Below are 72,089 nucleotides of genomic sequence, written 5' to 3' on the forward strand. Positions count from 1 at the left end.
TTGAGGAGCCTCTTCAATGATGCACAGAGGGATCCAGTGGAAGCTATTAGATAGCCACATCTTAGCTCCCATAGGGTCACACTGCCAGGATTTGTGGCAAAAGATGCAATAATTCAGAACACGGAATGTACAACCTCAGCACAACTTCCAGTTTTAATATTGGTTTCAACTAAACTGAAAATAATCTCCAACAACAATACAGCATGGAATTAACACAGCTTTATTTTCTGTCAGTCAATCTTTATTCCCTTAAAAATGTCAAAGTCAAACTGAAAAAAGAAAAAATACCACCAACAACAATAAAAAAAACAATCATTACTAAAATTGAAACATAAAAAATAATATAAAAATTATTACTTACCTTGTTTATTAAATTGTCATAGTTCAGGTTCCAAGAAGCAAATGTTTAGCAGAAATTTTGTGTGTGTTTAGTATGGTTTCTTCTTCTTTTCCTTGGTAACAAAGAACTTAGTATATGGCTTTCTGTTTGTGAAAAAGACAAGAGATGATAAAAAAACTGCATGAGTGAACATGTTTGATATTTCAGCTGTGATGCCATGTGTCATTTTATATAAAAAGAGGAAGAACAGTGTGGGGGATGGATGGCTGAAAAGAGGAAGACACGATCAACCAATGTGTACCAAGGAGAAACTGAGGCAGTTTAAGGAATAGGTAAGGTGAATATTTCAGATTTCAGAGTATCGTGGTAGAAAGGGAACAAGAAAAAACAGCAAAAAGAGACAAAATTGCCAAGAGTTGGGAAGATCTAGTTCTCTTTTTTTGGTATTTTTTTGGAGCTGGGTTCTGCTAAATGGAATGCTTGCTCTTTTCAAACTTAACAGAAAAAAACGTGTTTACACAATGTGTAATTTATTAGTGCCACTCATGCTCATCAAAAGCTTCTGTTGGGACCAAGGATATAGCAAGGTCTTTAAAAGGATTTCAAACCTGATATTAACTAATTAAACAGTTTGTTTTGTTTATAAGGCATTGATATAATTTGTTATAAGGTGCTTCTCTCTGTCATTGGCTACAGACTTTTACAAATTAACTCTCATTAAGGGATGGACATCTTAAAACATAGACAAAATCTAATATCAAGTATTCCTTCAACCTGTTATTTAATTTTGGATAATTAATAAGAAAGCTGCTGGGGAAAAAAGATAAAGCCATTGGTCTCACTGCCTCTATTAACAGAACCGTGCTGCACCTAGAATAAGCCTGTCTGTTAGAAATAACCAGCAACTGTATCCAAGTGGATGTGGAAGTTACAGGATCACTTCTCACCTATTCCATTTCCATTGCTTTACCCCCATATTTTCACTAGTCACCTGATGAAAATAGGGACTGTTCCTTAGGCATCCCTTTGATGCCCTGTTTTCTTCAGGAGGGGGAGAGGAGAAAAGGATTGGTATTTTTTTCCCTTCCTTTGACTCACTGGAGACTTTCATAGCTAAAGACAGTATGTCAAAAAGATCCATTAGTAATTCATTAAGATCTCAGCTGCTTGGCTGGTGTATCATAATCACAGGTTCAGATATAAATCAGTCACCAGGGCTGGAGTCATCGTGAAATTTTTCCTCTAGATCAGGTAGGCAGAAGTGTTCTGACATTCATAGCAAGGGGATGACCTGCATCCTCGGTTAATCGGTTAATTTTAAAAATTTCCTACTCCTGCAAGGCCTTAAGGCTTTGGCATTGTTCATGATTTTTTCCCTGATGTTCCTTCAGATGTTATAGATTTGTCTTTTGGCCTGTTGCAGGCATTTTGAATTTGCTCTAAGCTATTTAAAAATATTGTGTCATCGAAAGTCTGTAAGGGCATGTGGAGTGCATGTTCCCTAACATCAATTTTCTGTTTTCTGAGTAGATATTTTTTGGCTAAGCTCATGGTTCTCTCTGATAAGCTTGAGTCTTTTGCTTTTACTTAGTTTTTCCAAACTTAGAAGCATATTCCTTATTTGTCTCCAGTTTTTGTTATTCTACCTGAGGTGTGAATTGGTGATTCAAGTACAAGGTCTGAGCAGCAGTCTCATCAGTGAGAAATAGCATTAGATGAGAGTCTTCCTTCTGGACATCAAGAGCGTTGCTTTGGCCAATTAAGACTCTTTTTTTTTCCAGAGCAACTGCTTTTCAGGTAGAAATCCATACTCAGATGGCTTCACTCTCTTCATCTGGCTGCATTCTCACTGATTGTGCCCTCTTGGTCCCAGGACCCATATTGGCCTGCAACAGAGACCAGTTTTCTTTATCACTTGCCAGTCTAAAAATCAGTTCCTGGTGAAATTCTCTTCCCAAACCAACACTTACGTGTGTGCTATTCAACTAAATGAGGATACCCCACTAACATTTTTATTATGAAGCTTCTCAGTGAACCAGTGGTTAATCCACTGAATTCAGGCCATGTTAACTTTCAAAGTCCTTGACTAAACTGTCGTGTGACAGCACAAAGCCAAATGCGTCTTAGAAATCTCTTGCATTGACACCATCAGCATGCAGGAGGTTTGGAAACTTTGCCAGCCTACTGAGAAATTAGAGATCATGCAGAAGACACAACTGTGGAAATCTATCCTTGATGTAACGTCATTAGGAAATATCTTCGCTGTAGAGAATGACATTGAATGTCTGAACTTCTGCTCTGGAGGTGGCATGAACCTGAGATGGTTGACTTTCTCATTTGCGGTAGTCCCTACAGTTCATTTTTTCTAAAACTTTTCAAACCTCCTCCTTCATCACCGACAGGAGGTTTCCATCAAAATGTTCTTTCTTTTAAAGACGTTTGCCTCAGCAGAGTGGGTCAGTGAGCTCTAGACTCAGGTCACCCCGATACAGCGCACCTACAGTGATTCTGTGGTGAAGGCTGCCATCGAACCTTTCTCTCCAAAAATCCTTAAGTCCAGGTTCCCTTGATTGAAGGCTCTCATTGTGAGAGGAAACGAAACATTTTTTTCTGAATCAGACACTCCAGGATTTCAATGCAAGGTCTTCTGCTTGATATTGTCCTAGCTGCCAAGCCCTGAAAATGCCACTCAGTTTTTTGTTTTGTTTAAAAGAAATGGATCTGTCTGTTTAGAGGATGGTCCTCACGCTGGCCAGACAGAACTCTTCGAGGCACCCACATGGGTGCCTCTTGCCGCTTGCACGGTTATTCTGGTCACCAGTCATTTTTCTGGTTGTGTCAGTAAGTTCCTGTCTGCTGTCATGAAGGGCACATGGTGAAGAGTCTTCTGTGTCAGGCAAGAGATTTCTTTTTGATCCACTGCATCTGTAATATAATTCTTTTAACAGCTATAATGACAGGTGTAATAAGCTGTCATTACCTTAGAAACAGGACTTTGCCTTCTGCGGTACATCTGAAACAGCTGAGAATCCAGGATTGGGTTCAAAAGAGAAAGACTAAAACCAGTGGGAATATTTGATACCTAGTTTTATTTTGATGACGTGTTAAGATAACAGCAGGTGCCTGCTGCCCACTTTTGGGGGGGTCCTGCTGCTTCCTTCTTCAATATAATTCTGGTCAAAATCAGAAGCTGACAATAAACCATGAAATTATTGGAGACTTTCTAAGATAAACTGTCAGTCTTCAGAGTCATAGTAATACAAAAAACTGCTTTCAAATCATCTGTGTCACAATGTTTGTGAAGGACTGTAAGCAGTTCAAAAGGGTTCTTTGGTCAGCCTGGTTATTGCTTGGCCCTCAAGACCTGTTCTCCTCAGTACACCACTCTTGGGTCCTGCAAAATCTGTCGGGGTTTTAAAGTCTCAGTTCTTTTTTTTTTTTTTTTTTTTTTTTGAAACTTTGCAGAAGATCATAGAATCATAGAATCCTTAAGGTTGGAAAAGACCCTTAAGATCATTGAGTCCAACTGCTAGATCTTGTCCAGCGAACAATTTAAATGGCAAGTAATGTTCATTTCTTGCTCTTAAGATCCCCATACCAATTGGCCTAAGAAAGAAACTATTTGTATTAGATTCTTGTGAAGTAACATCAATAGACCCAGACCCTACTTTTGAAACTGGTAGTTCTTCATGTATGCCTCCTTCAGCTGAACAGTGCCAGCTCCAGTCAGCCAGTCATATGGTGCAGGAACAAAACCTTCACAACTGAAACTGTTTCAGGAAAAATAAAAGGAAGAAGAAGGACTTATTTCACACTTCTTCCAGACCCTCCTCCTCCCGACTTTCTCCCCTATCCCCTTTTTGCTTCCTGCTGAACAACTCGTAGGGTTTGGGGGTTTTCCTTGAAATATCTCAGTCAGAAGCTGTTTCATGTTTCCAGCTGAGCCTTGCAGAGCACAGGGGAGCCAAAGGTCCTCCAAAAATGACTCCTTTTGTCCTAACTGCGAGTACAAAATGTCCCCAAACCCAAATGGAGGTGACTTCAGGATAGAATTTCTTAATGATAAAACCAGTAAAGATCATTTTAGCTCTGTAGTAAAAAAATACTTAGATATGTTTGCAATAATAAAACCAATCTGTTGTTTTTTAATTGGAAAGACAATGATCTTTATTTCATGGAATAAATACTTGAAGCTGCTACCTAAACTTCTGTTAAGAACATCCCACGATTCTCTGCTGTGCTATTTCTACAAAAAAAAGAATGCTGAAAAAATAGCCTTAAGTTATGAGAAGAACTGTTTTAAGTTATGATATATATGTGTGTGCATATATATAGGGCACATTGATCCTCACATCTCTTTTAATATGCTGGTTTAATTCTTTAAAGGTATGGCCGCTCACGGTCATTAACATGTTGTGTACCTTAAAAGAAATTGCAAAAAAATCTGTAGATTAATAGAAAAAAAGGACTACAAAAGATATTCAAGAGCTCATTCGATCAAGTCCTCTGCACTGAGGCAGGACCCAGCGTATTTATATCAGCCTCAACAGGCAAATGTATATACAGGGCTGTTTAAAACCTCTGATTTTAAGGAAATAGTGTGATCTGAAAACCAGCTGGAATCCTCTGTTACTTATCAGAAATTACAGCAGCCATCTATAAATTACTGCCTTGGCTAATACATCCATATTTTTGAGGTCATTTTTCACTTCCTCACCTCTCCTTTAGTAACAACCCTGCATTAAATCCCAGCTCAACAAAGTCAACAGGAAAATTCCCATGGACTTCAACATAACCAGGTTTTCTCTATGTTTTTCTTCTTGATTTAGCTGAGTGGTCACAGAAATCTTTGGCTGACAGATTTATTTAAAAGCAGTGAGACACCTAAATTTTAAATCTTTTCTTTAGCCTGTCTTTTACTTGAGTGTGTGCTTTGGGAATGCATTTAGATAATTTTTATATTTCAGTGTAAATCCTGAGGTAAAATATCACTACTAAACCAACATTTACCAATTGTTCATTTAACGGATTTGGGTTGAAGTGTTGAGCTTGACTGGAAAAATCAAAAGTTTGGTTTCTTACTGAGCCCTGATGACATAGGTACAGCTGGCTCTGCCTTGGGCAATGGAAAGCACTAGATCATCTCTCCAAGTCCCTGTCAGCCCTGTGATACTTTGATTTAACTGGTTTGCTTTTAACTTCAGTCAGACAGACTTGTGGCTAAGACAGATCAGAAAATAAAAAGACCATGCCACAGGAAACAAATGTGATGTACTTGTTTAAATCTGTTGGCTACAAGAAGCAAATAACCAGACTTATTTAGGCTCACTATGAACAGGTTTTCAATTCCTAAATAAGATATTGAATGCAGTCTTAAGACACTGTCTTTGATGTAAATCTCATGCTGAGGTTCTTTCTCCATATAATGATGAGGAGGCACATTAGAGGTACTAACAAAAGGGCCAATGTAACTGTGACCTGAGAATGGGTTTTCAACCTGACAGAATTGCCTGGGATTAGTAAAGCAGTCATCTTCCTCTAGTTGCACTCTGGTTGCCATTCTTTCAAGTGCTCTCTGAAGAACTCAAATATCAAAGCAATTTAAAAAGAGACAAGGATTTGCGCAATAATACAAAACAAATCTTGGTTTTGTTTTGTTTTTTAAATAAGTCTTTAAGGTTCTTGGACATAGAAAGAATCTGAAAAAAGCTATTTAAGACTTGTGTTTTAGATGTATTGTGGCTCTAATTGTTTTGTTGTTTTTTTTTTCATTTTAAGGCTTGCTTCAACTCCCATAGCAGTGAATGGGAATCATTGCAGCAACTTCAGGGCCTGATACATCTCAAGCTGCTCTGCAGGGACACCCACTCTCTTGTTTCCTTGACTTCTTATTTACTCTTTTGAAAACACACAAAGGATAACATTTAAAAAAGGGGGAAAACAAAGTCCTGGTAACAAATGAAGCAACTGACCTGTCAGTTTGGTTTAATTTAAAACAGTAATTAAAAAAACAATGTATTGCCCTTTGGATGGATATAATGTCAATCCAAGGAAAGAAGGATGCAGCTCTTCCAAAGGAAGGAAACAAGGGACAGCAGAAGTAAACGAGAAGTTTAAAACTGGGGGGCTCATAATGGTAAAAAGCCTAGCTAGGTTCCAATATAAAGCTTTAAAATCCTGAAACCTCAACATGTAAGTTAAAGAACAAAATTTAGTGGCCTTAGTATTTGTAACAGTATTTGTATCTTAGAAACCCACTGAACATGGGTGACATATTTGATAATCTTTTCTCAAGGAGTCACAAACTTTCCCAAACTAGCAGCTCCAGGATGTTGTCCATAGTCAGCTTTAGCAGTTTGCAGACCTCTTAGATCTCTTTTAGGGATGCGGGTGAGAGAAGTGTGCCTATTTTCTTGCCTTTTGGAATATTGCTTTTACTTCTTATGACTATTCTGCTGTCTGCCTCAAACAGACACCCAATAAAGATCTTGGGATTTTTTATGAGCAGAAAAATTATTCTGTCTTAACAGTGCCACATAGATTTCCTTCCCATGACATCTGCTCCCAGGGCTAGAAGAAGATGCAAACCTAATCCATGACTAGTTATGAAGGTGGGCAGAGGAGCTTGAGTCAGGGTAATACTTTGGTCATTTCCAGAGGAGAATTCCGTCCCTCTCTGTTCTCACAATTTGAATCTCTGAGGGCAAAATAAAAGCACACAAACAAATAGCAAATGGAGAGAAGCTCTGGGATTTGTTTTGGACCTGGTAAATGAATAAGTTGCTCTATTTCTCAGCTTATCACTGCTCTCCTTTTTCCTCTTCACTCAACCTAACCATCAGCTTGACCAAAGAAAACTCCTTATATGCCCCCAATAACAAGGCAGAAACAGAAAGTCACATAGCGAGAAAAAGATTGACACTTTCTTCCTGTTACCCTGGGAAGCCACATGCCAGACCAGTTTATCTAGTGCAGTACACTGACCTCTAAAAAAGAATTGTGTGATAAACCCCTTCGGAACCCTCCATTAGTTAAATTTGGTTTGAGCCCTGATCTCTGTGGCATCACCCCCCCAAAGGTGAGTGAGGATGGCACAAGAGCAGAAGGATGTGGGGAAGAAGCTGGCTTCCCATCACCAGCGATGACACAGCCCTTGTGAGATACAGCCCTGAGCGCGCTCCGCCTGAGATGACTGGAGAAGGGCATGAATGACAAAGTTTTGGGGAAGAGAGTTTGTAGCAAAATGTCAGGCAGATGCAGAATGATTTAAATCTATTCCAAAATTAAATTCCCTATTTTCATATATTCAAGGATTTCTCAAATCCTTTTTCTTTTTCTCCCACTCTAACTAAGTAAATATCTCAGTAGTACCTTCTGACAAAGAGTTATACTTCCAAATTCTGTCATAATGTGAACTATTTTCTGGTATAATTTTAAAAATTTTTATTCCTTTGCAATCTACACCCAGCTCACTGGTATGCACGGCTCCCTGAAAGCTGAGATCTCTTTCACTAATTATTTGCTTACATATTTAAGGCTCTAGGAGACAAGTTTTTTTAACCTGTGGGATTAATGGTTTCAGTAGGTCAGTACCTTTTTTGCTAGCTTTTCATTAAGTTTCGTCGTCAAAAATTCAAAAAAGGTGTTCTGGAGAAAGAAACTTTTACAAGGTTCCTAGTTTGTGAATTCACTCGCCAAAGACAGTCTATCACTTTCCTTGCCGTCAAACCAGAACCAAATTTGTACACACTTCATACTTCGCTTATGGCTTCTTTGTTCAATAGGAAAAAGGGGGAAAAATAGTTCTTTTGCTATATTCCCGAGGGAACCCCCCTAAATTGAAGCACGTTTTAATCTCTTGAGCTGGCAGCTTTATAAGTGAGCGTTTCCCAATCTTCAGGGAAATCTAATTTTGCAAATAGATCAGAGCCACTTCAAACGCAGCTCTCTGTTCCCATCCACCGGGGGACAAACGGGGAGGAGGAAGTTTGTCAGAAAAGACCTCTCTGAGCCCAAGAGTGATTACCAGAGGTGTCTCCATCGACTGCCACCCACCTAAAGTCGATAGTACTCAAATGAGTACGCCGGTGCGGACTATATAAGAGAAGCGCATGGCCCTGGAGGGCGCATCCCCCCTCTCCGGGCGCAGCACCGACCGCCCCGCTCCGCGCCCGGCGGAGCCTCCGCGGGGAGGCGGCGGCGGCGGAGGACGGCTCTCCCCGGCCCGCACGCCCTCAGCGAGGCTCGCCTCCGCCTGAAGGTAAGCAACCGCCTCTCCGGAGGGGGCTTTGGCGTGGAGCGACTGGGTGTCGCTGCCCCTGCGGCGAACCCCGAGTCGTTCCTCGGTTACTCCCCGGGCTTGCCGTGCGCCCCGGCGGCGGCGGCGGCGGCGGCGGGAGGGAGGGAGGGAGAGCCCGGAGCCGTCGGGGAGAGCCGGCTCCCTTGCGGCTCCCATTAACTCTTTCGCCCAAGGGGATTTGCGAGGGAGACCAAGTATAAAACACCTTGCAAATAGCAGAATTTACCTCCCTGCCCCTTAATCCCAACCGCTCGCTATAATTAGAATAGCTTACTTAGGGGCATTAAGCGCCGCTCTCGAAGCCTCAGCCTGTTGTGATTGTTTTTGCCCTTTACCCCCTGATTTGCAGCAGTTGCCGATGCCACTCGCCCCTAACTGAGCTCCGTCCAGTTGTCCGTCCGTCCGCTCTCGCCCGAAAACCGCCGTGCGGCACTGCCCGGGCGTCGGGCTGGCCCGGCCCGCGGGGTCCCCCCCGCCACCCCGCTCCGCCGACGGAGGACGGAGGCAACGGCAGGCGCCGGAGCGCCGGGGACAAGGGGAGCCGAGCAAATCCCCCGCAAAGCCCTGGACCGCAAATACGTGCGGTGGGGTTAATACCCTTCCCCTAATCCGCGTCTATAAATGCGCCCTCCGGGGAGCCGGGCGAGCGCGGCGGGGCTGCTCGGGGGCCGGCGGGGAGGCGCGGCGGGGCCAGCTGGTGGCGGCCCGTCGGGTCCCCGCGGGGCTGCGCCCCCTCCGCCGGCTCCCCGGGCGTGCGGGAGCGGCGGGCGGGCGCGCACCGCGGGGGTGCCCCCGGGCGCGGCATGGGGGGCGGGCGGGCGGGGTGCGGGCCGGGCCTGGCGCTGACCGTCTTCGCTCTCTGCCTCCTCCCAGCGCCGCAGAGATGCGAGGGGCGAAGAAACGCCAGGCGCTGCCCGCCATCGTGCTCCTGCTGCTGGCTTCGGCCCCGCCGCCGCCGGGCGCCGAGGGCAGGGACGTACCCGCCGCCGGAGCCGAGCGGGGGGCGCTCCTCGACCTCCTCCTCCAAGCCCTGGGGGACGGCGGCCGCCCGCTGCCGCCCCGCCCGCCGCGGCGGGACCGGGTGATCTCCCGGCGGTACAGCGGCGGCGCCCCGCCGCCCGACCCCCGCGCCATCGCCGCCGCCGCCCCCCGGCCGCCCCCGGCCGCCGCCGCCGCCGCCCCGCCGCCGCCCCGGCTCTTCGCCGCTGCCCGCCACGGAGGTAAGAGCCACCGCGCCGCCCCGCGCAGGGAGCCCGGGGATGCAGCCCGCTCCGGGTCCCGTCCCCGCCGCCCCGTCCCGCTGCAAGCGGGAGGGGGAGAGCGGAGAGCGGAGCGGGGGCCGCTTTCCCCGTCTCCGAGGCGGCAGCCCCCGGGGAGGTTTCTGCCTTTGCTGGGGTCGAGCCCCGCTGAGGGCAGCGCAGCCCAGCCCCGCTCCCGTGCGGGACCCGGCGTGGCAAGGGCCGAGGACGGGGAGCGGCGTGATGCCCCGGCCCAGCTCCGCGGCAGGAGTTCAGCTCTAGGACACAAGGGGGGAGAGGGTCGCTCGGGCTTCAGCACCTTCTGCTGGGAGGTCAGTTGTGGCCACTGTTGATCTACAGCCCCTCTGAGCAAGCCTCCCAACTTCCTTCCCTGTGTTACAGTAGCACAGCCAGCTCTGAGGAAGCCCCATTTCTCCCCAGACTTAGGACTGGCTCCTCTGATTTGCACAGAGGAGAAATGGCTGATCTGAGAGAGACTTGTCTGGACTTAGTCCTTTAAACTTTGTCTTCAACTTGACTGTTTCCAGTGTGATGCATTTTTCTGGGTTTTCTAGGGTAGGTGCGGGGGATCTGGGCTGTGCTCGGCATGGGGGCTTGTTTCACCTTCCGGAGGATGCTCAGGCTGGGGCAGGGAGCCATCTCTCCAGCGCTGGCACAAGTCAGGCCTGGCTGTGACAAGCAGGGACAGTTTAGGGCCAAGCACTGCTGCCTGGTGATGTTCACAGACTCTGCTTGGCCAGGAGACCAGGCAGCAGATCACCTGCCACAGCTAGTTTTGATGCAGAGCCACGCCAAACATTTACTACTGGAGTGGAGCTGCCTGAGGGGTTTAGATGGGTTAGTTAGGATGGTCCAGTTCAGCAAGAAGGAGATTATAGTGACTGTCTCTTGGCTGTAGCCCACTAACATTTTTCTCTTGTTGCCTGCCAGAGACCCTACTGGAGATAAACCAAGGTGAGGGAAACTAGGGAAGTTTGGTTTCTTAGGGATTTGTGTCCCTGGAGAGCGCCCTTGTGGCTGATGGCTGGTAATAGGTGAAGCTGAGATGCAGGAGACCTCCCCAAGTCGCACTGGTAGAGTTGCTCTTCTCTGTCCAATGGTCTATTTTAAAGGGAATTAAACTCCATTTCAGAAAAACTTGAAGGTAGGTGACAAGTTCAGAGGTTAGTAGGTAAGTAACTGATTGGTAGGGCAGGCACCTGCACAGTGAGATTGCTGCACAGTCTAAGGAAACTGGACTAAAACAAGACAAATCAAGCAAAAAGTAATTAACGTTCTGACCTTGGAAGCTTCTGCTGAGTGTGATCTGCCCAAGGACTGAGCGGTCCGTCAGGAAGGGGTTGTAGTGTTCCTGTGAACTTCCAGGTATTCTTGCTTTTTCAGACCATTAAGTCTCTGGTAGTTAAGGGAAAGCCAGCCCAAACCCGACTGCCACAGTTTTGTCTGCTGACAGGAAGGGATGCTGCTGGTTATCAACATGATGATCATGAGCAATTACTGTGGCTTGAATTCTTTATGTGCTGCGAGCAAACCCTCAGCGTACACTTTTCCAGGGAAAATCTAAAAGGCTTTTTTTTAAGGCAGAACACATGAAGCCTTACATATGTCTTATTTTCAAGAGAATGAAGGAAAGAAAAGTATAAACTTGAGAGTAATAGTAACTGATATCAGGTGGCCTGGGGAGGAAATCTACTGTGGACAACAGTATCTCCCATTTGAGATGTTTACTCCTAGCTAAATAACTGTATTGAGCTATAAAATATAAAGCATAAATATTTCATAATATTTATATAACTTTGAAGGGGAATTTTCTTGAATTCGTCAGTATTAATCATAATAAGGCTTTATTTTCTAGTATTTGTTAGTTTTAGTAACTACATTATATACAGAAGGGGTGGAACTGCTGAATATCCTTAGAGAAGTTCTCTAGTTGTCCCTGGTGTAGGTGCAGCGTCCTGTGGGCAGCCGCAAAGGGAGATTTCTCTCCAGCCTAGAAAGGGCAGACCTGGTCAAGTTTTCATATTAATTCAATTTTTTAAGAACAAACACCAAGGCTACAAATTAGTACCTGTTGTGGTGGTGTGTGTTTGCTTTTTGGGACAGAGAACTGTGACAAAGCTTTCCTTATATCAACCGTTTTCTTATAACCCTTGCACCAAGACATGAACATCAGCTTTTTGCTCTGGCCGGTAGTACCTGAGTGTCAGCTGAAGAGAATGGCTTATCCTCCCATAGGTCAGGAAAGGTGTGGCATTCAGCTGAGTACTCAGCCAAGCATATAAAACCAGAGTTATATATTTGGATTGTCTGTTATTGCTGAAAATCAACCCCAAATGTCTGATTTAAAAGAAAATTGAGCAGTCCAATTGCTTTTGTTTGAAACAAAAAGCATCCAGAACAGTGCCATATACAGAACAGAGCATGAAAGAAACATCATTTCTGTGTGTTTCCTCTATTTTCTTTTCATTTCTGAGGATGCTACTCTGTATTATCAACAAGCTAGAGAGCAGGAGGTCTGAAATGTGTTTCCTCTCCTGTTCTCTCTTTCCCTCACCCTCAGGACTGGTTCTAGCTTTAGTCTAACCACACGATGAGCTAATTTAACTCACTGAGCAGCACCTCCACACACGCCTTTTATTTTATTTTATTTTATTTTATTTTATTTTATTTTATTTTATTTTATTTTATTTTATTTTATTTTATTTTATTTTATTTTATTTGAGGGCTTGGTTAGTTGTTTGCATAGCGAGGAGAGCTGGCCTCGAGTGCCACTGGGTGAATTTTAGGAGCAGCACAAGGCAAGTGGCTGGAGCACATGACCAGGAGCGAGGGCAGGGAGAGGATGGGACCTCCTCCTTACTGCGATGGGGACTTGCTCATTTAGCTCAGGCCATAGTGGAAAAGCACAGCATCATAGGGTGTCTTCAATGGGACTGCAAAGAGAAAAATGAGACACTACCTGTCAGACATCCTACATGTACCACTCCGTTACAGATGCATAAATAAGATGTGAAAGCGAGAGTGGTTGGCCTGTGATGCCCCATCTGAACATGGCTTGCAGGCGGTTCAAGGGCAGGTCCTGGCCTAGAGCTGTGTCATGGGAATAGCAGCGGTGCTCTACTTCATGTGGGTTCATTGCAGGGCAAAGGGGCATGGCAGCACTGAAATAGGAGGGACACTCAAACCTGCCCTGCCATGTCGGGGCAGTGAGCTGCTGTGATCTACCTGGAAATTACTCTTTAGGTCTTTTTTTCCCCTTAATAATCAGGGATATATTCCATGTTTTGTGCTTCTTGGCCGTATGAATATTTGTATCATGTATCTTGTAGGACCCAGGAGGACACCCACATATGCAATAAAGATACCAGTTTCACCATCACTTTAGCTGTCTTAACTTCTTATCTCTTTTATCCCTACATGTTCAAAAGTCTTATCTCACACAGATCTGTCCCTGTTTTTCTCGGTGACCTGATTAATGAGAGTGAGCATTTACTCTGAAGAGTATATTAAGAAGAACTAATGTATTCCAACTAACTAAAAAGCACTTTTCATCTTTTGCTGGAATTTCTGTTAGGTTGTCACTAAAAATACAGGTTGTTCCTTTGAATTATTATATCTAACAGGATGAAATTTTCTGTCACGACATCCTTTACTTGCCTGATTTCCATGAAGTTTCTAAGCTTGAGTGTGGGGTTTTTTGTGCTAAGTGTCTAATAAAGGTTTTAAGCTTAGTTATGAAAGCTTCTCAGTGGGCAATCTTTTTCATAACTATCCCCTGTTTCTGATGCATAACTGTGGTCAGTTTTTTTTTTTTTTATGAAGAAGCCAGATATATATTTTCACAAAAAGTGGATTCCGCATCAAGTCAATTTTTAATGTCACGTTGGGGGAACTAGAATAGTTCATCATTCTTTGCAGATTTTCTTTGTTACATTTATTGAAACACTTCCCGCAGAACCAAAATAGCTTCCAGGTAATTAGATTAAAAGACGTCTTGGGAAATAAAAAAGTCTGCATTAACTGTTCTTTCCTTACATATTCCCCACTATAGTGGAGAAATGAGGTCTCTAAACTTACAAGGGGTAGGGGGCTGAAATTTGTCTTTGTGCTGGGAGACCAGCAAAACTTTTAAAAACATTTTGATTAGTTATTTTTCAAGCATGAAGGAATGAAGATAAATATTGCTCTCAATTTACCAGTATGTTCAAATTAGCCTCCTGAGCATATCTACTTCAGATTTAGAATAACATATCAGAGATGAGAAGTTAGCCCTCAAACTATTTAAACTTTGAGGTTAAATTTAAGACTCCAGTTTTATGCCAAAATTTCTTACACATCAGCAGAAGAAAACTGTAAGTTGTCCCATGACATGGTGTTAATTTAACCATTATTCATAATGAGCAAGATTTGAAAGATATATCTGAGGTTTATTTTAGTTTACCATTAAATCAAAAACATGTAACCTTATGTAAGGCATAAGAAAAGTTTTGTTCTCTTCACTCACTTAAAAAATCTCCTGTACGTGTAGTGATAGTTACAGCTGGAAGTCCCTGATTCTGCAAGATGTGCTGTGCCTAATACTAAACTACTTCAGTGAATGTAATTACAGATCTGGAATAAAAAAAGAACACCACTGAGGAATGTAAGCTTTGTCGCTAAGAAATTAAAACGTATGGCACGGCATAACACAAAGTTGCTGTAATACTTGTGTTCAAATATTATAATGTTATTCCTATTAATAAGACAGCTTTTTTTTTTTTTTTTTTTTTTAAAAGTATATTGTGTTAATAGGAATTGCTGGGCATTGAGGAGGCTTAAAAGAAGACAAAAGTTAATACAAATTACCTTCTCCAAAATCACGTTTACCAAAACAGACATGACCTCAGAAATTAGCAAGATAGTGGATGAAATTGATTTAAAAGAAGAATAACTGTTACATTAAAAATAAAAATGAATTTTGTTGTTTTATAGTAATTATTCCTGAGTCCACATCCAAAGTTTTTAATAAATTATTTTTATGGTGAAGTTCGTGTGTAAGCATTTCTGGAACAGAACCAGGCAGATATATTCTGCTTTCAGAGGCTTAATATAATCCATATTCCAAACAGTTAAGGGACTTATTTTTCTTTATTCTTATTAAGACAGACATGATAGGCAAATAAAATGTAACTCTGCGTATTAATGATCTATTAGTTAGAAGACAGTATATTCTCATAAATTAACAAACTTAATGAATCATCAGATATTATTCTTCTCAGCAGAACATCTATATGGCAGTCTCCACGGGACAGGGCAACTGGCTTGGGTACTGGAAGCAGTATATATGCCATAGGACAATATGCTGCCAGGCCAGTGGTTACTGGGGCAGGATCAGAGGTGCTGCAAGAATCTCACCACTTCATGATGCAGAAATATGAACAGTCCCCATGAGTTCAGTGGAAATACCCATTATCTCTGCTCATACCAAGATTAGGTGTTAATTCTACCCAAAAAACACAAGTAGGCAGGGTAGATTTTTGTTACATAGCATTTCATTTAGGTGAGGAGAAAGAATTACTTTTCATTAAATATATTGAAAACATTTGAGCCATTTGAGCCATCCTCAAATTTTCCTTGATAAATTCTCCTAAACAAGTTGATATCGGCCAGTTTTTAGTGACCCGTTACTTATTGTTTCCAGTAATAAATATATAGTTCCACACACCGATAGGTTTAATACTGACAAGTGCATATTTGTAACTGTATTTCTATTGGTAAGCATATTTTGGTTTTTGTTTTCCACCATTTTTGCTATTTTGAATGGAATGAGCCTTGGCTTTACTGCCTTTCATTCAGCTCAGCTGTTATATATCACCAGCATTTCCTTCCAGAAAGTGTTACCTTTGTACTAGTTCCCCAAAGTGTAAGATGTCTGTGATCTCAGTGCCTCTAGTTTGCATGCTGACTTTCTTAGTTTCTAATTTAATTAAGTCCCAAATGCTGCAGAGAGTGTATATTCCTTCAGCCTTCAGTTCTGTGCAAGTTTTTGGATCTGTCATTGTCTCCAGCTCCTTCATGCTTACGATGCCTTTACAACCTGTAACCCTGTTGCTGCATTTCTTTCCTTGGCTGGTTGGGTGTTTAGGTGTATTGTGCAATATGCCTTGTGAGAGCGATATTGTGTGTTTGGCAAACATGACTGCCAGGCAGTAGAGCTAGGCCACTGAGCAGAAGACGTCTGAGATCTAGGATATGCCAGAAGTCTTCCTTACTGCAGTGGAGAATGTCAAGCCATGCACCAGCCATGACATCTGATGGGTGAGTGAGCAAAGACAAAACATAGTTGTTACGTACATGGAGATTTAAATAGTGAAGTCCATCAGAGTAGTCTTTCAAATGAAATTATGACACTGGCTCTCCAAGGGGCTCTGCTCTTACTTCATTAATCACAGTGGAAACCGAGGGTCCTTGATACCTTGCAGAATTGACCTGACGTTGTGCGCTGCCCTGGCTCATGAAGGGAGAAACCTTGTTGAATGCTGGAATGCCATCAAGCATTTCAGATGACGGTGTGCCATGCCAGGAGCAAGGTATGATGTCAGCAAATGGAAAAGCTTTTTTATTGAGCTATTGTGTCTAAAAAGTCAGAGATTTCTTCTTTATTCAACCTGGAGAGATCAACTGATTTTTGGTTTAGTTCTATTTCATATTTTGAAAAAAATGTATTTAGCATGAAAAGGGACGCAATTATTCGTGTACAGTTCTAGCCCCAGAAAAATTAATGCCAAAATTTTCACTGAATTACACCAGAATTAGGCCTGAAGTGCACCAAGACTCCTCCAATATGCAGGGAGGTGAATAACAAGTAAACCAGAAATTTCATTTCAAAAGAGATCCGGGTGCATAACTGTAACTCAGGAACTATAGCATGCATTTTGAATTAGTCTAGCTTGGCCCTGAGCCTGTGACCAAACTGAAGAGTTGATGTATTTTTTTTTTCTTTACTGTAGACATGAAATTTGATTTTCAATCAAGAAAGAATGGCAGGTCTCTGTTTTACTGGTTTGTTATTTCAGGTGTTAATCTGCTAGGGAAAGCCTCTGAGAGGTGGGAGAATGGTAGTACACAGGTGTAAGGCCTTGTGATACAGTTCTTGTTTGGTAGATAGGCTTTAGCCTTAAAAATACACTGCTTCATGTCTGGAAATTACTTAGATTTTTAAATATGTATGTATACAGGGAGGAAGATTATAAAAGATGGGGAGTGTAACTATACCTACCTACCTACCTATAGGCACACACACTCATCTTTTAATTAATGGGTTTTGAGAGCTATTTCAGGGAGAATGATGTGGTGTTTTGGACCTACAAATGATATGAAAGTCACGAAGGTGACTTCTAAATGTAGACTGTGTTTTCCCAAGTGCTTAGAACAGCATAAAAATCACTGTATAGTAGTAGTCACTGTGCAAAGCTATAAGCAAAACCTCATAATCAATGAGGGGCTGAAGGAAGAACGCACCATCTAGGAAAATAGCCACCAGAAAGCTGCAGGGAGAGGGGGAGGCTGGCTCCATGGCTAAAGTATATGTAGGGCCACTGTCCACTTTGGGATCATTTTATTCTTAAAGAGGATCTCTCCAAGTGACCTGAAAGTAGTTTGTAGGAGGGAGAAAATATCCCTCTTACTAATTCTTACCTGTTTTCTAAAGAACTAAAACTTTCAGTCGTGTTTATCTAGTACTTTTCACTAAAGTAAAAATATTACTTAAAGGTGAGCAAATCTTATGTTAGAACTTTGCAAGACTTGTTTTAAAACATGCCAAAAAAGTGCACGTTAGTAGCCATAATAAATATCTTCTTTTTCAGTAAAAGCATTCAGCTTTGATAATTTGTTGCTTGCATTTGATTTTGATGATGAGGGAGAATATTAAGGCAGACTGTTAGAAAAGAATGTAATGGCTTGTGAATATATGGACACATGAGCAGTGTTACACAGTGTGAGATGATATATTATTTTAGTTGGGAAAAAATGTGTTCTCTCAGACATTTTTTTTCTTCATTTTGACACTTAAGCAATTGCATATACTCCCTGCCCATGAGAGCACAACCAAAATTTAACCCTGGTAAAGAAAATATGTCAAAACACAACTTGCAAAATGACTAGAAATCAGGAGAAGATACATGATGGAAAGCATTTTGCTAGAGAAAGTGCAGCTGATCTCCTGTGTTAGCCTCAGTTGATGGTTAGGCTTTTCTACTCAATTTAAGGATGAATGCTTCATTTTGTCACTTGTGATTTAGAGGTTACTACTTTAGTGGAAGTCCTACAGGCCATTCATTCGTGTTTTGGGCATTTTTAATGTCGGTCAATTGGAAAACAGTTGCTCCAGTGAGAGAATTGATTGAATATTGATTACATACGGAGGGTGCAGCTCTCTAACTCTAGGGTAAAAATATGATTTAACACATGAAGAATCCAAGCATTTTATTGGTTAGTGGCCATTTTTATATTATCCTGTGTTTTATTGTGTCTGCTGGGCAAAAAGCACTGATGTGCATTGCTTCACTGATTTTGCTAAAACAGTGGATAAAAATGTGTTTGTTTAATACAGGGTTTAACACCAATGGAAAATACTGTTTGGAAGTACAAACTATGGCTACTTTTAAATCCTAATATTTTGTTGTTAAGAATACAGTTTAAATGGTTATGTAATCAAACCCAAACCACTTATTGTAAAGGCACATCTTTGCATCCTAAGAATATTTCAGCTTTTTTTTGCAAGGTTGTTTTTTTTTTTTTTAAATCTATTAGGTCTTTCTTTGTCAATTCAAGTAAATTGGTTAGATTGCATGTTAGTATGTGTTCTCTTACTAGATGATTTGAAATCTGTCTTTGGCTTGAAGTAAAACTTTTCAAGTTATATCAGTAAAGCAAATATTGTCATGCTCCTTGCTGGTTTTGGGAAACTTCAGGAGTAACATGGCACAAATCTAATTAAGGCTTTGCTACTTAGATTATGTTCTCCTTTCTACTTGAACCTGTAAAATAAAGGCGAAAAGGAAAATAAAAACCTACTGGAAAAGGCAGACACTTTTTTTCCTTAACCCTTACCTCTTACAACATCAGGCTGTATGAGATGCGTTTCAGTAGAAGGAACCTTTGAAATGTAATGTTAGGAAATGCATCCGTATCAGTATACGTGACAGTACCGTGTATATGCACTAAATTAGTAAAACCCTTAAATCCCATTGGATTAAAATAGATTAGGAGATAGCTGTGATGTTATTACTGTAATCACGATAGAGCAGTTACTTCTTGTTTGTCTGTTAATGGCATAGCATGCCTAACACATGAGAGGCTTCTATTTTGTCACTGAAATTTTAATTCAGGAAATTTAGGAAAATTATTTTCAGAACTCATCTTTTACACGGTGGACAAAGAGTCATGGCCAAAATGTACCAATATGAGGATTTTCTGTGGTCTCTGGAGAAGTTTCTGTATCAGAAGACAATCTACAGCCGGCTAATTACTTTTATATTATGCTGGGGACCTAAAGTTTGAACAGACCTGTTGGTCAGTCCTAATTTAGCAAGATACCCCATAAAATTTGTGCTTCCCATTATTGTATCATCAAATCCCAAGTTTGCATGTGAAGTTAACATACATAGATTTCCCCCCTTTATTCAGTAACGAGACACTTTTCCAGTTGTCAGGCAATTTTCAGACTTTCAGAAAAGGGTTTACTACATAATAAACCATTTGTGTGGGTAAGACTTGCACAGGTAGAGCAAATTTAACACCCAGATGTACTGCTCATGAGCAGGGTAACTCTACATCACCTGCATGGTGGAGTCACTCCATGTGTACGTATACGATTCAGCTGCATGGGGCTACAGAGGATCTGTATCTAAGCCACAGCCAGAGCTTTTGAAATCCTTAAAATGGTTCCAAACTGTACATTTATACTAAAGTCAACTGACCAGGAACTGAGCAGCAGCTCCAGAAAAGTCTTGCTTCTCCTTCTTTACATTTGTCTGGGATAGCTATTCCTTTCCTGTCAGAGCAAGTTGTGAAACAAGGAGTGAATCTGGAGATGAAATAATACTAACAAGATATGTGTTATCTAAGAATAGATAGAAAACCTCTTGAATATTGATGGTAACAGTTCCTTTTCTCTGCAGTTACACTCTCCATCTCAGAGTACCAGAGTATTATAACAGTGAGAGCAGTATCAATAAAGAGAGAAACATTAAACTTGCTCAGTCCCAGGATACGGAAAGTGTTTTCTGGTTTTCTTTTAAGGCCAGCACTTTCTGCACAGCACATTTTGGCCCACTGAAGTATATGGCTTGCATGCATTTTACACCTGCTTATGATCCTCAAAGATAAGACCTCCAGTATCAGTATGTCTTAATAGCTCACTACATTTGATGTATTTAGATGTTACACTCAAACAGAATATTTTGATCCCAATTATCATTTATAAGATGTCTCCTTGTGTAACTATGATAGAGTAAAATGACCTTAGCCTGAGCATAAACATGGCATATATTCACTGGGAACACCTTTAAGATAACAGTTTAGGATAAGGCACTTAAAGGGAGAAACTGTGGATTATTAAACTATTATGATAGTTCTGAATCTGTTCTAATTTGGAAAGAAATAGAAACATTTCTAAAATAAGCACAGGAAATGTAAAGCACAGTTAAACATTACCATTTGCACAGCAATCAACCTGGAGCCTATTCATATTTCAAAAAGAGCAGGGTCTAATTGAGCTCTGGCAAACTCAATTCTATTTCCTTTCATTCCGATAGAGTTTGCCTGTTTCTCACTGCTGAGTTTGGCTTGTGTGCAGTTAAGCACATGTCATCAGCTTTCATTCAGATGATTCAACTAGTTCATATATTGCTTTTGATGTATTGCAGCTGTTCTTGTGTTTAATTTATGCAAATATTCCAGAATCTACATTTATTAGCAGCCATGATAACTAAAACAGAATACTTGCATAGAGTGCTGCAGAATTTCAAGAAGTGAATTTCCTCTTCATATTTATCAATGTGTAGTTTCTATATCTCATTCTAAGAGTGGTTCTGCCTTCAGTCAAGAGCTCTCCAATAACTTTCCAGGCATAACTTGGAGTTTCTGGATTCAGCTGAAATGTCCGCCTTGATGGTTTAGTGTTTTCAAATAGCTGATAGATGAAGGAATGGAAATTGTTACCTGTTACAGAAAAAAAAAAATTAATAAGAAAAGGTAGCTTCAGTAAATTAATGCCTTGAATAGTTTGAGCAGTCGTACCAATCTGTTTCATTATTTTCAGTGAATTATCCTTTTATAGTTTAATGAACAATTAGTATTGTAATACATCTTTCCTCTTGGAATGAGTTAAGTACATATTCACAGCTTAGTATTCAAAATAGTGAGGGTTTCATAATGCCATGCATTTTCCCATTCAAATTGCTCGAGGGATATCCTAAGCTGTTTATTAGAATCTCTTAGGAAAAAAAAAGAGTTCTTTTGCATAAACTGATACATCAAATCTGTAACTGTTTTGAGATTTTTTCTTATACTTTTCAAAATAGATACATATTTCAGTGTTTTCCATGCTCACATCTCCGACAGAGGAGTAAAGAAAAATAATACTTTTGATTACACACATAGTGCTTATCTGTATGTGCGTGGTGCTGTTCAAGAGGCTTGCAATGTGAAGTATAGTTGCTAAATTATTTTTTACATTTCTTTTTCACATTTCTTTTTCAAAGGTAAAGCTTGTTAGAATATGTTAGTCTAGATCTAGATCCATTCCAGTTCTGTTTTCTAGAGTGATCGCTAATAGTAATAGGAGAAAAGTAATCGTGTACACTACGTTTGGCTTATTTCTTGATCCCATAGCATTTTCTGATGGAAACGGGGATTTACGGAGAGGAAAAAAAAGAAATTCATGCTTCTTAATGTTCTTTTGTCAAACAAATATAATGGTCTCCACAGGCAAGGATTAACTAATACAAATATGCTTTCTGAGCAGCTATGGAAGAATTACTAATAAACATCATTATAGCTGAGTTCAGGATATTCAACCTTGTAAATATATCCTGTTATAATTTCATTACTGTTGGCTGAAGCCCTAGGAGAAGCCAATGTTTCAAACTCTTTGTTCAAGTCTTAATGAATTACTGGAAAGTGGCTGATTAGAAAGCATTGAATCAGAAGGGGCTGCTGCATTCTGAGTTACTCTCTTTGATGTTGTTTACCTCCCAAGTTGACTCATTTCCTTAGCCAAAAATGTTGGTACACAAAGCTGTGAGCCTACTTTGCTGGGCCGTTATATCCCAGTGCATGTCTGGAAGTCAAATGTGGTAGGTAGCTATTCTGTGAACGTTGTAGGTGTTCATTGAAGTTGACACGTGAGAACAGGATTCTGCCCAGAAGTGGGGCACAACTGTAGTGTAGCTAAAGGGCATACAATGAAAGAAGCAAGAAGCCCAAGTAGAACTTCAGTTTCTCCTTAGACTAGACACACTTTCCATACTTACCTACTTTTTTAATGTTTGGTGGATCTGATTGCTTCCTGCTTCCAGTTGGTTCTGAACTCAATGCCTCGTCAGCTATCCAAGGCAGAGTCTACACTGTAATGTGAAAATACCCGTTTGTGACACTCAGGCCAGTGCACGCTGCTGGGTAAGAGCTTGGGCCTACATAGTGTATCAGCATATGCCTGAGCTTTCTTTTCTGGAAAGCTCCAGATTTTGGGTAATGAAACATGAACACAGGCATAAGGGATTAGTATGTAAGCACATCCCATCTTGAGACGAGTCAGATCCTTGGCAATGTAAGCATATTCAAAGAGGTGGATGAAGTTTGAGTAATTGGTGCTGTCTTCATTTAGACTGGATATAAGGAAAGATTTTTTCACAATGAAAGTGGCGAAACCCTGGAACAGGTTGCCCAGAGAGGTTGTGGATGCCCCATCCCTAGAAACGTTCAAGGTCTGGTTGGACAGGGCTCTGAGCAACCTGATCTAGTTGAAGATGTCCCTGCTCACTGCATAGGGGTTGGGCTAGATGACCTCTAAAGACCCTTTCCAACCCAAACTATTCTATGATTCTATGATTCACAGTGGCTTAGTGTTGTTCCAGTGCTTCCCACAGCATAATTATGGTGCAGTCCCTCTGTGAGGATTCACATTTCCCAGCAGATCAGTTCTACACTGGGACATAGCCTAAAGTAAACTCAAGTAAGAGCAGTGTTAAACTACATCCTGATTTTTTCCATCTCCATTACACTAGTCTCATTTAATGATCTTTTAATTGGGTACATAACCTAAAATAACATAAAAGAAGCAGCTGTTAACCACGAGGTTCCCCACTCAGGCAATGGTCGACACTCTAACCAAACTCTGTGACTTTTTTCAGCTGAACCTGTCTTCGGGGTACCCCTTAGCCTCTGCTCTCTTCAGGTGGAAAGTGGGGTTTAAAAAGTTGGCTTGTTGGGACTGAGGGTCTTTTCTTTAAGGATGACCTTGCAGTATGATTGACCTATAATTTAAGGGTTCAGAGCTTTTGAGATGTCTCATTGGTAATGTGCCTTGGACAGATCCTTAGCTGTATCTCTTCTGAAATACTGCACAAAGAGCATCATAGCAGTTTATGTTTTAACTTAAATTACAATAGCCTCTGGATTATTTAAAATTAACTGGATAGCTTGAACTTGAAGAGCCAAGGATGCAGGATCAGTGTATCTGAAGCACGGCAATGAGGGCTGTAGCCAGGCCTCTTTCGCATAAGATGGCTAAGGTTCAGGGGGTGCAAAGGAGGAGGTAATAATATGAAAGCTGGTTTTGCCAGCCAGGTAAAGACTTATCCATGCTGGGAGAATCTCCAGCTGGGAAAATCCACGGTTGTTATAGCCTTTGTGCCACCAGAATAGAAAAAAGGGTTGGCTCAGAGAAGAGAATCTGGCTCAAAGAACTTAAAATAAATATCAGATGTCAGAGCTGTGACTTAATTGTTTAGCTAAGCAGATCATGTGAATTACACACAGATTGAGGACCTGTTTTTGCTTCTATTGAAATCAAGGAGAACAGAATCAGGCCGTACTCTCCTTCCAGTGTCTTTCAGCCCTCAAAACTGCGTTACTTGAGAGTATGACAGCTCCTACTGTCATTTCTTGTACCAGTCGGGAATCCAGAGATCTGCTAGTACACAACTTTTTTGTGTTTTATTACTGTAGACATAATACGCTTAAGCTGAATGCATTTCCTTAGTTGCTGTTGGTTTTTATTTCAAAATTTGCCATTCAAACAATGGCTTCTGTGACTCTAACTATGGAAATTGGAACTCCAGGTTCAGACAATTTCAGAGACCCACTGAGACATAGATTCATGCAGTCTTACGTTCAGCTCCGGCAGTCTCAGAATTAGACCTATGCCCCATTATCTTATAATCCCCTTGGAAACTGTAGTTCTGAAAGACTTATAACTTTATAGCAAAGGTTTTTTTTTTTCCTTAATGAACATATAAGAGATATTTGTTACCTCTATGAATAAAAGGAAATAAAACATTTTTTCTCTTATCATTACAGTATAGCATGTTTCCTTTAGCATTTTAAACTTCTCTATTAAATAAAAAAAACCCCATGTTTAATCATGAAGGCTTTGTAGGAGTGAGAAAACTATCAGTAGAAAGGCAGTGGCGGCTGAAAACTTGAAAGGATTGTTTAGTTATAACCAAAATTAAATTACCTGGAGCTGACTGACAGTCCTACACTCAGGAAGAAGGGAAAGATTTTGGGAGAAGGCTTCACATGTGCGAGTGAAAGTACATTTCCATTACCTGACTAAGAACCTTCACATAGTTCTACTGACAGAGTGAAATACGGGTAGAGAGGTGACAGAAAGAAAAATGTTTGGAAAGATCTACAGCCAATTTGCAGACTGACATGTATTTCTACAAATTCTGGCTGGACGATGAATGATTCTTGGTACAGCATGTAACTGATGACATTATAAATGAATGGAGCAGAGAGACATTACTTAGTATCATATTTCTGGACATACTATGAAGATACTGTGGGAAATATTCTGATTTAGATTGGGTGATTTTTAGGTGCTGGTTTCTGCATTCACACCACAGAGGGCATCAGAGGGTGGCAAGCACCTGTGTCCCCTGGCCAGCCAAGGTTCAGCCTCTCCAAGCTCATGATGATAATACCACCATTACTGCAGTCTTAACCAGCAACAAGGTGTGACTTCCTTTCCTGAGAAATGAAACTACAGTTTCTGAGCACTTACTAAGCAATTACTTTCTCCTCACAAATGCTGAGTTAAGCAAAGAAAAATCAAAGGTGGGGGGGGGGTGGTGAGGAGGAACATAATATTACTAGTGCTGTAAACCCTGAATAGTTCACAGCAGGCAAAACTATCCTCCCCATCCCCTCTTCACCTATCCTGACACTACAGATGTGATTAAATGCTGCTTCTGTAGCTTGAGTGAGTTAGCTCCCTCCAGCCTCAGGTTATGTCCTTCCCACAGTTCAGTGCCCAGGCTTGGAGGAGCCAACCCTAGGGATAATCCATTGTCCTTAAGACAGCGTTGAACTGGAGGCTGGCAACCCCTTTCAGGCTGTAAATAGTCATTGCTCTGCTGAGGTAGGAAGGTCTCCCTGGAATTACTGTTCATGCTGTTAGTTGTCTTCATAGCAACAATTGCTGCTAACTATTCCTGTCACTCCCTGTTCCCACTTGCAGTTTGGCAGAATCCAGCCAAGGCGAGGAGGCCAAGGGGAGCGCAGAGAGGGGAGAAGGCAAAGTGCAATGGCTAGGCAAGAGTAGGGGGTGGGCAGGGAAGAGTGGGGGCAGCGGCTAGCTGTGTCCTTTCCATGGATGCGAACAGGTCTTTATCACCCTCCCATGACTGCAAGTCAACCTTCCCTGCTGCTAAGACTATTGGAGGGACTTAGTTAAAAATAGTTTTCCTCCATAGCTTCTGAAGAATAGACCTAGGTATGGGTGAAGGCAGGAATGATAACTAGGTGTCCTTCTCCTGTGCCTTGTATCCTGTGTAGGTGCTCCAAGTGATGCAAGATGAACACCAAATGCTTCCATGCCTGTTTCTTCTACTGTTGTTGTCTTACTTCTGGACAGTTTTGCAGCCTCCTCCCTTGTACTGTCGCAGGTGCTTTCACTTTATCATGGTACGGTGGTGTGGATCACAGAGGGTGGGAAACTGCGACAGCATGAGCAGTTGTGGTGTCTCAAATACGGTCCTGTAAGTTCAAGTTCAAAAGTTGGGTAACAAAGGAAAGAATTTCTACATCCTTCCCAAGCAGCAGCATAATAAAATGAAGAAGAGGAAACTCAAGCAAAATTTGTGTGTATTTGCTTTTTTTTCCTTCTACCATTATGATTTTCTGAAAGTTTCTGTTGAAGGACTGATTTCACCTGAAGCACAAAAAAGAGCTAGAGACAAAAGTTTGTCTCAGAGCACTTGCATGAAAGAAGGCAGGTCTCCCACAGGTTGTGCTTGGGAGGGACTGTGTTGGCAAGAGTGCCATGATATTAGCTGTAATAGCACAGCAGCTTTGACCTGGACACTCTGCTTTCATTATGTCCTGTGAGATCCCATAGGGAGGTACAAGGATTATGGGACTCAAGTTCTCACTTTCTTAAAAAACAGAGGACAAACTTCACTTTCATTAACTTTCTAACACAGATGGGTGGAGAGGAAACTGCAGCAGTGAAGAAAATGTAGAATTTTTATTTTCCTTTGCAGAATGGAGTAAGATGTGTAGTTTCTCATCCAGATGAGCACATAACACCTTCTGAAGCAGCATCACAATTGTGCTCCTGGTGTTTTGGAAAGAGAAACTTGAAAAAAAGTGAGTTGTTTGTAAAGTTGTTTGTCTAATAATGTACACCAACATTTAATTACTTTTCATGAAAACAGCAGTGTTTTACAATCTGAAATAACCAAAAAGGAGCTAAATAATGGCTATTCTTTTAATAAAAAATAGCTGAATCAATAAGGTGGCACTTATGGATTTACCCTGTGCAGAAATGTGGCAAGGAGCTTGAGACATTTAATTTCTAATTCCATGTACTCCTTTGTATTGTAGTAATAAATATATTGAATTAATTCAGAAACTAACTCCATTTAATGGTTTGCAGTAAACAAAGAATGAGGGAGTAAGCTAGCAGTAAAACACTATAGCAAACAAACATATTTCTTCTAAGGGTAAAAGACCATGTTTTGCGTGGCTCATCGTCATATATTTACAAACTTGCATAGTCTTTATGTAAGACTTAACATTTAATCAAAAGGACTCCGTGGGGGTGGGAGTAGTAGGGATTCCAGGAGAAATTCCTCCCTCTTAGGTGCTCATAGGCCATGACCTAATGGAGATCATAGCACATAGAACATAAATGAGATAGCTGTTTGTTGAATTAAAGCTAGTATTTCACATTTAGAATCATATGGCTGGAACCTATTGGATTTATTAAATCCATCTATCTGCTATTTTAGGCAACACATCCTAGAATCTTGTTCACAACCTTTTCGAAGAACTGGAATGTGCCTAGCTAATATAAGACTTGTCTTGCCCATTTATCAGTTGGCAGAGATACATAAATATCCCTTTCTTCTTACAGAAATTTCCAAGTCAACTTAGCCTTGCTTTTTTGAGTTACTATTCATATTATATTATAGTATGTACAGAATCTTCCATATTATTTACAACAGAGTGTTGCTCATTGCTCAGAGGCTATACATCCAACTGACATCAAGTGTCTAAAGTTAGTCATCTGTTTTCTTGGTACCTACCTGAGGGTCTCTGTAATAACAATATAGCTGAAAAATATCCGAGTCCAAAATCCCTTCTAGAATTCCTTTGCAATTATATTAATGGTGTGTTGATGAGTGAGGGGGACTATGCAGCCATCAGTGAGAGTAGAATTTGAGGCAGTACTTCAAACTATTTCAAGACTATTTTTAGAAATCTTCAATTTTTTTTTAATATTCCATTCCAAACAAAGGGAAAAGCTAGAAGTTTTAAATATTTCAAATCTACACCAAACTGTAGTGCACAGATGTCAATCCATCAAACATGTTATGAGGACATGTAAACATGTAATTCTACAGACAGAACCAAGGCATTCTGAATTAGGAAAGCAGTATGACCTTGCTCTCTGTATGTTTTTAGTGTGATCATTCTCTCACTTTCTACAGTTTGTAGAAGGTATCTTTATCTGTTTTTATTGTCAGTTTTAGGAATCCCTTTGTACAATACTTTGTGTATTTTTTAAAATGTTCAATATTTGCAATACTGAAATTTTGGTAGAATCAAATAGATTGCAGTATTCCCTTGTGAATGCCCTGTGAATATTAATCTCCCTGGATTTAAGGGAGCAACTGATGTAGATAAAGCTTGCAAGGATGAGTAAGAAACGTATGACATAGGTGAGTAGAGATTCTGGAATAAGAATGAATGCTTGGAACTACATGTGATGGATTAGCAGAGGGAAGAGAGGGAAAAAATAGGAATTGTGACTAAATGCTAGACTGAGATTTTAGAAGTTGGTGCTTCCTTTGATGCCCATCTTTAGCACATTTAAGAATTACACTGTTATTTTTTAATCTAGTGCTCTTGCCAGTGGTGACTGGCATGGTAAACTTTATCAGCTGTAATGAAAGCCTGTTAGGCTTTCTCTTTGGGGTCATACCACTGTACTTCTAAACTGACTGATGTCGCAGCCCACTTTATTGCTCAAGTTCCTGTTGAATGTGACAGAACAAAGACTTCTAATTTTATATATATAACACCAGATATTGTATTCATAAATAAAGTTGGGAGAATTTGAGGGTTTATCAATTACTCAGTGTTCAAAAGGAGTATTATTTGCCATGCTCACATCAAAAAAATATTACTGGAATAAATATCAGGGAAAGTAAATGTTCAGTCACTAGTTTAAGTATCCTTAGAAGCACTGTTTCAAACCTGGACAAGTAAATAAGCATGGAAGCATTTATTTGACGTGGGAGCAGAAGTAGCATTTTAGGACTTGACTAATGAGGTACAAACATGTATCACAATGTGCATTCCAAATATTCTCTATAAATGAAGTTGAAATACCAAACAAAGATTTTATGGACAGCAAATAAATCCATAGAGATTAGAATACTGTTTCTGCCTACTGTTGGAGAAGCAGAAGATAAATTGACCAAGTAATTAATTATAAATTCTTAATTGCACTCTATTTGTAATCCTTAAGCTCTGGAGTACACTTTGTGTTGTGAGAACTGAAAGGGCTCCTGTTAGAGTAAATGCGAAGCCTAGTAAACTTCACTCTCAGAGCAGAAAGGTATGCATAAGTACATTCAGCATGTTCTACATTCAGTAGATGGCAGTGGTATGCAGTTGTAAATTAATTCAGGATTTTCTCTTGAGCTGACGCTCTTATCTCTGTGAATCCAAGCAGTGTTGATTTGGGGGTTTATTAGAGGTTTTTTTTCCCCAGAAAATATTAAGATACCAGATAATTTTTCACCTGCTAGAGCAGACAGTGATAGAAAATGCAAAAAATTTTGCTAATTTACTGTAATCTTCATTACACAGCACTTGGAAGAATCTGGGAAGTTTTGAATTTCAAACAGCAGTATTGCATACAGGAAGGAATGCTCCTGTCTGGAACATTGACTCATTTTCCATCTATGCCCTGTGGAACTTAGTATGTACACATCAAAGTCTCAAAATAAAAGTATTCAGTAAGTGGGAACTGTGTGTGTTACTTAACAGAAGTAGTAACACAGTGACGTCTTGGAATACTGTGCACAGAAATAGATATTTTCCCTTGTCTAAAGGGAATGAATTGCGGATCTAGTGGGGGAAAGTGTGTGCGTGGGGGTGTGTGTATAAGCAAACAATTTACTAAGACAATTAGAAATTATAATAAAACTTTTAATTATGGGAAACTGGAAGAAAAAGAACAAAACAAAAGCAGCAATACAGTTTATGTGGTAGAAACCACAAATAAGGAGGCTAAGAGAATTAAATTACATCATTTAAGTAGATATTTTCTCATGTGGCAGTTATTTCTAACACAAATAATAGAAAATGTTTAATGATTTATGATTGTTAATGATGGAAGGAGTTGCTCTCTGTTGCACAAAGCAGTGGTTTTTCTTGCCTCCCTATGGGAAGCTGCGATAGAAAATACATTAAATATATCAGTCTGTGAACTGAGTTGTAACACAACCGCAAATCTGTCCTAAGGATTTCGAGCACTCTTGGACAGACCCCAGAATCAATTGGTGGTCCCTGGGTAGGGAATACAGATGTCACACATTTTCAACAAAGAACTGCATACTCCCCTGTGCTGTATCAGAGACCACATGAGGATCCAGAGAAACATTTCAATTCAATTTAATATGGCTAATAATTTGCAGAATAAAAGTAGTATCATTCTGGTAGCAATGGAATAGCAGCATAAGAAAAATAGCTTTTCCAGCATAGCCAAAGCTGCTGGAAATCCTTAGCTTTGTGGGTAAGAACTTTGTCCGGCCACAGGCCCAGAAGTAAGAGTTTTGTGCAATATGGTCACAGCTGAAGTATAATAACAAAAGTAGGAAATTAAGACTTAAGTATATGTTAGTTGGTTCAACTCTGCGTAACGTCATCTGGTGCTGATGGTTGTGTTAGGAGCCGTTCTCCCGAGCATCATGAAACCACAGTGTGGCAGATGGCCTAGCCAGGGAGTGGGATTGACTACTTGTGACAGCACCCACAGTGGTGACCCCATACTTCTGTCTGCATTTATCAGGAATATCTGGATCAGATCTCTAGGTACATGCTTCAATCTCCATTTATTCACAGCGTGATTTACATATTCTGATGTATGACACTGTAGTCAAACACCTGTGCTTTACTCAACACCACACTGTAGTCTTATCTAAATGAACGTTTTTTCTCCACTAGGATGCGTTATCTTTGCACTGTTCTGTATTTTAGTTGTTGATTTTGAGCAAGACTTATTTGTGTTTTCTTCTTTTTAACTGAGGCTATACATTTCCTCCTAACTTTTGCAGAAATTTTACATATGTAAATTAAGGCATGCAGAGGAAGGATGGTTTGGGTCATTAAGGTTTCTGAATATCTTTTGTGTGTTGTTTTTTTTTTTAAAGCACCGCTTCTGTAAAGATTTTATGTATTTCTAAGAAAATCATGCTGAGGATACTTTCATCCTGGCATTGCAATGTCATTCCATTCACTCATGTTTCTAGTGTATCACTTTACTTGGGTATTTTTCTCTTCTTATCTATTTTCATCTCTGTTGCTTAAGTTCTTCTGACACCATATCAATTTGTTTATGAATTTACATTTGAAAGATTTTATTAACACTTTTATCACCATACATTTTATTTTTCTGTAAACTAAGTCCATCTTGACATTCCTGAATGTACGCAAACCTACTGCTATTGGTGTTACACCTTGTAGTATTGTCACAGTAGACATGGGTTGCCACTTTTAGGCACTATAGGGAGTTTTTAGTAAAGAAAAGCTCCATCCAAATAAATGGGACTCGTCTATTTTAACAAATACTTGAGACAATTTTGCTGACAGTGTCCAATATTTGTAGAAACATGATATTTCGACCACTGCAAGATTTATTCCTCTACTATGAACAAATATAACCTTTATTTAAGTTGAAGCTTTGGAGAGTCTTGTCCTAAATGTCACTTTTAATTAAAACTTTATTAACACATACTGTGTGGTAAGCAGGTTTGTAACATGAAATGATCTTTAAAGAGAAAAAATAATCACAGGCTATTTTCATGCTAAAACAACATTTTTAGAAGCCCGCATCTGGGTTTATAATAGAAGAGTCAGCTGCATCTCACTGCTGACAGTTTTCTTCTGCCATTTTACAGACAGAAAGAAGAAAATACACAATAAAACATTTGTTTTCTAAATGCCATAGTTATAACGTTAAATGAAATACGAGAGAATTAAGCTTTTCATAAGATTGTATGTGTGATGGTTGTGCAAAATCTAGATTAATCTATATTAGACTAAGAAAAATTGGTTAGAAGGTTGGTAATGCAAGATTTTCTGAAATGTGTCGCTTTGTATTAAAATAATTTGGCTTGAAAATGATTATAAAGTAAAAGAAAATGTGACTAGGAAAGAAGAATAAAAAGTAAAGGAAAAAGAGTAATTCTAAAGCATTGCCCGTTCTGAAGAGCAGACAATTGCATTATCTCAAAATGGCTTTACCAGAATAAATAAAAAACAGATCAGAGTCATATACCCATTATATGATATAATAAGATGTATTACCATTGCTATTGACTATATCTTGGATTATGTATTATATTATAAAATAATTTCTGCGAGGTTATAGTAATTTGAACACCTAACTCTGTTAAGTAACTTCTTGAAGTGCAGAACAACATAAAAATGGGAAAAGCCTGTTATTCCATCATGTGACATATCATTTCAAGGAATGTTGTACAAACTAACAGTGGATATTCTGCATTAACAATGGATAGTCTGGAAAACAGATAATTATTAAACCTGGCTGAAGATGCCAAGCTTTAAATACTGTAATTGAAGTGTGTTGTGGAGAGCACTTCAGCACCTGCATGTAAATCTGACAAATGTCATTTACTGGCAGACAAAGTCATTTCTGGTTTTATGTTCTGTGGGATATACTTACATTTTCCTGAAACATTCACCTGCCATGGAGAAGTTTTCATGAATGGTTTAAGAGATTTTTTTCTTATTTATTTTTTTAGTAATTGAGGGAAATTGGCTTTGGATTTTATTGGGGTTTTTGTAGAGGCATAAATATTTTTACAAAAAGAGAAGATTATGATTCTTGATGAAGACTTTTTTTTCTTACACAGAAAGATTAAGGGACTTGGCCAGTGAAGCAGAGCCTGAGGTCTGCTACTTCACATTTTCTGCGCTTGCCTACAGTACAGCCTGCAGTGAGATGTTGTAGATCCCCCTGGTGTAGACCTGGATTAGGCTAAGATCTGGAGCAATTTTTGCTGTCTGATTTACACTGCTTCTCTATATACTCTAAAAATAAGCAAAGGCTAGGCTGCCTATTGGGAGCATAAACAAATTGAGATCTTGATTTTTTCTGCCAAGGTGATATCACCTGAAGATGTGGAGTTTTCATGCCCGAAGCCAACAGACTGGCAGTATTTTACTAGGTTGTGTAATGTGGTCATGAGGCAAGAATGGATTGAATAAACTCTCTCCACTCAATATTTCCTGTTCATATGGGTTTCACACTTAGAGCATTTTATTCTTTCATTTTCCTGTGTCTTTTGTATTTTTGCCCAGCATGACTTTCAAGTGTTTTGATTTTAATAATGCTTTGCCAATCTATCTTCTTATATTCATGCTTCTGCTTTTCCTTTGTGAAAGTAATATCTCAAAGGAATTCAACTGTCATTGTGAGGACATAAGCATACATTGGGAGAATGGATACTAAGCTCTCTGTCTTAATAGGTGATAGATGCCACATGAAATATGACTGGAGCAGCTAAGAGCTTGTTAGAAGCCAGGAAAAGCTAGTGTAAATGTTTTGTCATGATGATTTTTCACTGCCTTATAAAAGCATCCTGTATGGACTTGGGATCCTGCTTCTGGCTGCAGTGTGATCTGGCCGGGAGTCAGTGATGCATATTCTATTAAAAAAAAAAGATGTTCATCAGTTTGATTGAAATACTAAGTCCTTTGAGGCCTCAGCCTCACAGTTGTGTACAGATAGGAGGGCTTGGCTATGCTCCTGGAAGATGGATGAAAATTGCTGTGTTTGAGTTGGGCCATTCTTAGTTCAGGCAGAGTTGCCCCTGCTGTTAGAGCCAGTGGACAGAAGTGTTCCAGTAACCTGTGCTGCCCGTGATTTTTATACAAATGAACTTAGTTTGCCTTTGCAGAGGGCTAGGGTCTCACTTATTATGTTTTACCAAGCAAATGTACTGTACTATTAAGAAAGCGAACACTTGAAGAAAGCTGAAACGTGGGCACATGTTGAAAAGCCGATTGCTGCCTGGAGGGATGGCAGCTGCAGCAGGGGAGGGAGCAGGCACGCAGTCAATATCATTCAGCCTCTTTCCAACACACGACTGACCTAGTTTCCCTATTGGGACAGGCATAGCTGGGCTGGTGTGAACCTTGGGCTGATGTAGGTTACTCGTGGGAAGCAGACCCTGCAGCGTTCCTTCTCAGGCTCACTGACACAGCTACAGCTGCAATTTTTTGCTTGCAATGCCTAGCTGCTTGCCTAAGTGTCAAATCCTCTATCCTGTTTTACCTTCTGTGCATTTAGGGGTTTTTGGCTGCGTAGTGTATTACGGACTTTTCTAAATAATTTTATGGGGCAAAAGGTGGTTACTGTTCCCACAGAAAATACTATAGACTTCGAAAGGACCTGGGTCTAAATGTTCTTTGTCAGGGCAAGAATGGCCTGTTCCTAGCCCAACCTTCACCAGGCTTTGGTTACTTGCCAGTACTGGTCCACTTGAGGCTTCCCATTCAAAACACACCCAGATTGTTTCACTATTTTGGCTTTCCATATGCTTCATTCTGTGTAATTTTAAACTACCTGACATTTCATGTCAGTAAAATTCTTAGTTTAATGTAGAATGGGTGATATTTCATTTACAATAAGGAAACAAATTAAGTTTATTTCAGTTAAAACTGAGATTTTAGAGGACTTTTAAGTAAATTAGGTCTCCTAATCTTGCTGAGTTACAGTAAGACTTGGGCATTCTAGCTTAAAATCCCAGCCTAAAGATATGCTCATGTAACCTCGGAGAAACTGCCTAAAGACAGAGGTATGAATTTATTTTGGCAGATAACCAATATCTCCTATAGTATGAAAGGAAAATTGCTCTCTTCTGAACTAAATGTTAATTCAGACTGGGAATTGGAAAAAAAAAATAGGAGAATACAAAGATAAAAAATGACACACAAGTTGTAAGGAAATATTTTTAGAGAATAAGTATGTTTAGCTGCAGGTCCTAATGCTGAGAATTCATCATGTTCCTTGTATTAGTGCTAAGAAAGGTATTTCTTTTGAATTTGACATAACATGCAGCTGTTTTATAGTTACTCTCTTCAGTAATGACTGAAGTTACCAAATTTTTAATACAGTTTTTCAGTGAAAAATTTATGAGACTGTGGGGAAATGTACTAGTTCTGGGAATATTTACTTGCATCAAAAGTTTCTGTTGTAAGCCAGAGGCGGCATCCCACTGCAAAAAAAAAAAAAAAAAAAAAAAAGGTATAGTTTTTGTGTTAGCTCCAATTTCTGTTCTGTGTGATTCCTTTGGCTGTTCTGTGACTTCTACTTTCTCTTGTACTTTTTGGAAAAATAGCATACATGGAAAGGGAATATTTTAAAATTCACAGGGGCTTTCACAGGAGAGGAGTACTGGTTTTTGACTAATAGTGCAATGAACATGTGCATGGCCCATATCTATCTTAGGTGATCTGTAGGAGACTTTTCAGGTACTTGCTATTTCAAAACCAAAAATATGGTGTTTAGTTTGTATTTATCTAGGTATTTTACATAATTTGTTCAGGTATTCAAATACTTGTCATAACATGATAACGTATTTATATTATTTACAGTAATTCTAAAATTATAGCCCAGCTCAGCCCCAAGATCACAGAATCGCAGAATAGTAGGGGTTGGAAGGGACCTCTGGAGATCACCTTGTCCAACCCCCCTGCTTGAGCAGGGACACCCAGAGCAGGGGGCACAGGGACGTGTCCAGGCGGGTTTTGAATGTCTCCAGGGAAGGAGACTCCACAGCCTCCCTGGGCAGCCTGTTCCCCTGCTCTGGCACCCTCACAGGAAAGAAGCTTTTTCTCATACTGAGGTGGAACTTCCTGTGTTCCAACTTGTGCCCATGATGTGCAGAAATGATTGCCAGAAAGTGTGTGTTGTGGGATGAATGTTTGGTATTCATCTGTGAATAATCTGAAACATTTCACAATGTTGTTTACACACACGCACACACCCCTCCTGTGAAAATTAATTTCATAGTTAATTTGGGAAGCTATTTGGTCTCTTTACAGCAAACATCTTGGAATATCATGCTTTCAGGGGTTTTATTGTAATTCCTGTACTACATAGATCCTTTTTTATTCTTCTCTCCTCAGAGATTTTTCCAAGAGATTCCAGTCTAAAAGACAAGTTCATAAAACACTTTACAGGTAAGGCTGGTCACTCTTAATTTTCCTATATATGCATTCTCTAAGTAGCCACAAGAGTCACACCGTTAGCTTTTTTGAGGTTCTGCACATTCTTCACATTTGTGAAGTTAAATTTGCATATTTTAGGACTAGAAATTTTTAAAGAACTCTAATTACATTGAAGTTTGAGTCTCTTTTTGAATAATCTAGCCTAAAATAACTTTCAAAACGTGGTAAGTTAAAACACTATTTAAAAATTGCTTCCTCTTTATCATCCCATTGTTGCTTGCTATATTTATTTTCAAGTTCACTAATTTTAAAACATCTCATTGGACTGCACATATCTTTCAAAAACAGACCTATGTGGCCATGTAAGTTTTCACTACATCAGGGAAACACTTTTTGTCTTCTGTCTCATGATGTATACATATGGATGCTTAATTTAACAACAGAAACAAATAGAACAAGGAAGGATTCAATCAGTGTAAATGAAACAAAAATAATTTGCTATTTTAAATATGAAAGTTTATTATGATTACAGTCAAGTACTTACTTGAAAACTGAGGTGGAGTAGTATAACGCACTTACTCTTGGGAATCTGTTTTGTAACTACTGCAAAAAATATCGTGCCCTCTGAATTTATGTTAAAAGAGTAGCCAACAGCAAGATGCTTGCACTGATTCTTTACTCCCCGGTTCCAAATGTTTATTTCAGAAAAGTGAAGGACTCAGAGTATGATACTGCAAATATGTTGGTGATTTTCAACATTATTGGGATTAGTGAAACTAAAAACTAGAGAAATAGTTGTCAGTTGGAACATGAAAAGGAGAACTGGAAATTATTATGTGTTTCCTCTTTGCTGGAAATTTCAGACAATCCTTAGCAAGAAAGGAAGGAACTTGTTGTCTCTTTTGCATGGGGGAGATGTCCTCAAAGCCTTAGGATAAGCACAACTTTCAAGATCTTTCTGCCAACTGCTAACTGCAGCCAGCAGCATCTACAGGAAATGTGCCACATCCAGCTGGCTGTTCACTCTTACAGTAAACAAGAGTAATTATGAACCTTACCATTTTCAGTCCATAAGAGAAAGAAATGAAAATAACATACAGATTCCAACTATGCTATCCCATGTGGCACAGGAATACTGAAAATTCCTCTCCTGGGGAAGACAGACAAGAAAGATTTGCTTATATTAGTACTTAATCCATTTCCTTTTAATTTTTAACTTTGGAAACTGCTCAGCTACCATAAACAGCTCAACATAAGAATCTGGGGAAGCTAAACAATGAACACAGGACAAGTTTCGTTGCTGAAAAACAACCATGAGTTTTAGAGAAGGTATTTTGAGAATACAATATCATAGTAAAGAAGAAGGGCAAAAAATATTTGAAGGCCTGTTTCTGGAGCCATTAATTAATTTAATAGTCCTTTTCTGCATGAGTAGTTGCCATCAAAATTGCTGAAATTATTTGACTACCATTAGCTGGAATGATTAAGGAAAGCAAGTTAGTTCCAAAATCCTTGAGGTTTATTTCTTTGTTGGCTCAGAATTTCTGCCTACATATATTTTTCTTTTCTCTTTTTTTTAATTTTGCTCTTAAGACCTTCAGTGATGGGTTTTCTGCCTGTTTTTTTTTCTCTTCCACAGCATTATTAGTTCCTGTAATCCTCAAGCATTTTCTTAAAATACAGCCTAACTTTATTTTTCTTGATTCTGTTCAAATCATAATCCTTTTGTCTATCAACCGTAGTTAATAAACTGTTCAGATATAGTCCTTACCAGTTCAAGAGTTGGAACATCCTAAACTAAGGAAGTTGTGAAAAAAAGAAGAGAAAGGGAAATCAACATTATCTTTACAGTCCATACAGTTTCAGGGTTAAGAAAATTATTGTATACTTCTAGTATGCCAAGAATAGTAGACCTATTTTAAAGCCAAATAAGAACCATAAGTAACAGTCCTCGACTATAGGAAAAAACATAAATAATCTTGTGAGTCATAAAGCTATCTCTCAATTCAGCCTGAAAAGCCAGCTGACACAGAGTGCTCTGTAAGGCACAGCCTATTTTTGATGGCAAGGAAAAGTGTTAGAAAACCATATATTAACTGAAGGGACATGGAATTTATGTAGTGACAAAGGCTGAAGTTATCTCCTTATATCTTGGATAATTTCAAATTACGTACTTTCTCTTGAGCCTAATTACTCACTCAGATAAAAAATGGCAACAATCTTCCAGTTCAAAATTGCAAAGGATGCTTTGTCAGTTTGTTGAAAAGCTTATCTGTGGCTGAAAAAATCTCGTGAAATCCACATATTACTGTAAAATATATCTAATGTTCAAGTCTGTTCACAGTCAGAGAGAGGAATCTTCTCTCAAGCTTTTGGCAGTTTGGCTCCACTATCCAGAGAGAAGTGGCTTGGTTTTCCCAGGCTGATAAACCACCTTTCAAGGTGTGAAATAAATAATTTTTGCCCTGAAATGCTTGCTGTCTTCCTCTGACAGGAAAGTTAGTCAACACAGCATACTTCATATGCATCCTTTTGTAGCACTGCTTGAAACAAGCTATTCTTATTCAGGGTTCCTATTTGTACTGAATTTAGAGGATGCAAGTTAAATTTAGTCTTGTTCCGTTAGTGTCAATTTACGTCAGTGTCAACTGTCCAAATCACAGGAAACTCATCTCCAGCTGTCAGTGGTAGTATTGCTAAGCAGGTTACATGATGCAAATTTTATTAGATTTTTGCTCTCCTTTTCAACTTGGATGTCATCAGTAAAACCTTCCTGGGGCCATCAGCAATTATGGAAGGGCTCTTTGGCAACTTGTTACCTTTGAGCCATGTTTTGGAGGCCAGTAGCTATATATTCTTATCACATATTAATGCAGGCAGATAACACTGTATATCCAGAGAAGGGAGCACAGGCTGGAAGAACAAATGCACAGCACAGTACAGCCTGGGCACACAGGGATTTGCCTCACCCAAACGCCGAAACACATGCTGCCCTCTGCACATCTGCCCCCTTTCTTGCTAGAATTACTTCAACCGGAGATCAGGTTTCTAGATGTTATTCAGCTGACATTTTTTTTCCTCAACACCCACATTGTATATTAAGAACTTCATAAACCATCTATGTGCAAATCATAAGCATTAGTACATGAAACTACTTCATCTTTCCAAGGCTTAGAAACTCATATTTGTTTAAAATGTTGCTTTTATTTATCTTTAGAAATAGTATCTGCATTCCACCTACGTTATTCCTTCTACATTAGACTACTGATGACTACTGAGCAAACGAAATTCTGTTGTAGTTACACCATTCTATTTTTCATCGTATAAGAAATTTTACTGTTAATTTTGAATTACTGGAATTTCAAGGCTAAGCCAGTCCATCATTTCCAAGGGCCATTTTTCTGTTATTCAGATAATGAGCATAATAGTGTAGCAATAGTATTTCTTTCTTTTATTTCAGTAGCATTGTTATACATGTGTTGCATCATAATTGTTTCAGGTTCTATGAAGGTGTAGTAAAAAGCTAAATGTAATTTTAGCCATTAAAAAAAAGGATTTCATGTGTTGCCGTCATTCACTGAAGCTGCAAAGCAGTGACATTGAAAGCATGTAGTTAACTCCTGCTTACTTTCAAACAGGGCCAGTCACATTTTCATCAGAGTGTAGCAAGCACTTTCATCGACTGTATCACAACACAAGGGACTGCTCAACACCAGCCTGTAAGTAGTAATTAAACTACCTTATAATGCTAGCTGCTATACTTGTTTACAAGCAACTTGTTTACAAACAAACCTACTAGGTATTTGATGTGCAGGTCCTTTTGTAACTGTTGCTCTTTACTTTAGCACTATACTACAAAAAATACCTAAGGTCTTCTAATGTACAAATATTTTCTATTAATGCACCTGCAGTCAGCTGCATATAATGGAGTTCCTTCAAAGTGAGACTAAGATAAACGAAATGAAAACTACATTCTGAAAAACCAGTTGGGTATGCCTATACAGAAGGCAGATATGAAGCCATATTCTCCTTCCTGCTCCCTTTATCTCTACTTACTAACTCACACAATAAGATAAAATCTGAACCATTCTCTACCTTCTCTTAATGCTCAATGGTATGGTTGTATCTTGGTTTTTTATTATATTTCAGTTTGTGATTATAATTTTCTATTATATGCCCATTGTTAAAGAACATAAGATTAATTAATTCATCATTTCTGTTATTGATACGTGCAGTTCATATCAAACAGTATTCCAGTATGAGATCCACAGAAGTTTTGCTTTAACACAGCCTGAATGTAATTTTGTCACAGGGATTGAAAAATAAAACTGTCCTAAGGTGTTATGGAATGGATAAAACAAACAAACAAACAAAATCCAAATAAAATGGAAGTCCTTTAAAAACAAGTTACTTCAGCATTCCCTAGTGCAATGGACAATTCAAATATATTGAGTGGAAAATAAGGAACACCATTTAATTGGAAAAGGTGAATCTTATTAGTGATGTATAAGCACAAATTATGGACCGGGGTGCTTTGGAAATTTTTCAGGATTTAACACTTCTTGTCGCATCACTTAGAAAGATGGTGAGCACTTTTTGTGAGCAGCGGAGATGCTCTCTCACCAAAGCTCTGGCTTTTGAAAGGGGCTGGAGCAGCCTAATCTCCATCCGCCCTTACACTGATCAAAAGTCGGAATGTAGAAATCCATGGCTGATCCTCAAAAGATATAGCTTTGTAAGTAGACATATGAGTAGGTTAGACATAGATCTATTACATACTGCATAACAAATATACCATGCATGTTGCATATTGCATGCCTTGATACATGGATCCAGAGTATATGAATATTATTTAGACTCCCCTGTATTGCCGGAGTGCTTCAATTTATTTGTGTAGAAATACAGTCATAATATTTCTCATCTAATTAAATAGCTTTTCTCTAAATTTAGAGCCAAGATTGTGGTTAGGACTGTGTGAAGAACTGGTTTTTAGGGTCAACAATCAAAACAAAATGTAAAATAAAAAATGCAATTAAAACCAAAGCAGATTCTTTTTTGTCCTTTATGTCAACAAAACCCACTGCAGACAACGAGTTTCATTCAACCTGAAATGTTCTGTTGATCTAAAAAGGAGAGCTAAATCCTGTCTCCACCTTATCCAGCGTTCAGGGTTTAGAATAGCTATGTAGGCTGATCATAGCCAGGATCTTCTCCTGTCTCCTTAGAGGGGTGTGATATTTTCTTTCAGGGACACTTCAGCCACCATAGTATGTCTGAGGATGAATTACTTCCTCTCCTGCTGACTTGGTTATATTCAGTACAAACATTCCCAGAAGAACTGAACCCAGGTTAGCATTCAGTCTCTTGCTGTCTGGCACAATTTCCATTAAGTTTTATTAAAATACTTGTCAAGCAAGAGAATAAAATTGCACCTAAATATTTCTTGTTACCAAATAGCTAGATCTTTCCATCAGAAAGGATGGTAGTGACTTAGGGGCCACTTGAACCAAGTGGTCATTTGAACCAAGGGCGCCACAGAGAGATAGTAAGTGGGACACAAGTATCTCTAGTCCAGTGATTAGTAAACGTACTTAGACATGGGAAATATGGATTTCCATCAATGTTAATAATTAGTGGAACAATAAAAAGTTTGAAAGAGCCTGACCTCAAACTACCTCATAGTCTGCTGGTTAGAATAGCCTCCCAGTTAATGAGTTAAATTCCTTCAAGTAAATTTGGGGATTGAACCTGGTCTTCTACATCTTAGGAAGAAACTACTTGTTAGGCAATTAATTGCAATCCTCACATTTCCTCTAGAGACCCGCCTAGGATAAGATACAATCTAGTTTTGCATCTTGCACACATAATTTCATGAATTTCCATCACAGAATGGTTTCACTGTGTAGAGTGTTTGAAATTCTAGTACAAATTCTACATTTAATTTTGTGCAGTTTTTTGAGGGTATCTGGCAACTGAGATTCATTATTGCTGTGGGTAATTTTGTTTTATAGATTATAAAAGGTGTGCAAGGTTGCTAACAAGATTAGCAATGAGCCCTTTGTGTACGCAGTCCTAGGATGTTTGCTATGTAAGTATCATTTTTCCCACTCATTTTTTTTTATTTGTTGAATTGTCTAGTGATTTATTTTGCACTTGTACCTTGTTATCAGGCATGCATACAGAAATGTGGTATTAACAGAGTGCATCAACATGCAGCTCCGGTATTGCTGTAATGACTGACCGGTTCCTCACGGAAATACAGAGAAGCACAGATACCTCTGATAGGACCCACTGTAATTTCCTACAAGTCACTTGCAGCACCATAGTCCATAATTATGCACTGGGTGACCTCTTATTGTTCAAAATTTTAAGGAGTCTGGTTGGTGAAAGAAAAATGCATGAGGACTTCATCAACACATTTATTTCGGGCCTTTCAGAAGAGGGCTTTGTTGTGAATCCATGGACGAAGCAGAATGTCTTGGTCTCAGGTCTGCCAGTTCAATCTTCATAGATACCCTGTCACTTTATGCATCTTTAGGGCCTTCAGTTCCCAGATTGTCTCCTGAGAATTTCTCTGAAGTTAGTGCCACTTCATGGTGGTGGAAGTAAACTGAACATAAAGATGTGCCAAAGCTAAAGGCTTTAGGTAACAGGCTGTGGGAGGAGCCAGTCCATTCTTGTTTATGAATAGCTTGTTAAATGTGTTAATTAAACAACATTGTCACTGATTAGAGGAACATCTTCAAGTGAGATGTTTTTCTCCAGCTGTTTGACTATCAGTAAGAAGGTAACACTTCCAACAGTAATTTAAAAGACTGCACTGGTTATTACTGACCAATAAAATATATAAAATAAGTGAATTTAATTTATTTAAATTTCTTCAAAGATAGTTTCCATTCACCGCCTCCTCCTGACAAATACTGCAAGCTTGGAATTTGGGGGAGTTGTGTATGTCACTTCTTCCTGCATCAAGACTTCAATTCATACTAATCAAGAATAAGAAAGGAAGAGTAGGATATGAGTCAGTGTTAGCTGATTTGATTTCCAAGTGGAGGTGGGATTCATTTTGGTGGCTGTGAGAAAATGCTTTGAAGAATATGGCAATATTTCAGTGCTGAGGAGAAATGACATCATTTCTTTCTGTTGTCTTCTTTTTTATTAACTGCTTGCCTTCCAGGTCTTGCAGATGGTTTTGAATATATCAGGGGCACTGAACCAGAGACTGACTAGGGATCTCAGTACTTTGCAGGGATCTCCTTTTCATGACTAAGAGCAGGAATTCTTTTCTGAATGGCCTTTTTTTTAATATAAATTTTTTGAGGTGCCTAAATTTGTCCTTGTTTGTGTTCTTTTTCAAATCTCAGCTTTCTAAAACATCCCAGCACTCTCTCATTTTCTGCCCTTTCACCTAGTCTGTGTTTTTCCCCATCTGTATGCCTTTACACCTCTAGGTTCATGGCTCAGGGCTTCCAGGAAGATTTCCAGGTGTTCCAATACTTTTTCTTCATTTCTTTCAAGAGGATGAGTCAAATATCTACCTCCATATAGACAGTACAGAAGCATCTATCTCATCCTATTTCCATCTTTAAAATGCAAAAGGACCAAAGGTTGCTATAATGTGCAAATCCAGGTGTTCTAATTTGCCTGCCAAAAATATACTCGGATGACATGGGAAAGAGAGGGTCTAAATGGTAAGCAATGTTAGCAGCTTGTGTGCACTGTGTTCACTTAAAGTTTTGACTAGGCTGACTTCCTCTCTACTTTGTTAAAAATAAAGAAAACATTATAGGAAAAAGTAGGTCTATGATCTAAGTGTTTCCCGGCTGCTTCTGTGCTCCCTCACCATGGTCCTCCACCAAATAGAGTGTTTCCACTAGAGGTAAGACAGGCTCAGGTCTTCATGTTTATTCATATCCAATATCTTCTTGGAATGGAAATATCTTCCTAAGAAGGATGAAGGGTGGCAGGAATCACTCTCTTCTTCCTCCAAATAGACAGGACAGCATAGGGCTATGTGTGTTCATCCTCTCAATAATACTTCTAGCATGATTCTGTGATTGCTTCTACTCCATATTTTGACACAGAGGATCTGTTTTCCTCACCACCTCACACTAGCGTAGAGAGGTCAGGGTCATAGTTCCTGTTTACTGTAGGGGAATTTGCCTTCACTTTAACATCTGAGAGAGTCTTGGAGATTCTCAGTTGCCTTGAAGGAGGAGACTCCTACTCAAAGGATTGACAACTATTAAGAATTTCTCCTGCATGTACTAAAATAGGCTGCATTTTCCTTATAAAAAAGAACTGCAGTGCTGATATACAACTACTTTCCTCCTTCCCCTGTAAGTTCCCAGGTACAAAAAGGAGTTATTTTCCTGTTAGAAATGAAGTTTTTCCTGGGAAAATCCCATCTTCCAGCAGGAGGCGGTAACACAATCCACAGTGGGAGCTGAAGGGGAACAGCTGTGGGTGGTCCCAGGAGCATGGAGAAGGCCATCAGGGGGCTCAGTGCCCCGAGGAGCTGCCAGGATGCTCGCAGGGGTGGCATCACAGCTACAGAGCTGGTGTTCAAAGCACACACTTTGTAGGAGTTACTCACAGCTTTTAGCGTGTTGTTTTTCATGTAGGTTTTGGTTTTCATTTTTTTTTTTTTCCTCCTAATTCAGATCCTTGCAAATGGAAGTAAAGCATTTGATGAAACCTGGAATTTAGAAATGCCCATGACTCTATGCATAGGAAACTTCCTTGTAAGATGCAGCAGCATGGACCACTATGTGTTAAACTTCTTAGCATCAATGCTGAGGATTTGCCACGGCAAAACTCATTAGTGTTCACAGGAGGGCAAGACCCACTGGCGTTCTGGAGTTAATCTTAAGATTTATGCAATCCAGAGGAAACTCTGATTTATAAACAGAATTATACTAAGCAGTCTGCCTCTGCGTTTTGAAGCTAGTTATAAAATGGCATGCCCTTTTCTCTTGCAGACTTTCTACCAAGGAGAGAATTCTGATTTGCCAAGAAAGTGCCTTGAAATCTTCCAAGACAGAGAAGACATCTTTTACCTTTTTGATTTACAACATTTTGTTACTAGATGCATTTTATTTTCCTATATTTGTTGGACATTCCATATTTGTGTGAAACATTATTTTATTTTAATTTGTAAATTTGTTGCCTATAGTTCAGACAAGCCAATTATTTAAATACATTGTATATAAAGAATACTAATGATATACTGATTAAATGTTATAACCATATGCAGGGAGTTGGTAAAATTTTGCTGTTTCTCTTGTCCCATTGTATTTACATCATTCTGCTCAGGCTCTTACTTTCATTATTTGCACTAACTTGAAATGCAGAAGTCTATGTAACTGAAATCTGAATAAGCTGTAAGTGGGGAAATTTACTTGCCGTGGAAGATATTTTATATTATGAAGCCTTGTTAATATATACATATATATTATTGCGCATCAGAAAAAAAATTGCTCAGAAATGCACCTTGCTTTCAGGAACATTTGTATGACTATTCTGGATTTTCATCAGTTACATTTGTACTGGCACTTATGGAAAGAGTTGCAAATAATGTAAATATAAAGACTGGAAAACTGCAATGCAGTTCTGATGGAATAAAGAACATAAAAATAAACTATTTTCCAGGAGGGTTTATTTAAATTTATTAAGAGGTTAATATTTAATATATAAAGTTAATTTAGCTGGTGAACTTGAATTAATTTTCCACTGAGAACTTCAAACTTGTGGGTTTAGATTTTTACAGGATATCATTTTCAAGTGGTAAATTTTATTCAGATATTTATTCTTCAGCTGAATGAGGTGCAAAGAAAAATGCATCATACACCCACTGTGAACAACAGAAACCACCTGTGTGGATGAAGACAGGGTAGTAAAATAGCCCAGTAGAAGAGAAAATACTTTAAAGATTAATATCATAAAACCAAGAGGTATAATGAGTGAATTTGGCTGGTGTCACATCAAGCATAACTATTTGGGAAGAATCCAAAGGACAGTTCCTGTATCTTTCTTATTTGAAAGCAAATTGTGATTATAACATTTGCTACCCATTTGTCTCAGTTCTTTTATTGTAAGCTTATATGATTGCTTTTCAAAGTACCTATTATGAAGTGAGGTTTTTATGGTCAGGAGCCCAGAGTAATTGACAGCACACATTGATTACCGTGCCCAGTTCACAATTCTTCTGATTAATTGACCATTCAAACTAATTCCCTCAGATTAGATGTTGTCTCTATCCTTTCCCTCAGCTTGGGCTTCACGAGCCCCTTAACTTCTATGGCCAGCACTTTTCTCTCTACAGAATAACAGGGAAGGTCTGCCCTGGGATTCCTTGTCAAATAGCAACGAGTTGCCTTACTATCCAACGGGGTTTTATTTCTTCTTTCTACATCATTCAGTGTGTTTCAGCACCAAAGTTGTGCAGTGTCCTGTGATGCACCAGGCAGTCCAACCCAAAACTTCCGCAGGTACTATCGTGTTCTGTCAGCAACAATATGTTACAGCAGCTCTTTCCAGCCAGCCCCTTAGTGACAGTTGTTGAAATAGTTCCTCCCTCTGTAGTCCTGGCTAGAAGGTTTTCCTGTGGTGTTTGTATTTATGCTGAACATGGTTGTTTTTCAAACTCTCTGTCATCATGTGCTTTTGGTAAGAGCAAAGTTTTCACGCCTCATTCTAATCCACGTTGGAGGCAGTATTCATACCAGAGATACAGTAACAGATGGGAAATCCTAGTGGCTGAATGATGTGATGGAGATCCTTGCTTCTCTGTGAGCAACACATTTTGTAGGAGGATTATTGGCCAAAACAGAAGCACTGTAGCCAGAGAAGAAGGGATGAGGCCCAGAACAGAGATCTGAGGCTCCAAGAAAAGCTTCTGTCTTTAGTTCTGCTTTTGTTTTTCCACTCTGATTTGTTTTGTTCTCTTTTTTTTTAAAAAGCCCCTCCTTTCTCTTCTCAAGGGGATGAAAACAACAAATGGCGAAGCAAAAAAAAGAAAAGTTTTGTTTTCCTGATAATGACTTTTTGTGAAATGTGAATTCCAATTAAAAAACTAATTTGGCATATTTCATGTAATTTTTGGGATCAAATCTAATGTGCTAAATCAAAAACATCACCTTACTTTGTAAGAATAAAGGCGTCTTCTTCCTACTGAGTAGATGAATGTTCAACTCCCCATCTCTGGGAAGATTCACAGGTGTTATGAAGATACTAAGCAGAGGTAAGTATGTCAAGTTAAAAAGGTGTGTGAAATGAATAAGAGGCTAAAAACCCCCAGTTCTCTATTTCCTCAGAAGTCGTATGGCTTAGTTTTTTTCTGCAAGCAAGTTATTCTTTGAAACGGCTATGGTATGGATTCCTTCTTTGTATTTGGCCCTAGAGACTTTTTGAAGCTCATTATGCTCTGAATGGCTGGAATTAAAACCAGCTTTTCTGTATCCTCCCTCTGTAAATTCATCTGTAACCAGTCTTCATCATAGTTTTCAGAGGCAAAGCTGCTGAAGTTAGTAGCATAAAAATCACAAAGTAGCATAGCATGGTTACTTCACTATTTAACTGGAAACATGTATTCCTTCTGTTCTAAAATTTGTTAATGGGCCTACATTTTACGAATTACATCTAGAGGGTAGTTATTTGGAAACACAGTAAAGAAACAAGTACTGTACAAGCTGAGAGGAGATGAGACACTTTCAAGTGAGCTGGGTTTTTTTTCTGACTTAAAGTGATCTCACACAATTGTTTTCTCTTCCAGCTTTCCTTTATTTTTTTTCCATATGATTAAATAATGTTTTGGCTTCAGAAATAAGGTCTGCTTATGGCTTTTCCCATAATCATGTTGTCATTGCATGTTGAAAAGGTTCTAATTTCTGTCCTAATGGAGACTACTGGGTGGGGACAGGGCCGGCAGCTACAGTAGTGCCTCATCCCAATCTGTCACTCCAGTTAACTGATCACCTTTGTCAAACAACATCATTGCTCCAGACAACTGCATTTGTGAAGAAAACCACTGTAGGCAAATAATATTGATCCTCTGGCATATTGCAGAGGGATTCGCAAGGCCACCAGCAATTTAAGCTGGATCTGAATGAATGGAGACTATAAAGCAAAGTCCAATTTTCTCTCTTTAATCCTCAGACCCTCTTATTTTTTTATCACAACACTACAGAAGGGGTTCTAGTCTTGTGTTTTGAGTGCTACGCAAATGCAGGAGAAAGACCCAATTCTCATCTCAGAGAGGTTAAAGCCGCAGAGTGTGAGGACAGTGTATATGGAAACAATGATCTTTTGATGATCAGTGACATGGATAATGGCTTCATTGTGAGCTGTCTAAAGGCATCACTCAGAGAGAGACTTGACAGCAGCCACCATGACAGTCAAGCAGAGTTTTGTAGGGAACTCTTCCTATGATGGAGGTGATCAGAGAGGGGATTCTCGGAAGCTTTTCTAGAAAACAAAAAAAACCAGCTCTAAACCCACACAGGCAATAAGTGATGGTACAAAAACTTTGTAAGGGTGAGAAACTGAACTTTCAACATGGAATGAGACATTAATTTTAAAAAGAAAATTATAACCATGAAAGACCTTGAAAATTAGGACAAACAAAAATACAGAAAGCAAAAACTTGCAGAATCACCTTGGACACAGGCACCTCGTCACTTTTGTGAAGACCAGTAAAAGCGACAATGGAGTAACTGGGATGTAAAATAACTATATGAGTGTATGCTCAGATCATATCTTAAAGGTTATCTAAATAGTGTTTATCAGCTAGGGGTGAGGGGGCGGGGAAGGATGAAGTTGAGGCTTGGTGACCAGATAGATTAATACAGTGGACACAGGAGACCCCCTAATGTAGACACCCTAACTATTTCAACCTGGCCAAAGAAACCAGCACCTCACAGACATCCTTTTGTATCCCACTGGCTCCTCTTGCCCCACCATGAGATCCCTAACTCACCTGGGTCAGAAGCTTGCATCGGTCGGCAGAAATGAAGACACTTCTCCCAGGCATGTCAGAACAACCCAGCACAGGGTGCTTTAGCATGAGAGACTGCCAGCTGTGACATCTGGTTGGTGCGGAAGGCTAGGATCAGTGGCCATGCTGGGAAAGCAAGTATCTGCCTGATATATGCCCCACCACTCTCACCATCCCATGGCCAGGTGCTACCTGCACTGGACCTGCGCTGGGAAAGATTCTTAAGGGGAAATAAAAGAGGGGTACAAATAAAAGGAGTAAGGATAGACAGCACTTTTTGCCCTAGAGTATGATTGAACTCCCTATGCTAATATTTGCTGCTGGCCTACATTTAATCTCTTTCCTCCTCCCTTAACTGTCACAACAGCTGAGCTTACCGCCCAGTCTTGGACATTATCTCTTCATTATCCCCATGAATACAGAAGCCTTATCATGTGCTCACAGTCAGGTGTTCAAAAATCAGATGTAAGATACCATTATTAAAAATCCACCAGGTCAAGATTTGTGAGGACATAAAAGAGACGAGTTCAAAGGAAAAAAACAGGGTACAAAAAGCCTGCAAAGCTTTCATGTAGATTCACTGTAAGAAAATAATGCTTAAATACTTTGACAGAAAAGTTAATACCATTTGATAGCGTGCGTTTTGCTTTTTGACCCAAGGATGTAATAAGTATAATTAATTTAGCCTTGGTGCTCTTTTGTCCTTATCACTCTCATAATTCTATGGAAGTGTCATAATTCTGCCCTTTGTTTTAGTATCTGATTCATTTGCTTACTTGCAGTATCAGAAAATTTCTGTGCCCTTTTATTAAAGACACTTCTGCTGAGAAGAATACTTTTGTCATTGAAATTGCTGTCCAGTTTTATACTGAATATGGTAATTTTTGCATTTTTATATGAAGCAAGAAGTTCAAGGAATGATTACTACCTCAGTTACTACAAACAAAACTGGTATCTTTTATTTGAAATGTTCCTTGATGGGAATATACTCTTACTTACAAAGCACATTCTGCCATAGCCTTCTGTTCTCTGCAGTATGAACTCCATTTATCCCATTTGCCTCCCTTAGAACACATTGTCTGAATAGTACATATATTAAATATTTCCAATTTATGTAACTGAATAACATTCATCAACATTCAACAATTAAATGAAACAACATTCACTTTGTTTACCGCTGAGCAATGAACTTCTGTTTTCATGGAAATATTTCAATTCCAGATCTCATCGTTCGGTAGAAAACATTGGCTCAAAGCCCATCTTTGTATATGTGAATAAGTATGTAATATGACTTTTCTCATTTGCATTACTTTATGATTAACCACACTGAATTCAATATCCTAGTCATTGCCCTGCCACTCAGTCTCTTAAGGTCTGTTAGCAACTTTTTGTAGGTCAACTTTCATCTTTGATACCCAGGATGGCCCCTTATCAGCAACAAAAATATTTATGATTGATCATTTTTTTATCTTGCTTGATAAGAGAGAGGTATATTTTGCATTTGGTCATAAGAGAGGGCTAAGAGAGAGAAAAACCTGCAGTCTTGCTTTTCTTCTCCCTTTTGAAGCCTATTTCTAATAAATATGCCTCTGCCTTACAGTGTTGTCCCTGCTCCAGCTAGAAGATATGAAGAGCCATATAACTCATGCATTTTCTGCACTCTACCTTGAATGCTTAGGTGGAAATATGGGTGAACCTACCCTCTATAGTTTCTTTGCAGATTGTTCAGATGAAGTGTTAGGGACACAAATACTGATTTCTTCCAAGCATGCTTTTGGATTCATAAGACAAGCTGATGATTGCCCACCCAAAATTTCAAAACCAATATGTCCAGCACCCAAGACGCCACATTTGCCACTCGCCTTCATTCTGTGAACAGACAGGACTGTACTAATGTCTAAAAACTGACACGTGAAGATAAGCTGTGACACCTGCTTGCAGCTGACTGCTCAGGGAACTCAACAGGACATACACCAGCTCTGCCTACACTGTTGACAGTGCACCTTCGTGCCACCTACCTCAGTGCTACAGAATTCCCTCTGTCAGGCGGTCTAGACCTCAGTATTTCTTAGTGTAGTCCTAATTTCCTGGGAATGTTTTAGAGCTGGTACTCAGCGGTCTTTGGTAACATTCCTGATACCTGGAGCGAGACAGTGCAAGAACAAAAGGAACAACGCTCCAAAATGGAAGCTGTCTCACTGATTCTTTAGGACCTATGGAAATCATGAACTGGCAAGGTTTAATGTGAATATGTTTTGGAGAAAATAGCTTGCATGGGAAATTTCTATGGGAAGATCAAAGCTGCCCCTGAAAATGGCATGACACTAATGTATAGCATGTGCAGGAGGCATAGCTATAGATCACAGGATGAGAAGCAAGGTGCTGAAAGGGACATAGGCACTGAGCATTTGGGTTCCTGAGAGCTACAGCATCCCAGCTTAGGCAATCATACTCTGCTGAACTGTAAGGACGCCAAAAAATTGCGTCTCATACAGAAACCCTAGTGTAGGGTAGAATTAGAGCCACAGGTGGTCTTTCGATGACCATGGTGGAAACTACCCAGGGCACAGGCTTTATGCCCTGCAGGGAGCAGCATGCAATTCAGTTCTGCGCTTCAGTCTTTTTTCCCTACTATCTTTGTCGTTTGGAGGTCAAGACACCCATAAAGCCGTAGGTGTTCTGCCTGGTTTTGGCTAGAAAGGGAAGGGCTCAGACTGAGAATCTCAGCAGATGGTAATGATAGAGGTTTTTAAAAAATCTTTGTAGCATATTCTCATTAAAACCTCAAAAAAGAAATGGAGAATCATCACTTTGTGATGCCTGCGTTTTTATCCTGAAGGTTGCAATGCAGGAATTCAGACAAAGCATAGAATAGGTACTTTTTCTGAACAATATATAATTTCAATTGTTTTAAATTATTTAAGTCCATAGGTGAATAATTTTGAAACAGTCTGTCATATTCTGTTTGTTATATAAAGATATGTTAATTTATGTTACTTAAGAGGTCAGATTGGCCCTCATGAAATGAAGAGTATCTGAACTAACCTAAATAATATACTGTAGTAAGGATAAAACTGAACTATCCCTCATTAGTAATTCTGCCATATCACTCTAGCAGTAGGCTGTCATGTCTGTCCATTGCATCACATACTGTAAAGAGAATAATTGGTCCAGCAGAAGAATGTACATCTTCATTATGCTTTACTGGGTTCCTACTGTGATCCTTTCTTCATATTTCATCTTTCTTCATTTAAATAATCAACTACTATTTTCACAATTAGGAGTTTGTGTTCCTACAAGTTTAAGTATTTAAAGCTGCAGGTTCTCAAGAGCTGGCCCTGGAGACCCATACGCAAGGTGAAACGAGCAGTGAAACCTTCTACTGTGGCAGTGCCTAAAAGCAAAGTTTAATTTACTTTGAATTTTTTTTTAATTGAAGAATTGAAACATTTTATTGAACATTTGTGATGCAAAAGAAACAAAAGATTTGAAACGGACAAATGTAGGGGTGAAACTTACTGCACCTCATAAGGCTAGGCTGGCTACCATTTTGTGGCTCTGTCAGTTACACATAATCATCGCAAGCCTAAAGCTGCATAACTTTTCTGGAACATAACCCTCTCTCAGAGCTTCTATAGAGAAGCTGATGTACAGAGACTAACACAGCTATCTCTCTGTATCCATCAATGTTACTTCACAGTCAAGAATGTTTCCAGTCACAGTAAAACAAAAGCTGTCCCCATTCCTATATTTTATAATTTCCATTTAAACTGTGCTTTAGCAGCAAAATTGGCAATATCTGTTTTATAAACCTTTAATTAAAAAATGAGACAGCTTATTTCAGGAATTTTTTTTTTAATCTGCCAGCTGTCTGAGCAAATAAGGTTATATGAGTGGATTCAGTCTTGAGGGTAGTGTAGACTTATGAATATTTTCAAATCAAAGTATCTTCACTCTTCCTTCCATCTGCTACATATATAAACATTTACCAAACAACCTACTGGCTTATGTATGTGTACGTTGTATCTTATTCTGTTGATCTATTAAATCTATAACTTTTACTTTTGTCTTTTTAATCAGTGTACTGATATAATTATTCTCTTACTTTGTAAGTTTATTCTAAGATTTTATTAGGTGTTGTTTTCCAACCAGCAACCAGTATTCCTTTGTCCTTAATTACCTTCTTATCTTTCATTGGACATAATAAACTTTCACTTTTGAAAACATACCTCATAGTTATCATATCACGCACGATCTCCACATCTTTACTTCAATTCCCATATAGTGTAAATCATAAACTCCTTGGCATAATTCACTGTCTGAAAAGTCTATATGGCCATGTACTCTATAGGAGTTGGCTATAGGCAGACTTCAGTATAATGTTTAGAAAGTCTAAGACACTAATTAATTTAACTAAGATTCTGAAATGGTATCCTAGTGGCAGTTTTTAACATTTTTATGATGAGACTCAAGATGTTTATGAATTAAAATATTATAGGATGCCTTCCTATAAAGATAAATTCTGTGTCTCACGAGGTCTATGTCGTTCCTATGCCACAAAGTAATAAATGAAAGTACTGACATCAGAGACCAAGGTTTGCAAGATGGCAGGAAAAAGGTCTTAAATTTCACCTCTTCTTGAAGAGTTCCCTCATTTTTTCACATCCTGAGATTAACTAGTACTTCTCTTACATGAATTGTGCAGCTGCCAGGTCACATTAAGCAGGCATTTGGTGTATTTACAGGTGATAACCAGGCACAAAGCATAAAAACACTTGTTCTGAATGGTAGAACTTGTCCAATCACACATAGCAGACTGGCACAGCACATAACTCACAGGGTTATATTTAGCTGCCACATTAATAATAGGAATGTATTTTTAAGTTTATATGGGGCTGAACTGTTCTTGGTGAGACTGGATTTTGTCAGTTTATGGAGTTATATTTTATTTTCCCAAACAAAATAAATGTAACCATGACATTGCTTGAATTCTTGCAGTTAATCCATACACAGGCTCACGGCTGAAGGGTGACACCAGATTGAGTGCCAGAATTCTGAGGGAACTAGCTTCTTCTCCATTGTCTGATATCCTCTGGTCAGGATGGATAATAGTTCTTCAGGCCCAATGCAAGTTTAATGGAGAGTGGCAGAGTCATTGTCCCTGCTTTGCACAAAGAAGACTTCTGATTGGAAGATTTTTCTAGTCATTTTTCATTAAGACTTGAAGGCATCACTAATAGTAACGATCTGAGAGAATTTTCTTTTCAATTTTAATTGTCATCCACTTTGAATAATAACAAGAAGCACTGACTGAGTCACAGACTCTATCTTTTCATCACAATACTGATTTTTGGAGAAGCAGCAAGGAACTTGGAGGCTTATTAGCATAAGCCTAAGCAGTGCATTTCAGGCATGACTTCTAGTTTATTAGACTAGAACTGAGCTAGAATCTCCCTAGACTCAAGAGATCCTGGAGACCTTACAGTATGGTGAAGACTAATGTGCACTGAAAGAGAAGTGAACTTTGTTTACATATGTGTAAAATATTATTGGAAAGAATAGAGATGAATCCCAGACTGGTTTATGTTTGAAAGGAGGGAAAAATGGTTAGAACTCCCAAAATTAAATTATATACCTTTAAATTTGTAAACAGAAATGAAATGCAGATACCAATGGGAAAACTTCTCTGAATAAGTCAGGGATGAGGAAAGAAACATATATTCTTCATAGAGCAAGTGATCATGGAAATGACAAAAGCTCCTTTTACTAAAATGCAAAGGCTAAAATGAAGCCATCCTAGAGGTCTGGAGGGAGAAATATAGGGCAAATTATATTAAACCAAAAAGGGGGGAGTCCAAGATGGCACGAATGAGTAACAAAATGCATCATGACATATGCAGATACAAAATTTAGAGCATACTTATCTCTTTCCTAATTAAAAAAAAGAATTAAACAGGACTGTAAAAGCTTTTCCAGACATTGAAGGCAAGCCCATATGGGAGCTGCCAGAAACCTGCTCTTTCAGGTGTAAGCTCAGTAACATTCATCCTCTTTTGGTGCATAAAACACCGTCCTTTTGGTTTGCTCTAATTTTAACCCTTCCATCATAAAATAGCAATCTACATAACTATTTAATGTTGGTAATGTATGTGGTGGGGTGATGGGGAAGAGCAGAGGAAAAGGTATGTGAAGTTGTCAGTAGACTCTGTGGTGGACTAGGGAATGCATATTCCAAGGCGTCTTTCCAGTTGGTGCTCTGCCCAGAATAGAAAACCCTAAACCAGAACCACAATATGTGAAGCTGCTTCAATAAATCTGGCTTACACAAGCGTTTAAGTTTATTAAGACTTCACTGTCTGAAAGCTACATGGAATTATTGCTACAGCTGGATTATAACATTCTCTCACTGGTCCAGGGTTCTTTCCTCCATGGAAATCTAATAACTTATGTCTACTCCATCACGCTGATTGCTAGCTTTGAGCTGGAGGAGGCACACGTACAATAATATTTTTGTCATGTGGAATTTTTATTTTTAAATCAACATAAAGTCTAATAATGTCTTGCAACATGATATTTGAAAAACATTTCAAGGAAGATGAGATCTAGTCAAAACTTCTACTAGAAGAAGCTGTCTGTACGCTAAATCTGTCATTCCTAAATAAGTGTCATTCCTGTTATGTGTTATCTAAAGAAAATGTAATGGTAACAAAAAGGCTTGGAAGTGACCTTGAGACTTGATTCACTCTCTACAAGATTTAGCACTCCCCCCACTGATAAAAGTTAGATTAATTTATGTTACCCTCTAATCATAGGAAAGAATGGACCTGGAGAACGTGGATAAAAATTATGACTTGTCTAGGCACAACAAAATCAGTAATAACACAGCTTTTAACCAATCCCACCACATGTCTTAGTGCATTCTAGTATCAGGCTGTACTGTATTTCTGTAGCTGTAGTCTTTGCTAAAAATGTGTGTTCTCTGCCTTTTTACCATCTCCCAGTGCAAACTCAGATATGTGAATAAGGAGAGAAGTGCAGTTTCTTTTAATAGGCTGCCAGTCTGGAAAAATAGATTAGAAGTGGGAGGAGAGCATGTCTATTCATTTCATTGCCTCACAAGCTATGAGATCCTAACTGACAATGACTCTATTAGGGGCACAACATGAAGCAAGGACTCTTACTGGCTTTTTTTCCCCAAATTCTGGACACATTTATCCATATGAATTTTATGTGCTAGACTGGGTGAATTCAAGCAGCTGTTCTCAAAGAAGGCAGTATGTGCTCTTTTCTTATCTTAAAAAACTTTCTAATTTCCATGATTTCACTTATATTTTGTCTTTTGCATTCTATATGTTCTACATTTTGTGTAGAATCGAAAGGCACATTTAGACATACTCCAATAGCCAACAGACTGGTCTTAAAGGAATTGTCAATGACAACTCATTAATTGGGAGAGTTGTTGAAAGGGGTCTCCATGGAAATTAATGCTTTTAAAGCCTACTAAATATTTTTGATTTATGATTTGGAAGTATGAAGTTATTGCTGGTAACTGTAATGTTAAGGAATCACAAAAACATGGTGATTATATGGATTATTTGATGATGAGACTGATTTATGACAAGCCTGCTTTCATATTGCTTTAATATTAGCAAAATTAAGGCTACACATCTAGAAATATGGAATACAGACCATATATACAGAATGAAGGACTACATCCTGAAAACTCTGGGAAGTGTTCTAAGTTCATATCAGGTGTGCTAAGAAGCTTTTTACTGAGAGGCAAAAGTGGTGCTACCTTTGTAATATGTTGCATCACTGTGTTTACCTTATCTTTATAGCTCCATACCTGTATCTTATCTGTGCAGCTCCAAGGTATGTATATTCGTTGCAGAAGTGGAGAGAGAGCAGAGACGGAATACAAATGTCTGGGAGTTAGAAAGTGTATGTTAGAATGACAGAATTAAAGGGCTCAGTCTGCCTAGCTGAGTTTTAAAGTCTACGAAGTAATGAATAGATTTCCATGTTTAATTACTTTCCCAAGGGAAAGGCACAAAGGGACTTCATAAATTTGTATGGAGAGGTACAATGAAGACCAAAAGCTGGAAGCTGGTGTTATGCAGATTCAAATTTGGAATGGCCCTAAATCACTAATCGTCTGTTCAAAAAGTTAATCTATAGAAGTATGTTGGATTCTCTGAAAACATTAGGAAAGCATTGAAGATGGAGGTTTTTCTGAAGAATGTACTAAGTTAATTCATAAATTATTAGGCTTAGCAAGTAGCTAAACATATTAAGATGCCTAGGCCTGTTACACATAAAAGGTTGGATAATCTAGTGATCCTTTCTGGCCTTAAACCCTATGATTTTCACTCTGCTTGTTTCTTTCTAAATAAGGCTTCAGGAGGAGACTGGCAATGGCTTTACTCTATAATTAGGTAGTCCTGTAAAATCATGATAGGCCTGCTTTTTTCCACACGAAAATGCAGTTTTATTGATACTGTATTTATACTATACAAATAACCTTGGTGTATCTGAAATTTCAGATGCAATGCTCTTCCATGAGAAATACTTTGTTATTCCAGCATAAAAACTATTTTGACTGACACTTCTGCTCCCCTATTCCCTAAACTTTTAAAACTAAGACTCTCTCTTGACAGCTTTGTTCTAGGCACAGAACAGTCACAAACAAGCCAAATATCCCTGTTATAAGACTAAGGTAATAGGTAATGACACATCATATAGTCTTGGCTTTCCCTCTTAGGGCTGTGTATGTGATGGGAGATCAGATAGAGGAAACAACTGTTCTGTGTAAAAACTTTTTCTGAAGTTGACAGAACACAGTGAATGTTTCTTTTTTTATTTAAAAATATTTAAAACAATTCCATGTTTTCCCAACATTATTCTCATGCTATACTTGAGTATGTTTTGTGACTGACTGTGAGCAGCTATGTGAGCTCTGTACGATTGCTATGGAGAGAGAAACAGAAAAGGCAATGTCTCCCCAGAGTGATCCAATCTACAAAGCACCCAGGAATTCTTGCTGTACTGTGACATTAAATTGTCAGAGGATGAAAACCAGGCTATGATTAAAAATGCCAACCCAATACTTTTGTGAAAAAGTAATCTTCTGGTACTTTAAAAGAGTTTTCTGAATTTTTTTTTCTCTGCTTGCCTTCCCCTAATATGACATACCTAAAAAAGAAATATATAACAGTCTATGGCCTAACTGGTCACTACAGAAGAGGATCATTGGCAATGTTAAAGTATTTCCAGTGAATAGCAAGGTGGTATTTTATGCACTGAATTTATATATATATCTCCATCACATGGGCAAATGTTTCTGATGTCTAGTACAAAAATAGAGAAATAAGGGAGTCCTGCTAGCTCTGTTTACTTTGGCTGTCATGAAATAGGCTATGCATCTTCTTCCATGCTGAACTTCTTCTACATAAAGGTCTGCTAATGTCTAGAACAGTTCCCACAGCCTTGGCTTGTGATGAAAGTGACCTTCTCTCTGTGACCTGCATGGCCTGCTTCCCATTTGGCCAAATCTGAGTCCCTGCATGCCAGAGATCTGCGCCATATATCCTTTGTATATCTGAATCATGACAAGGATCAGCTGGTATAAAACATGAGGAGAGACATGAAGGCCATGTTCACAAAAGCCTTGTGACTGCAGGGGGCAGATTTGCACTAATTCACATCAGTGGTGTGTGTCTTCAAAGAATGTGAAGCTACGGTTGTATGCAGAAGAATATCACATTAGCATTATGTTTATGCCATCTGGCACTCTGCAGCACTTGTCCACAACATTCACTGTGCCAGACCTATTTTGCAACAGCAACACATATGTCTTGACCCTTTGATCTTAAGGATAATTATATACATCATCACTTAGGAAAATGCTCTGTTCTGTAGCACAGATGTGATTTGAAAACCAATTACTCTGGTTACACAGATTACACAGATTACTCCAGTGCTCTGGATCGTCAGGGTTGACTGCATTGCTTTATGAAGAATTTAATCTTGAGTCAGCTCACCAAGCATGTGCAGGACAACCAGGGGATCAGGCCTAGCCAGCATGGCTTCATGAAAGGAGGTCCTGCCTGAACAACCTGATCTCCTTCTATGACAGGGTGACCCGCCTAGTGGATGAGGGAAAGGCTGTGGGTGTTATGGACCCAGACTTCAGTAAAGCCTTTGGCACTGTCTCCCACAGCATTCTTATAGAGAAGCTGGCGGCTCATGGCTTAGACAGGTGTACTCTTTGCTGGGCAAACAACTGACTGTATGGTGGAGACGAGAGAGTTGTGGTGAACAGAGCTAAATCCAGCTGGTGGCCAGTCACAAGCGGTGTTCCCCAGGGCTCAGTGTTGGGGCCAATCTTGTTTAATACCTTTATCAATGATCTGGATGAGTGGATGAAGTGTGCCCTCAGTAAGTTTGCAGATGACACCAAGTTGTGCAGGAGTGTTGAGCTGCTCAAGGGTAGGAAGGCTCTGCAGAGGGATCTGGACAGGCTGGATCAATGGGCTGAGGCCAATTGTTCTGAGGTCTAACAAGACCAAGTGCCAGGTCCTGCACTTTGGTCACAACAACGCCATGCAACGCTACAGGCTTGGGGAAGAGTGGCTGGAAAGCTGCCTAGTGGAGAAGCACCTGGTGGTGTTGGTTGACAGCCAGACGAACATGAGCCAGCAGTGTGCCCAGGTGGACAAGAAGGCCAACAGCACCCTGGATTGTATCAGGAATAGTGTGGCCAGCAGGAGTGGGGAGGTGATAGTGCCCCTGTACTCGGCACTGGTGAAGCTGCACCTTGAGTACTGTGTTGAGTTTTGGGCCCCTCACTACAAGAGGGACATTGAGCTGCTGGAGCGTGTCCAGAGAAGGGCAGTGAAGCTGGTGAAGGGTCTGGAGAACAGGTCTTAGAAGGAGCAGCTGAGAGAACTGGGGTTGTTTATCCTGGAGAAGAGGAGGCTGAGGGTAGACCTTATCGCTTTCTACAACTACCTGAAAGGAGGTTGTAGTGAGGTGGGTGTTGGTCTCTTCTCCCCAGTTACTAGCGATAGGAATAGAGGAAATGGTGTCAAGCTGTGTCAGGGGAGGTTTAGATTGGGTATTAGGAAGAATTTCATTACTAAAAGACTGGTCATGCATTGGAACAGGCTGCCCAGAGAGGTGGTGGAGTCACCATCCCTGGAGATGTTCAAAAACATGTAGAGGTGGCACTTCAGAGCATGGTTTAGGAGACACGGTGGTGTTGGATTGATGGTTGGACTTGATGATCTTAGAGGTCTTTTCCAACCTTAATGATTCTATTCTATGATTCTATGATATTCTCACATGTCAGAGAACTGCAAGACTGCAAGAACAGGTAGAGATGCTGAAAGCCATAGCACAGTGTGGATTTTAGCATATCATTGAACAACCTTGTGCATTATATATGAGTAGATCCACACACCTCTTTTGGTAAACTGCACAGAACTTGAGCTTCTCTGTTATATTTGTGTCTTGTTGTGTGCTCTTGTCAACTAGAACTATCTGAGCACACCGTGCAGTTGACCCTTTCATGTAAAGGTCACCACTGGCCTTTTGCTACCCACAGTTCATGTGATGTAAATTGTGTACTTCCTCAGAAGAGGTCAATGAAATGCTAGCGAGCTACTAGAAAGAATGTGTAGTACATAAATTGAAGTCCTGTGTTTGCTTAGCTATTCCCCCTTATTTTTATAGGAAGGATTTTCTTCTTCTGGTGTGACCTGGCAATGCTAACTGCTCTAGCTGCTATTTCCAAATAAAATTCTGTTGTCAGGCACCGCTTTCAAAGTAGTCTGGATTTATCTGGTCAGCTCAGAGTACTTTCCTTCTATATCTTAGCAGAGATGGAAAGACTAGAGTCCACTTTGAAAATGGTAAGGAAGTTTAGGAAATTGACTTATACAGTAGAGAGAAATTATAACCTTGAGACTTTCTCTCCAGATTTCTCTAAGTATAGGAGAGCTGAGCCTTGTATCTGTGTAGGAGAGTTACTGTTCAATATCAAAAAGGTACCTGAACATGATCAAAAAATTTCTTTAATCTGCCAGTGTACCTAGAAATTGTTGCCAGTGTAGTCCATGCTGTGGGTGCTCAAGAGGAGGCCCATTCCTTCATAACTGATTTTCTGGAAAATCCTTTGTGTTCTTGTGAAAAGAAGTTGTAGCATGTGTTTCTTGTATTTATACCATTGTGTATCCTTTATGTTATCTGTTTGATAGTTCTCTAGCTACAGACAATCTTTAAAATCACAACTTATTTTTTCTGTGCTCTGGGCTACAGAAATAAAAAGCCTATATAGTCTGAGTGCTTTTTCTTGTTCTCTTGCGTGTTACTTGTTGAATAATTAACGATGATTTGTAAGAGAGTAAAATTACTGTTTCCAAAGTCACTGGAAGATTTAGATTAAACTTTCAGTAGTGTCATCTAACTCGTTGCCCATCTTGTAAATGCTGTAAATTCTGACAGCGCTCAGTTACTTTTGTCACAGTCTGCTTTACCCAAAATCAATTATCAAGACTGGAAAAATGATTGGAGCAGTGCTTTTTTTGTTTATATTTCTATCCTTAAAAGCAATGCTTCAAACTCTATACACCGAGATACTCATAAACATTCTCTAAGTAGCAGCATTGCTGGAGTTGTTGAGTTTACTCCTGGTATTTGGTCATGTATTTAGGGCTGAATGGTTCCCATTTAAATGAAGAGTAAATTTGTGTGATTTCTCTATAAATTAAAAGAAAGGAGAGAGGTGGAGACGTTCCATGAGTCCACATGAAACCAAAATCTATAATCTAACTCTAACTGGAGGAGCTTGTTCTTTCCATTGATAGTAGGGACTTTACAATGAAAACACTATTTTCTCAAATTGATGAAGCTGGATAGATAAATCCTGGTGTTGATGTGTAAAAAGAGATGGGAAATTACTGGTATCAGGAGGAATATATCAGGAGGAAGGTGGATAGAAGATTTTGTGGATTGTTGTGAAAATGCTCCCTCCTAAGTGAAGGAAGTAGGTGACAATATCAGCTATAAAATATGGAGCAATGGAGCACATTGCTTCCATTTGTAAGGAAAAGGTTATGTTAATGCTGCCTTTTGATACAGTGGATGTACATGTAAGTACATGTAAGACATGGTCCATTTCGGTATTCGTGGAGTTTCTTTGGTTTTGGGGGTTTTTGGCTTGAATTTTTGTTGTTGTTTGTTGTGGGTTTTTTTCTTTTTTTTTTTTCTTCCCCCTGAGAGGAGCAGCAGGTTTCAAGCAGACGAGGAAGGGGCAAGTGTGTCAAAATAGGGCATTGCCAGTGGGGTGGGATATGGGGTAAGCAGAAACTGTTTGGGGCAGGAACGAGACTAGGGCATAGCACAAGGACGGGGAAAGGGGAGCAGAGGGCCATGGCTATGGAACTTGATAAACCCACCTGGGAGTCCAGCCTGTAAGACAGGAGGTAGTTTCACTATTTGTGGTAAAGAAGCACTGTCAATTTATACTTTGGGGTGAACAACTCAGAAAAGGAATCACTAGCTGTGCCCAGGCAAAACTCTCAACTACTAAGTGAAAAATTCATTACTGACACATAATGATATTGGCAAAATACAACACTTTGCTAGATTAGAGTTGGCACTAACAGAATCAATGTGTTCTAGGTCAATTGGTAAAATGGAAATAAATGATAGCAGACGGCTGCTTGGGTTAAGTGGGTAAGTGAAGCTCACAGAATTACACAGAATTGGATGTTTCGAGAAGCCAAGCAAAGTTACATGGTGTGCCTTGATATCATTTCAGCCTGGAATCTCTGAGCCCAGCTGGTCTTGATAAGTCTGCCCAAGCCAGAAGGTTAATTATTCCTTAAGGATGGAGCAGCTTAAAACTAAATAGTTTGTGGGTTTTATTCCTATTTTTACCACCAGAAGGGTAAATGTCATCCTTGTGTCTGTCTGAAATTTTGGATTTCTTTCTGTCATAGTATTCATTAGTCTCCACATTTTTTATATAACTTAATTTTAAAAAAATAGAGAGAGAGATTGAGAAGCATGGGTTTGGCTTCCTCAATGAAACAATTGATTTTACTGTCTCCTGAAGGCAAGCACCTGGGTCTTCCAGCTTTAATGAGTCTGCAGTGAGGGCACTGTAGACAGCCTTGATCACACACTTGAAATTGTGATAGTCTGCGGTGGTTGGTTCATGTAAAATTTCTGGGAACTCTTCTGACTAGCAGAACAACACAACAGCCCAGTTCAAACTGCTGTATTGCGGCTGCAGGGCAGTGGCTAGGTTGCTAGAACCAAAGCCAATTGAACAGGACATGAGAAACTACTGGCCTTGACAGGCAAGGTTAGAAGCCAGGAAAAGCTGTTGACAGCACCACAATGGAGGTGTAGTTTTCACAGGTGGTGAGAGGGGTGATGTGAAAGCCATCTGAAATTAAATACAAAGCAGGGGGAGTATGGGGGACCTGCTGGTGACAGCCGCTGGCAAGGCTAGCAGCAGACCGTCTTGTCCTACACCCCAGCCCATCTCAGCTTACAATGAGGCTGCAGAAATGTCCTTCCACAGCACTGAGGGATGTTTGTTCCCTCTCGCTGGGCCAGCATATTGTCCTCATGGGAGCTGCATGAGAAATAACTGAAAAACCAGTCATGCCACCTCACTGCAGCAACAGCCTACCAGATTACCTAGGCCTAAAAGTTCGCTTTGTATCCTTAGCAACCCTTATATCCTACTCCTTTCTCCTCATTTTCTGCATACTTACCCATCAGTAAACTTGTAGATATACATACAAATGTACATGCATACGTATGCACATCTCTGTGGTCTAGATCTGACCTCTATATTTACAGACCTGATTTAGTGTGGATGATAGCCTAGCTCTGAGAGATTGGACTAGATCTACAGAATTTCCTTCCAGTTAATATTTCTGTGATTTTTACATTATCTTATATATCTCACTATACTCAGTATTCAACTTGCAGGTATCACTTTGTAAAGTGTTTCCTGGCAGAAAGTCCAGCTGCTCACAGAGAAATGCAGTTAATATTTTTCACGTGAACCATCCAGCTTTATTACTGAAGGTGCTTATTCACTACAAATCAAGATAAATGGAGAAGACAAAACTGAATCTATCTGCAGTATATTGAAACATTTATTTTTTACTGTGACATCTGAATACTTTTCAGTTTTTAATTTATTCATCCTCACAATTAAATTTTGGGGATAGAAAATCTGTGTTAACTGTATTATACCTCTAAGAATTGGAAATGCAGATATAATGAGGACTTAGGGGGCCTATATTTGATCCGTAGATCCTCAAAGACACTTTTTAGCTGCTGCCAGCCCTGGAAATTAGTATATTTTTGAGGTACATAAAATCTTACCTCACAGTATTTCCATAGTCACCAAGACCCTGTAACATCTGTCCCATGACCATAGTATTTATAATGAATCTGATAAGCCTGGAAAAGGCCGAAATCCTAACTTAATACCTGTAGCAAGCAATGATACTTCTGCTTGATTAAAGCTCATGACTATGGTTCAAACATGCATCTGATCCAGAAAACAGACCTGAAGTAACCTCTTCCATCTCCCCAGACCATACTTTTGTCTCTAGGCTCTGCTGTACCCTGTATATGAAATTATCATTAATGGGAGGATTAACCTCTGTTGTCTACTCAATGTAAGTGCCTGGACTACTGGTTATTCTCATAGTTGTCTTTCTGTATTCTGAGGAACTATTTTTGTTTATTGTGTAGTGAAATAACTTCAGATAGAGAGAAAGTTACCCACACTGAAGGATCCCTGTGAGCAATAGGTATGGATTCAAATCTGGTAAGAAAAAATGAAGCCATAATATAGATTTTGGGGGCATGTGTGTGTAAGATAAAGCATTTATCTGCATCCTTTTCTCACCATGCATTGCTTTGTAACGGAAAGGAATAGGCTGGTTGCAAAATCTGACTCCAGGAAAGGGTTTATTGTTTTTAGTTGCAATTGCAGGGTAGTGCCTAAGTCACCCTTCTCAATGTGCATGAGTGTGTGTGGGGTTGCCGTTTGCTTGTTTGCTTTTGCTTGTTTTTTAATGAAATCCACTTCTTCAGCCCTTAGCTTTACTGATGTTCTATAGGAAGTCTATGGGAAGTTTTTCTACTTCCTAGTCTTCGATACCTACCTTAGGTTCTCTTAGTGGTAAAGGGAGAAAGGTAAAGGGAATGTTGGTTTAGAGCACAGTTTCTCTCCATTTGCTGTAAATATAGTGAGAGAAGACTGGCTTATTACATTATTTGCCTAAAGTTATGAAGTAAATTGCTTGTATGTCTCAATGACTTCACTTGAGAGGCATCGGGAGATTTGCTACAGAGCAGTGATGACTTGTACTACTTGAATTTTTACTCAGCTAACATTTTGAAAAAATACATTTTTTGGGGAGAGTTTAGAACCTCCTACTGTAAAAATATGTTTTAAAACATAGGATTTCAGTTGGTCAATGAGGAGGAAAAGCATGATGCCTCACAAAAAATAGAGATTGAACCCTGCTCTGATAGAGACATGAAACACTTGAACTCCAGCTCCCAGGATGGAGACTGTCTGAAGCTCCCATTTTCCTCAGAACTGGGTGCTGCCGTATGGATGGGTGGCCATGGAGCCATGCAACTCCTCCTCTCACATGACTGAGCCATCCCCCTTATCACATTGCACAAGGGAGGAGAGGGAAGAAAGAGAGAGAAAGTTTCTGTCATTGGTAAACACTGCTCTTGACAATGAATCTCTACTTCGGATTTTTGACACCTTGGATTTTGGACATGTACTACTTTTTGTTTCATTATGAAAACCAATTTTTTCTTCTGCCTTTTCTATTTTTTTTTTTTTCCTTGGCTGTGATTTTCGTATCGCTAGACTTAACTAGAAATCCCTATTCCTATCTAAAAAGGTTGGTTTGCCACTCCAGGTACTTGAGCTTTATTTGAGCTCCTAATAACTAAGCTTTGTTTCAATTACTAGGCAGGATGAAAAATCACATAACTTTAACCTTTCAGTTTACATTGTATTTTTAAATTAACACAGAATTTCTTTTCTACGCTGTTAGCAGTATGGTAAATCTCAAGAGAAATCTGTATAGGCCAAGAATTCAGTATACATTATATAAAAGACAAAACTGTGCTATTGTCATAACCATTTTATGGCATGGAAAGACATTTGCAGAGCTGGTAATGCCAGCTTTGTTTCTAAAGCTCTGTTGTCTTCTGTGAAGTTTTTCAAGAAGATTGTTTGATGGAAGGACCATTTTCTCTGACAAATTTCAGAAGTGTAGACCTGAATGTCAGATATCAAGTTTGGAATGGTCTCTGGTGAGGGAAGAAGTTTTGTGTAGGGTCAGCACTTTCCCAGGCCTTTTGTAGGACTGTGTCAAAGCTGTGTGAAAGTCTGTTCTGGCCAGGTCAGGGAGGCCCAGATCAGCCAGGCCCTAATTAGCTGCTGAGAACAAGGAAAAATAAAACTGAAAAGCAGTTTAGGTCTGTGAAAGAGAAGTTAAAGTTTCAGTACTGAAAGGATGTTTAAAATTTGGGTTTTTTTAAACTTTGAGGATAAATGGTTTTAGATAGAGTTCCACAGGTTATAGTTTTCAGAATGGAACTGAAACACAAGAAAATAACATATTAATAAATGATTTTAAATTTTGTACAGAGAAAAACAATGTAGACTTTTGTGCAAAATACAGCGTGTATATCTCAAGGCTGATTTGAACCACAAGTCATTGGTTGTCTTCTAATTCAGGCCTGGAAACCAGGCTTTGAATTAATATTGTTATAATTACTTTGGCAAGGATATAAATCTGAAATCTGCCTAAGTGCTGTAGGCTTTATTTATTTCTCAGGGGATTAATTATACCACAATAAACATTTGAGCATGGAATAAGTTAATAAGATGAAAATAAGATAACAGTAATATTTTCAAATATAATAAAAACAAGGTTTTAATTTTCTTTCAGGGGGAAATGTACTCCTTTTAAAACATTCTAAAAGGCATAAAATATCATTAAAAATACAGTAAATCTGAGCAAACCATCACATATGAGGCAATGTTCTATTTTTAATTTTCCATGTCTTCTATGATGTTTACCCATCAGTGCTTTTCTTCACTTGCTGTCTTTAATGTTGTGTCACCTGCTCATATAACAGGATCTTCTAAAAAGGCTGTTTGTATGTGGCTGATGTGGGATTTTACTTATGAAAATTTCTAAATCAATTTGAAAATACTGACTACGAAAAACAGGAGAAGAATATGTGCCAGCAGCTTTGGTAGTGCTTTTTACAGAATAAGCTATGTTTGCCTCCAAAAGCAAGCTTAGGCACTGGGCAAGGCAGCTGAAATTGCAGCCTTACTAGGTGAACGGAGCATTGGTTGAAAAGTAGGGAGAGAATTACACTGAGTTTTATCTTCTGTTTTTATGTAGCTATCTTTTTGCTTACACTATCATGGAGATGATAAGTGGGCACATACGCTAAAAAAGACACACTTGCTTCACTGTGAATAAGGAGGATGCAACATGTGTGTTTTTCCATAGGGAGTGAACATAAATATTTGGGTATGTTCTGCTAAGGCCAGCCTTTCTTCTGGCCTTTTACTTCAGTCTTCTTTCAGCTTTGCAACTTCTCTCCTTGTTGTCTATCCTTTCTACTTTAGGATATCTATTTTGTACAGAAAATATTGCCATGTCAGAAGAAGACTTTCTAGGAAGAGTCAAGTGCTAAATCTGGCCCTAGAATTACTGGCAGGAAGGTATAAAGAGGCCAGGAGGACTTCCTCTGGTGTTCTTCAGCCTCTTATCTTTCCTGCTTTCCTTCTCTCTTCAGAAGCTGGCTTGGAGACAGAGTAGACAATGAAGTGTTTTAAAAACAATGTAGTGTTAAAACCATTGAGTGATACAGCTGTCTCCTATATTTTTTAGCAATTGTATAAGCATCTTTTGTTTCAAATTAGGAAATGAGGAAAAACATAGAATCTAAAGGAAAATCATGAATGAGTTTGTTCAAGTTTTCATTTTGTAGATATTTCTGTAGAATACTTTCCCAAGAAATACAGCGGAATCCTTACTGCTTGAATATTTAGATGTTTATTAAACAAATACTTAGAAAAATGTATTGTAGGGAACACTCCTGCTACCAAAAAATGGGTACCATTACCTAAAATCCATTGCTTCTGAATTAGATTCTGCTTTCAGAAGCCCTCATCACCACAAAATCTTGCAGAGCTTGTCCCTGCTGCATCTAGTCTGTGCAGTGGACATGAGCTCGGTATGAGTCTATGACCAGAGGGTTATTCAAAATAGCAGGGTATCAATATAATATGTTATATACAAAAAGGTCTGTATGTAAGTTTATAAGGGGCCCAATGAACTGTGCATTAATTTCATTTAAATGTCTTTATTTTCTGTGTGATAGTCCAACAACACCAGCTGATGAGTGGGTGACATGCAATGTCAAAAAATAATCAAAGATAGCACAGACATCAACAAGCCTAGGTGAAGAGAACTTGAAAGTATAAATGTTATTAGTATATTTATGATTTAAAGACAGATGGTGCAGGGTTGAGCCGAGGGAGATTAGAAAAACACAGTTGGCAAGCAATGTCTCTCTTTATTTTGGTTAATAAGACATTCAAGATTGCACAAGCTGTTGCAGAGCTCAGTTTGATTACATAAGAAACATAGATGAATAAAGTTAAGCTTTTGCATGCACTGGACTCATTCCTTAGCTGTCTTCACAGACGCCTGGAGATAGATGCCCTTCTCTCTTCCCTGGCCCAAGTCCTCTTCCCAATCCTTCCCCCACTCCCCTCCAGTCCCTCTTCCCAATCTGCAGCAGAAATTGGAGCTAAAGAGTGATTGTGCTTGCATTCCCTTGCCTATGGGCAGGCTGACGTGATCATCGGACTTTCCTAAGATTTCCTGGCAATGCTTTCTTCCCTACCCAAACTGCAAACCCATAGAGGCAATTCAGAGAGTAATGTCAGGAAGGAGAAACTGCTCTGGGACCTTGTTTCAGTCCCTGGAGCACTTTGGGCCTGTAATAAGGCCCATGATTTGCCCAGAGTAGCCACTGTTTTATTTCTAGGCCCACAACTATCATTTCTACAGTTCTCAATAGTAGAACAAACACTTAAAATATTTCTATATTTGTATCTTTCAAAATTTATCCTTTTTAGCTCATATTAGTATGGGAACATAAGAAACAGTAGGAGAGCAATGCTTTCTGTGGTTCAGTAAAGGTCCATTCTTTAAGATATTCATTGCTCAGTAATCTGTATCTTTCTCTAAACCACTTCATGTAACATTATGTTCCTGAGTCTGAGTAGCAGTTTATTTTCAGTTGTATCTCTCTGCTACTGATGTCCTGCAAAGTCATTGTCATATTTACCTCCTAGACTGCTGATCAACTCAATCATTTTAGTATTTCAAAATCCAGTAGTCAAATCCCTGGGACCAGATATGTGAGTAGCTTTTGGCCAACATTTTATGTTAGAACTGTATTTATATCCACCAATGTTTATATTGTATTAAAATTGTATTGTATTTAGAATAAAACAATCTGTACTCCAGAAACTTGACCACTAATACAAGAGAAATAGGATAGTAGAGTAGCAGTGATAAAATGGCAGTGGAAATTAGGGTATATTATTATGTTTGGGTATATGTTAATGGAAGGACTCCGGTTGGTTAGAAGGCTGGCAGCAGATAAAGCCACAGAATAATGCATTTGTATTACTTGCAGCACACCTAAAATTAGGGATTATTAAAATCAAATAAGAATTAGTACCTGAGCTGAGATTATGACAGAGACTCAAACAGAAGCAGTGGCAAAGTTGAAGTTAAACTGATTACAAGCTGGTTAAAGTTTCCTGATTAAAGTGTGTTTTCATGCATATGATCAGGGGCAGCAAAATATTTATGCACCTCCATGTATGAGGAAAGAAGAAAGCAACAATGCTTAAAAATAACTTGATGGGATGGTGTGATTTTTTGTTTCTGCTGAAGTAAAGAAGAATTACAGATTTTGTCTGTATTTCCTCCATTTGTTTTTCAAATTATATTTTACCAAACCTACAGTTGTAACTTAAATGCAACTGACATGTTCTAAATAACTTTTCAAATTTTATTGCATCAATATTATTGAAGTATTTGGGGCAATCTCTTAAATATTAATATATAGTGGTTTCTATAGTGATGTATTTAAGCATGATTCTTCTTGCAGTCCGAGAAGAAGGTGACTCAGAGATAGGAATCTCACATCATTCTAGATGCCCTTGGTTATCCTACCTGGACCCAAATCTAGAAACACGAAGTTCCTCATAGGTCTTCTGTTGTATTTGCTAGCCATACCAGATACCATTGGGAGTCTAAAATGGTACTAGTCCTCCTACTGTTAAAACACTTCCTTGTTACTGGTACCAAGTTTGGTCAAAATCTGATTGACTTTTACACATATTTAGTTTAGTGGTAGGACTTGAATACCTTCCCGTTATCAGGATCAGTTTTGGCCCATTATAGTGACTACAGCTTCTCAAGTTCTAATGAAATTATGTTGCATAGCTAAAACAAAATTATATTTGTTCTCTAGTTATTAAAAGTTACTTTATAAACAGAAATAATATTTCATATTTGAGTAGGTTACTAGTAAAATGGTACTGAGTTTTATGTTTTTATTGTTTTTGCAGGTGTTTAGAACTGGAATCTCAGGTGTTTATACATATTGCTATGGGTAAATGATCCTGCCTAGTATTAAAACATCCATATTCGGTAGCAACAAAAAGAAAACATATTTTTTAAAATTTAACAGAATTACTCTGCACATAAAATTTGGTCATTGTCAAGTGACTAGTCATTGTTTGACACCTAATTTGACATTTAATTTGTATTTTTAATCATTTTATCTTCAGGGAATAAACAAAAGATTATGAATCGTAATATTTTCTTCTCACTTGGTAGTGTAAGGAAAAACACAACTTGGGTTAGAGAACAGACTAAAACAAAGATAAATATCTATTAAAACCTATGCTGTATCTATTTCAGGTAGTATCAGCAGATACACTGCTTATATGCGTATGACTATCAGACATAGGAATGTAGAATACGATGGAAAAAGACCAGTGAACTCCACTGAGTAATCTAATCAGTGAATTTTCAGATTTTATGGTGTTACCCATGTAATGTTTGCATATGCATAGACATTTTAAAATTCTTATTTTAAAATGTATTACCATTCTGACCCATCTGATCTGCATGCCTCATCATACATGAAATATAAAGTGTCTGAACTCTTTGCAGTGACATCCTTAGAAGTTCAAATCAGCAAAGTGATAGTGATAATAACTAATATAACAATCATGGTATAGTACCAATTATTCTGTTTTTTTCCTCAAGCATAGTGCAGAGAATGGCTTGTGCACAGCTTCTTTACTCATGCTGTCTTCTCAGATATCTGAGATTTTCTGATACCCATCCAAACTTTAGTCATGCTGCACAGTTGCTACTAAATAAAATAATATACTTCTGTGATTTATTTTGTTACTATCTGCTTAATATAATATACCAAGTGAGAGTGTTTGATCACATTGATAATATACATCCGGGCTGCAATATCTCCATATAGGCAAATAAAATTCCAGCAGTAATTTATGGCCTATATGAAATGCTTGTGATCTACTAAGCAATTACACTATCTTGCAAGTAATCTGTAAGTATTCTTTGTTTTCATTAATCCACCTAAACTGTGAACAAATGAATTACTGCTTAATCAGGTCACTGACAGATTTGGATCTGAAACTTGCAGTTAAAATCCCAGAACACTTAGTGTAACTGTCCAAGACAGAAAAATGAAACATTTAATTCTTGTCAGTCATGTGACTAGGATAATGTTCTGGCTTCATGCAATTTTTTAAAAACCAAAACCAAATAAATCTCC

The 72,089-nt window shown here is 39.1% G+C and overlaps 1 protein-coding gene across 1 annotated transcript; it reads left to right on the plus strand.

Moving 5' to 3' along the window:
* Positions 1-9,522: 9,522 nt before the first annotated feature.
* Positions 9,523-45,723, plus strand: ALKAL1 (ALK and LTK ligand 1). The gene is made up of 5 exons (XM_064445443.1): positions 9,523-9,859; positions 36,062-36,115; positions 39,742-39,822; positions 42,115-42,191; positions 45,085-45,723. The coding sequence occupies exons 1-4, from the start codon at positions 9,523-9,525 to the stop codon at positions 42,177-42,179; spliced, it is 537 nt and encodes a 178-aa protein (XP_064301513.1). The 3' UTR covers positions 42,180-42,191; positions 45,085-45,723.
* Positions 45,724-72,089: the final 26,366 nt, after the last annotated feature.

Source organism: Phalacrocorax carbo, chromosome 2 (genome assembly GCF_963921805.1).
Source record: "Phalacrocorax carbo chromosome 2, bPhaCar2.1, whole genome shotgun sequence".
Taxonomy (NCBI): Eukaryota; Metazoa; Chordata; class Aves; order Suliformes; family Phalacrocoracidae; genus Phalacrocorax; species Phalacrocorax carbo.

What these genes read in the sequence shown, in the direction of transcription:
- ALKAL1 (XM_064445443.1), top strand. Translation starts at nt 9,523, where the DNA reads ATGCGAGGGGCGAAGAAACGCCAGGCGCTGCCCGCCATCGTGCTCCTG. An exon ending in GTTCATAAAACACTTTACAG is followed by an intron (nt 36,116 to 39,741) that starts GTAAGGCTGGTC and finishes ACTTTCAAACAG; the next exon opens with GGCCAGTCACATTTTCATCA. An exon ending in GGACTGCTCAACACCAGCCT is followed by an intron (nt 39,823 to 42,114) that starts GTAAGTAGTAAT and finishes TTTGTTTTATAG; the next exon opens with ATTATAAAAGGTGTGCAAGG.